The sequence below is a fragment of the Pagrus major genome, chromosome 18 (genome assembly GCF_040436345.1).
Source record: "Pagrus major chromosome 18, Pma_NU_1.0".
In the NCBI taxonomy this organism is placed as follows: domain Eukaryota; kingdom Metazoa; phylum Chordata; class Actinopteri; order Spariformes; family Sparidae; genus Pagrus; species Pagrus major.
The window spans coordinates 20,248,112-20,300,519 of record NC_133232.1 but is presented as its reverse complement, the minus strand read 5'-3'; the positions used below and the strand labels follow the sequence as shown (position 1 = coordinate 20,300,519).

Here is a 52,408-nt window from a genome sequence, read left to right as displayed (position 1 = left end):
GAGCAGCCTACTGTTTATTTGGTCTCTGAGTCCCCTGATTGGCGGCGGCTAAATGACTTTTCCTTGATTTGTCTTATAAAAGGTCAGAAAATGAGAACAGATGCTCTTCACAGGCCAATCATTTAGCTAAACAACACTTTAAAGGTGCAATATGTAAGAATTAGCCATATGTCACATTCATACTCAAAACAGACAGGGGGCAGCGTATCACCAGAGTAACTGGTGTAACTAATTACAAACTTATTGACAAAAATACCTTCTTCCAACACCTGTCATAAAGGTGGCAACATGTTGTGCTTGTGTCCTTTTACCCCTGTTTTGCTCCCCACCAACTCCTGGGAAAAATCTTGCCTTTAGTTGATTAATGCTCCACTCTGTTAGCCTGTCACTAAGTTTGTCTGTCAGCCATTTGTTGCTGGGCAGGTAGCAGGTTGGTGAAAACAGCTGTCCGCTGCTGCTGGAGATCAGGTTGATGAGAGCAGTGACAGTGAACCATAACGGTGAAGTTGCGGGCCATTAAATCAAAACACTGAGTGAAGAGTTGAATGATAACTCGTGTCACAAACCATGGGATTGCCTTGAAGGTTATTTTTGTTTGTTTTTTGACCATCAGAGTTTGCTGTGTGGAGGTACTTGAGTTCATATATTACGCTTGATAAGGTTGATAAAAGGCAGGTATGAACTTGAATGTTGGGAGCTTCTTAATATGCACTATCCACGCCAGCTGGAGCAGCAGTTTAATAAGGTTTTGATTCCAATGAGCACTGTGAGAAGCGGAGCGTCAGGTGGGTGTGAGAGGGGTGAGGCTGTCTCCACAGAGATGCATTGCAGGGGAGGGATTGTCAAGTGATTTAGCCCAGCAGATATGATGAATCGTGGCTATTGTCAGGATCTTTTTGAGCATTTGGAAAAACTTGTGTACTAAATATTGATCTGCTAAGGATTCTAGTACAATGATGAATAACATGCTACTCAGTTCTGCTGCATGTGCATGAAATCCCTTCTTCATCCACGTCTTGCCTCTAATGAGATGGTTGGATGCTCTGCATAACCACATTCCACCGAGAAATTCGGTGGAAAATTGAAAAGAGAACCTCTGTGTTTGTTGGCATGACTTTGCCTTTTCTTGTGAATGCGCGTGCCTGATTTTGTTCCCTCAAATTTGTTATTCATATACAGAAGTAACCAGCGATGTTCGAGGAACACAAATCTACAGGCTTGTGGAGAGTAAACAAGGATTTGAATTGTTAAAATTTGAATTAAAACATTGGTTCAGTTGGTCTGGGTTAGCAGGGCGAAAGAGCACCATTAAAATGCAGTTTGCTGTCGTCATCTAGCTGGTGGTCAGTGACTTCACTGTGTCCGTGTGTATGCCGTATTTGTCATTATGCATGCTGTGATCTGCATTTTCACATTGCAAAAGCAGAGTTTGTGAATACAACTTCATTCTTAAGTTTATATTGCTCTTAAAAGACTATTCCAGTATTTTGCAACATCTTCCTGTCCTAGTTTTAGCTAATGTAACTAAAATGCAACACTGTCTTTGTCCAGATTTTGAATGCCAGTGGTCAATTGGAAGCAGCTTTTCAATAGAGCCTGATGGAGCCAAGGAAACAGGAGCCTTTACAACAACAACACACTCATCGTTTTGTTCAGTTTGATGTCAACACTACTTTTACGGTTACAGATTGTTTTGGTCAATTCAATGTTCACCTTCATATAAACATCCAAAAACATCTTTTGATTGGACTGTTAGATACTGTCTGTTCTCTCTGCAGCGCTTGGTAAATGCAGTGTTATTCCAACCGTTTGGAGCACCAGCTATAATAATACGACATGTAAGGAAAGGGGAATCTCCCTTCCATATATTTTTTATTTATACATGAAAAGATCATAAGTTCCTTTGTTTTGTTTTGAGTTTGAGTTTTTAGACATAAAACGAGTGTGCAGACATGCAGACGCTCATACATGAAGTACATTTCATGACATATAGTATGATATATACATGTGCCCCATCATGCATGGGCTTTAAATCATGGATGATTGTGGAGCAGCCCTAGAAGAACTGGAATTCCCCTCTTTAACCCGTGTGAGATGAGGAGATCACAATGATTCATATGACTGTGTTATGTGCACAGTATTTGTGTGTATGCGCACGTGTGGGCGTGCACATGTGCATTGTGTACAGTATGGTCACCAGTCATTCCCTGCACAGCTGTTTATATTGGGTTTCCATGAAGATATGCCGCACAACATTACAGCAGGGGACTACAGAGTATATATGACACTTATGAGAAATATGGTGTTTTCTTCTGTTGCAGAGGGTGAAAACTGACTTTGCCTGGGGTGTGCATGCATACAGGTAAAAGCAATATGCTCACAGGGGTTTATTGGAGACGCTTGGCAGAATACAAACAAGTCTTAGACTTAGAGTAAGACTCGCCCAACCAGTTATCAGTTATACTATATGTAACTTGACAGCAGCCATGAGTTATCAGTGAGATATAACTTATGCAAATATAAGCATAAATTGTCATTTTGGCCTCAGGGAATCTAAGAAAGAAGTTCAAACAGTGAGGTTTACAGATTGTACTGACAGGATGAGGTTCTGGTATGCACGCAGAAGAGTTTAAACAGAATTTCTGGAAGTCTATCTAAAGTTTGCAATCGTTTTATCCCATCAGTATGGGAATGTGTAAACAAGAGGTTATTTAAAAAGCTGTTTTTCAATGTGCGTGTCACAGTTTACCTGCTGCAGTGAAACACCTTTATATTCCTCTGATGAAAAGCATCCCTCAACATAACAATGAATGAAACGTTTCCAGGTTTAACATTTGGCAACAGATAGTGCTGAATAGTCTTTTAGTATTGTGAAACTGCAGACCTGCCACGCTTTTTTACTCATCAAACTGACACATTATTATATGAGGTACATTAATCTTAGTGGCTGTGAAAACTAATGTTGTAAGTGATGATTGATTCTGGAAATTTTGAAATTGCATCAAACTAGGATTTAACTATTAAAACAACAAATGTTCTTGCTATTTCCCATTTTGGTGTTACTCATATTAAATGTATCCTGAAGCAAAGTACTAAAGGGGAATTCTGTTATATCAAAAGGATTTGAAATTATTCACACTTACCAAATGTTTTGGAATCGGTCCTGTAGATTGCCTCAGTTGGCTGTGTAATACAGCTGCAATGGCTTCAACATAAGCTGTTGAAGCAACTCTGACCATCAAAGTTACTTCCATTAATAGTGCTTGTTTTGGCTACTGACAGGCTGAGGTTGTTATTCTGTCTGACAAACATTACAGAAAACGATTCCCACTGAGATAGACCTTTTTGTTTAATAATAAAATCTGTTTTACTAACAGAAACACAAGTCTTGTTAAATGAGAGGTATAAGTATGAATCATTTAACACCGAAACACATATAGGACCCAGGTTTATATAAATACCGGAATTCTCCTTTAACAATGGCCATTTAATAGTGATTTAGTAAGGACTGGTTAGTCCTCAGGTAAACAGTATGCGTAAATGTTATGTTTAATGAAGACTAATGATATCTTTACACAATAAACTAAAGCAATGTTGCATGTTCAAAACTTAAGAGCTAAAATGAGCTACAAAATACGAGGAGAAAGCAAAAGGCACTCAGATCATCCTCAAGTAGGACTAGAAGACGCTGAGAGTGTGTCCTAGTTTTCTGGTGAACTACTGAAAACTCCCATCAAAATCCCATTAACACGAAAAATCCCAAATGGAGACAAAGCAGCTCCTCTTCCCCTTTTGTGTGTGTGTGTGTGTGTGTGTGTGTGTGTGTGTGTGTGTGTGTGTGTGTGTGTGTGTGTGTGTTCAGTGTATATTACCCTTGTCTGTGCAGCATCAGTTAAGCAGCGCTTCAACTTGCAGAATAGCATCTTTCTCAGTATGTGAATACTTTTCTGTGAGGGAGACATAGCATTGTGGTGATCTCATAGGACTCAGGGCAGATACAGGATCTGAATAATACTGACTGCACTGTAGGGCCTTTGTCTGGCAGCAGGCTGAGTCAAGCCCTCTGTGCCATCTCAGACCTGAATACATCAGGGAGCAGATGAAAAATGAGAAAGAGGGGGGAAAGGTTTAGCAGATAGACATCCCCTACATCATGGTCAGTCTTGTGACCTATGACCTTCAACCTGACTCCATATTGAGAAATATCAGCTGCCACCTGGCCAGGGCAACTACTCTGTGATCAGACAACCTTTACCCATCTGTCCATTTTCTAAAAGTTTTTCTAAACCTTCTTCTCTCTGCTCGGGGTCACTGGGAAGGTCAGACTTTCCCATAATGCACTGGGGAAACACTGGGAAAATCCCCTCGAGAGTTTGCCAATCTACCAAAGAGCTGAAGAAGAATATTTGATGATCAGCTGTAAATTTGTGTTGGCAGACGCAATAGATTTGACATGATAAGGAGGAAGTAAATGATTACACAAGATGAATTTGACATGAACTGTTTTATTTTTTGGCCTGTTGGTAGCTTTATTTGACAGGACAGGCGAAGAGCCACAGGAAATGGAAAAAGAGAGAGGGGACGATGTGCCATGTCACACTACTGTGTAAACCCACTGGTTTTTGGACTACTGTTTTGAAGCCATCTTTGTTTTTCAAAACAATCATTAGGAAAACTGAGGAAAAAGTTTAAGCAAGAAGTAACCAGTTTGAAACCAGTGGAGTTGCCCCATCCAAATTTTCCATTGTAACATGATGCTAATCATGCAAAGTGGGCTGATAACATGAAATCTGATCGGAGGTTTATGTAAAAGCACAGTGAACAAACATGGTGGATGTCAGATGGGAAAAGGAGCAGCATTGCTTTGCCAACCTGACCCGTAACAGTGGCCCTGACTCTCTCATACTGCTGAGATAGCAGCTCCCTGCTTTCACCACTGCTTCCCAGATTACTCAGTGAAGCCATGGGTAGCTGTGGGTGTATGATGTGTGTGTGTGTGTGTGTCTGAACATCAAAAGCTCCAGTGCTCCTTTGCTGCCCTTCAAAAGCCAGTTAATGCTTAAACAGGTGAGCGGGAGTGCACAAACCCATAATTCTCTGACTCTATCACCATGGAGACGTCCCAGCCGCTTAAGAGGCCTAATGACTTTGAGTATATTTCTCTCTCTGTGGCAGGCTCATTAGAGTGGCCTAATTAGAAGGAGAGAGGATGCAGGTTCAAACTAGAAATTTGTTATAGACATCGACTGCAGGATAAATACACACCCCATTTAAATGATGTCTAGGAATATGTGCAAAGATAAGGGGAACTTAACCTAAGCTATGCACTACTTTAGGGAGATTTAAACTAAGATGTAAGGCGGAGAGTAATTGTGCCGTGGAATGTGTGCTTCATATACTTTAGTTTCTGCCTAATTTAAGATTATGAAATGGTGCTTTCAAGTAAGCAATCAGCTTAAGCATCAGTCTGGGAGTCAATGTACCAACCAATTTTTTTTTATTAAGTAAACAACTGGGACAGAATAAAATCTAGATATTCAAAGCATCTGTTTCCCCAGACTATTTCCTCCTTTTGTGTATTTGTGCGTAAACGTGAGTATCATGCAGTGTGGGATCCTTGCTGTATTTTATGATAACCTGAAGCATCTTCCCGTCGACAATAAAAACAGTGGGGAAGACATGTTTTCCTCCCTTTTACCCTTAATTTGTATACCTTTACGACCCCTCCAAACCAAATAAGTCTTTCCATATGCTCCCCTCACCTGCTGCCCGACTCCAACATGTCTTGCAGTGTCTGACATGTATGTTGTGTGTTATTTATTATACGTTTGTTTAAAATGTCCACCCACATAATAGATTAACATGTCAAAAGCCATGAGAAAGGAATTCTCCCTCCCAGGGGGACTACCTTCAGCAGGTTCCTAATAATGGTTTATTTAAAAGCTCCATTATATTGTCATTCCTTTGAAATACAGTTGCAGAAGTTGGCACATTCAATTATAATCTCGCGTAGGATCTAGACAGTGCATTGAGAATGGGGTCACCAGAGACAGTAGAGTAAAAGCAGGAATGGGTCAGCTGACAGGAAGAGGAAACAGAAGGCCGGAGGTGATAAGTGATGTCATCAGTAGAAGGAGGAAGTCCATCTCTGTAGGGGGCATATGGGCCATCCCCATACAGTTGGTCAGCCCATTAACTAATGTAGGACAGGAAAAGTGCTTTGTTGGCAGCATGTGGAATAAGATCAAAATGACTCTCTAAAGGGTCGTCAGTAGTCAGCTTATCAGAACCAACATGATCTTTAAATGTTTGCTTTGAGGATTTCCAGCTTAATCTCTGTGTATTTGCCCTAGTGTGACTAGCCTTGATTTTAACCTGCCATCTGGGTTTGTTTCAGGATGTCCGGGTCTGTACCAAGCGGCAACATCCGGGCCTGAAAAATAAAGCCAATGCCAAAGTGCCAAGAACTGTAGTTCCTGAAATGGTGGCTGCAAAAGCAAGTCAATCCCCATCAGAACCCGTGTCGAAATGCCCAACTAAACAGCAGAAATAAACATGTTTACAGCCTGGTGCCAAAAATAGTTTAGGTTAATTTAAACTTGCTTGTTTGCTCGTTTAAATTACTATTATGGTTAAGGGCGTGGCCATTTTAGTGACCGCTATCCGTGAGCAGTTTGCAAGGCTTCACCTTAGCTAATTCCAACTAATTCCTCTTGGCCGTGTTTGTGGTGTTGATGCCATTCGGAGATTTTCTTCATGCAAATATCGCAAAAGTATCATGGCTTGATGTGCCGTTAATTGTACAAACTGATCGGAGCGGAGGGACAGACAAGGGGCTTTTGCATTTACAAGCAGCCCTGATAGCATTAACCGGCAAACAGCTGGTGAGCTCTGGAGTATGCCGGTAATAAACACCAGGAGTCAAGGAGAGCACAGAGTTTCTGTTTTAAGCTTTAGGGATTGAAATGTGGATTTATCCTCCATTTGGCCTCTCAACCTCTGCAGCAACAAGCCGCAGAGGTGCTGAAATCCACTGCAATGTACTATAATTCTTCCATATTCGACTGATGAATGGAAGGGAAATGTACTTTACTTCATCAGCATACAGAGAGGATACGGGAAGAAGAATAGCGAATAAAGGATAATAGAAAGATTCTGAGTCTCTGGTCAGTGCCGACCTCGTCAGAGGGCAATTTTGAACATAAAGAAATAGAAACAAACACCCTTGGGGCCCGCTGTTGCTCTCTAGCTTACAACTAATGTACAGGGAGTATTCTTGATGTATCGGCTCAAATAAACCAGCAGTCAATATTGTGCATGTAACCCAAATAAACACATGTGATATACATAAAGCGAGGTGAAGTTGGCTCTTTTTTTTGTTAACTCATCTAGCTTGTTAGCCTAAGCTAGCTTGGTAAATTGGAACTAGGGAGACATATTTAAGTAACCAGGAGTCATTTGGAAAGGGACTCAACATTACTGGCACACACATTCAGCAGGTATGAGGCAACATTAGCATTGATTTCAACGTGTGTTTCTGTCCTCCTTATCAATTTAAGTTCAATATTTACAATCCTCTTATCTCTGTTTTGCTTTCTACCAACTCCTGATGGAAATACCTGGCTCTGTAGCTGCTGAATGCTCCATTATGTTCACAAGCTAGTTGCTAACTTTGTCTATTGTTTGTTTGGCACTAAAGAGGTTGCATTTGTGTACGCTGAAAATGGCTTGCCCGCTGGAAACAATATTAATGAGAGCGATGAGAACGAACCAAGACAATAATGTGGTGGACCGCAAAAACCAAAACAATGAGCTGAAAGACCCTTAAATGTTCTGTAGCGTTGAAGGGAACTGCAACATTGAATGATGATTCTCGTGTATAGAGCTTCAATAATTTAATTTAATAGTACTAGGCAATTAATTTAATTTAATTTTCACTTTTATTTGTACTGGTGCTTGCATGATGTTTCCAAGTCAACAGTGTTAAATATGTGTGATCTCATTATAGATGAAAATCATTGTGATGAGTGTGATTTTAATCGAGCAGCATTTTGAAGTCTGACTGTGTTCAGCCACCTCAGCTCCTACACCTGAATGACGAATACACAGGCAAAACAGTAACAAAAAGACAGTTAGGTCATAGTATAGTCATCATACTGATTTGAATCATCTCCCCAATGAACCAATACTGTCTCTGTTTACCAACCGCGGGCTCCAGAGGTATCAGTTTGAGAATGCCCGGACATGTTTTGTGCTGGGGAGAGGAGAATGTCAGACTTGGGAAATGCCTGGAATCTGAGGAGTAGAGTGGGAGGGGATTTCATCATGATAGGGCACAGGCTGGTGAGAGAAGACTGTGTTGGCACAGCTCTTAATGCAATTAAAAACCTCAAGCACATCTGGCCATCTGGTTTACCTCACCTTTGCGTCAGCTGCATACCCCTCAGTGATCTATATACTGTAGAGCAAATTGGTGTGATCTGTCTGTGGTTTTTTGAACTACACATGTCAGTTTTTCATCTGAGTTATGACTCAGCTTTTTTCTTCAACACGGCTTTGATGACCGAGTTGGATGGTGGTATTTAGATAACCCTCACACGGCATGAAGATAACATTCAAACCCTGCTGTCTCTTAACTTCTCCTGTGACTCACTTACCATGAGATAAGATTATGCTTTTTCTCCAGCAAACAAAATGATTTTCTTTTCCTTTCAAGAGTCGCTGGGTCATATTGTTCAGCTGCACTTAGTGATGAGACTCCCACACTATATTTCTGGACACCTCAAAGTCTTCAACCTGCAGCGCTCTTTCATGTCGGATCAGGTTGGGAAATGGCTGTATATCCAACATGTCCAAAGACAATAAGGAAGGGGAGACTTCCAAGAGAAACCCAGCAGTTTTCATTAGATACTGATCTCTTGCGGAGTCACAGATGGTACAGTCGTTTGAGTTTCTCACAGCCGCTCTGTCTAGGAGTTACCTCTGTGTGGTTTTAAATGATGTACTGTCATTAGTTTTAGTTGCACTGTTGATCTGGAAAATGCATCATTTTCTGTTTCAACAGTCCATCGTGCTTTGGAAGTTACCTGTATACGTCAGATTGACACAAAACATGAGAGCTTTTGTACCCAGTTGTAGTGTTTTTACAACATGATGCTCTCTCCCGTCTCTCCTCTGGCATCCACCGTCTTGTGTGTGTTCACAGCTTCACCGAGGAGGTCAGAGGTCACATTTAGTCACAATGAGGAGTGGTTTGTCAGCCCATAACCAAGGCTAGCAGGGTGTGTCTGTGGCATTTGTCATAGCTACAGAGGGTTTGGGGAAAGGTTGGGAAACACTAGAAATGCCTCAGGGAAGCTCTCTGGCCTGTATCAAATCAGAAGGTAGGAAGACTTCCTGTCCTTCCTGTCCTTTCATTTTCTGATTTTCTATACTGGCATCCATTGGAGTGATTTTTAAGTCCTCTGTATACATGGACAGTATGACTTGTTTGTCTATGAGTCACTGTCTACTAGTGGATCACCTGTAAGACTGTAGATATTTTTTGTCGGTCTCATTTTCTAGGAATTTTCCTGTTTTTGAAGTATTGTGGGGACCCAAACCTCAATAACTTCTTGACACTGACCAAAATGTATCTCTTGCACTAAGTATCAAACACTTTTTAAGTACCAAAACCTTCATTGCAGAATTATTTCCTATTTCTCAGTCTGATTTAAATCAAACTTAAAAAAGTTTGGTCTGGTCAGAAAATGGAGAAAAATGTCAATCAGCCTGCGATGGCATCCACCCTCAAATATCTTGCTTTGTCTACAACCCAAAGATATTCAGTTTACTGTAATAGAGGAGTAAAGAAAACAGGCAATATTCACATTCAAGAAGCAGAAAGTGTGTCCCTTTAACTCAAGTTTATTGAGATCAAAAAGGAGTCAAGTGGGTCATACCAGGATTCAAATCAGCAGGTGATCTTATATTTCATATTCTCTGTATAAATCTAATATAATAGCTTGTTATGCAGTCTGGAGCAGCCCTACAACCAGCTGACACTGTTTTCACTCTGCAACTGATATCCACTAAAAGCCTTACACTTAGGAGAAGTATGTTTTGTCTGTGCGTGTGAGTTTCTGCATGCGGTCCATATGGTTGTGTATTCGTCTGAGTGTGCTTGTGGGTTTGTTTGTGCAGCGGTAGTGCCCGTGTGATTGAAGGCAGCGTGTTGCATCGTGTTGAGTCTGCCTCAAGGCAACAAGTCATCCACGTGTAACCCTGAAGAGTCTCAACTTGCTTCTGCTTCCCCTCCACAGCATTTACTCAATCGCTCAGGTATCTTTTGTTTTATTTGTTTTGATAAATTCTTTCACTTTACTTTTTCAGATAAATGCAATCTAAGAGATTGCCACTTACAATTTCAGGTTCACTGGGAACATTTTACTGGTATCTTCATTGGTGCTGAAGATGCTCTGATGTGAAGTAGTAATACAATGTCTTTACTGTATCTGGTATGTCAATGGGTTCACTGGCATCTTCTGGATGGCAGCTTTTATGTGCGTCTAGTTAAAGGTTAATAATGTATTGAGGGAAGGAATGTGAGGGCATAAAGAATGTGAGTTAGCTATTAGTAGACATGTGTGTGTGTTTACACAGCAAGCCTTTCCCAGGTGCTATACGATCCCTGGGATTACAGGGGGATTCGACGGGGCTACACACACACAAAGCACCATCACCACCATCTCCCTACCCCCCCTGGAAGAAAAGAGAGGAGGGGAGATTGGTGGGAGGGAGATAACAGATCAGAGGGAGGAAGGGGGAGAGGTAAAGGAAGTGTGAATGCAGCGGTAGGCAGGCTTCAGCTCACCTCCACTACAAAGACTTCACAGGACGGAGCACACGGGGAGGCTTTGACTCTGGAATATCTCCTACAGCATCTGCTTGTGTATGAATGAACCGGTTTGTCTCCTTGTTAACCTTGGAAAATGGTGGGACTCTCATCCACTGCTGTCGAGGGTAAGTGTTGAGGGGAAGTCTTTATAGTTAGTATATTAACACAGCAGGCATCTAAAGCTGAAGAAGGTGTAAGGAGTTGTAAAGATATGCAAATATAGGGAATAATGTAAAGCTGTAAAGGTGTCTGCTGAATGTGAGACATCAGGTGATGTTTTCTTCATGAATTAAGCATCGAGCTGTCTTGCTAAAAACCAAGAATGGCAATAATGTTGGATTGTTGAGAAGGCAACAGTTTGCCACTCAGACTCAACAACTGAGCCACTAGAGACTCTTTGTGGGATGCAATTTCTTGTGGAATGTCTCACTGCAACAATATTGTGAAAGGGAGCTGCTGCTGAATGACTGAATTTTGTCACTTTCGACATACTGTGAAAGTTATTTGTGTCATTTTTTTGTGATGTGTGGCAATTTCAGCTAGCTCGGCACAATGAAACCTTTAGCATGAACAGGAAGGAGTGAAAAAAACAAAAAAACACCAACCTGTGCACACGATCGAGGTCACATTATTCTTCATATCAGGGTTTGTTGGGCATGTTAGCACGGGTGCTCAACTCGCTGACATTATCCAAACACCGCCCCCACCCCACCTCCCACCCCTCTTCTCTCTCACTCCCTGAAAGAGTTTGTACAGAAAGTCTGCTAATGCAAGCCTCTTTCATAGGTCTGAGTCTGCACTGTTAAACAAACTGCTCTCTCTGCTTCCCTACACACCCACACAAACTGCAGAGTCTTACACTATTAACAAAGTGAGGAATGTGTTTAATGTTTAAACAGCAATTGTCAGACTACTGTGAGGAAGTAAATGTTCGAGTGTGTCCGAAGCTGTGAATGGCTTTACACATTCCTGCAGACATGGTGCACTGCTTGCACCTTTTGCGGTGTCTAACAATTTGGATAATTCCTCATAAAGTTTCTCTGAAGGAATAAAAAATAATCAGTATGCCGATTAAAGGGGCAATATGCAAGAACAGAATGTAAAGAGATAGCAGTTTTGATGTGAACTAGCTAGCCTTGCCCCATTATCGAGTATCGCAGTATTTACTGTCATATGTCTCACAATATTGAATATCGAACAGCTGTTATCGTCAGGCTTTATTTTGAAAAGAAAATGCATGCCGTCATGGCAGTGGAGGCAACGTGCAACGATATTTGATGAGGTGGGAATGAGACCGGTGTCGGGTAGGTTGCTACAGGTTAATTGGTGATGTAGCAGCATGCATGCAGCGCTTTTAATATACAGACATGGTGGACTTAGTTTCTAAGAAGAATTCCAGCTCGCCAGTTTGGCAAAATTTCAGCTTTAAAACGGGAGAAAATGGCTAGCCAAGGGATTTGAATGAGACTACATGATGCTACATAATATCGTATGGGACAATATTTTGAATATCACTCAAGCCTATCCCTGAGCTAGCAGCTAACAGCAGCTACAGTTTGCAGCAGTAAGCGGTGACTCCGGTGATATACTGCCCCCTATTTGTTTTGAGTATGAATTTTAAAGTTCTTCTTCTTGAAGCTGCAAATATTCCAGTTTCGCCCTGGTCTGGCTTTAATCAAACCAGCCTGTGTTATGTAGCATTATTAACTCATGCAAGCTTGTGTGTACTTTCCCTCAGGTGCTACAGGCTCCCAATCTGATTTATCTGAGACATCAAAGACACACAGCTCACTCCGACACAGATTAACAGTTACAGTGGTGATTTAAGGGATCATGTGCTGTTTTCAGATGTGTGTGTAGTGTGGTGTTGATTATAGAGGCATGGCTGGGGATTTAAGGGTGGTCTTGTGCGCCTCACATGCCAGATACTACACAGTAATTCCTGTTTGCTCATTCTGGCACAAATGAAATAACACTGTAATCGTCAGATTGGATAATCAGCTCTTTGGAGCGCTGGTCCAAGTGGAATAGTGAAATTATGAGTGTTTTGACCTACTTCAAGCTTACTCCTCGAAAGCAACGCCTTGATTTCTTGTGTTACATTTGATTTAATGCTGACTGGTATAAATTTCAGTTTCTCTGTGAGTCATGCTGAGGATAAGGTTCTGCTAGGGGAAGCCCAGTGGTGCGCTAGAGCCAGAATCTAAACAGCTGGAACCTCTGGCAGAGATACAGTGATCACCAGGCCAAGACATCTCACTCTCATGAGTTTCCTCCCCCCTTCCTCATTTTATTTCCCCAGAGTGAATCAAATCTTAATGAGGACACATTCCAGCTCCCCGCACGAATTAATTCCTCATGCCACTTTTCAGCGAGCGTGCTTTTTTTTTACAATAGGAGGAAACCGCACTATTAAAGACGACAAAGTGGTTAAACAGGCACAGGCGAACACACACACCTAGTGTAGCTCTTGTTGCTCTTCGCTGCAGCCTTGGCAGGGCATTGGAAAGCCCAGAGGAAGACCCACCTCAGGAAAGTATGCCTGTCTTTAAGGAGTGGAAGCAGTCTGAATTGTAGAACACCAGATACATCTTCCAGCTCATCAAGACTTTCTGCTTGCCAGTAGTGATTACATACAAGGTTGTAATAGTCCAACATTCTGCCTGAACTCATAATTTGCTCCCCACACTGGCACGAACAGGATGGCTTGTGTAGCCTTTTCTCAACACTGAAGTTCACGTTTGACACGGCCCACCAAATACACATCATGCATGCATTCTCGTGTGTTTCACATTATTGTGCGTGTGTGCATGTCTACCTGTGTGCGTATTCTGTGTTTGTTCAGTGCAGCAGGTCTTGTTGCCATATGACCGTTCACCGAACAAAGACTTTTCTGGCTCAGCGGCTGTCCCGTGGCTGACCCCGGCGAGATGCACGGTCCAGCAGGTCTAATGTGGCTGGACTGTGAAAATGGGGGAGTGAGTGAGAGATGGAGGGAGTGAGAAGTGGGGGAAAGGCAGACAAGTGTGCCAGCAGTGACTCAGCCAGTTGTCAGGCTTTTTGCTGAGGATTTTAGGATTATGGAGGTGGAGAAATGTGTGTTAGGATACAGCAATGCAGAGAGAGAGAATACAAAACCACACTTAAAGAAGATAAAGGAGGAATCCAAACACAGCAGCAGGTTGCAGACCTGTTCTCAGGATGTCCATGGGCTGCAGGAGTGAGACGGTTTATTTATGTTCAGTATGAAAACAGGGAGTGGACCAGTCCCACCTCTCAGATCAACATAGATTCCTATAAGCTGAGTGTTACAGAGCCTTGTGAAGAGTGTGTGTTGCAGGAGGTCCGCCTGTCTGCCAGCACTTGCTTTTGTGAGTCCGTGACTTTAAATCTCCCGACTGTGAGATAAAGATCAGGCCCCTGCCTGCTGGTACATTTGGTCCCCTCCAGGCTCTGTAAAGTGGTCCTTCAGTTATTCTTGTCAGAATCTCATATTTCTGCCAACATCTTTACAGTCTTTGCAGCACCATTTACCTTGTCAGCATCGGGAGTGACAGCTGAATGAAATTTGGCTTTGTGCCCATCGTTGTGTGAGCCAGCAACATTTCAGAGCTGCAGCAGAAAGAAAACTCTGATTTTCTTTTCGCTCCTTGTGCAGGATGTTCCATCAGTATTCTGTGTCGAGAGTTATTTTTGGTAACTTCTTCTGGGTTAATGAGCAATTAGCAAACATGTTTCCTGTCGTTCCGGCCTTTTTGTTGTTGTTTAGTCTGACTGGTCACAGAGAGAGAGGGAGAGGAGGGAGACTGTGCGATAAGGTGGCGGATTGTTATTGACAAACTGTGAAGCAAAGTGACAGAAAATGAAAGAAAGACACAGTAATAGGCTCTCTGACATCCACCTCGGGGATTTGTTTAGACTTGTCAGTCTGACCTTTGGCCTCTACTGATACACTGAACCCGTGCCCCCTCCTGACCTTTGCCCTCTCTCTGTGCAGCGATGGAGGTGTTGGTGAACGAGCTGGGCGTACTGCTGAAGATGCTGGACCAGGAGAACCTCAGCTCCTCCACGCAGGAGAAGAAGACCTCCGTGTGGAAGCTCCTGCAGCAGATACAGCCATCAGGTCAGGAGAGACGGATGGAGTGACTTTGCCTGTGTCTTATTTCAAGATTTAGAAGAGTGGTGGAGTGGAAGTGTAAAGTAGCTTTTCATTTTTGCTGCACATGTATATCAGTTATCAGTCTCCTTGATTATTGATAATCTGTATCAGTATCAGACCAGATAAAAACATACTGGTCAATCCCCAACTTCAGGTATATGTTGTGGGATAGAAGTCATGGAACCACATCTCTAGCTTGCAGTTTAAAGGGTAAAATTTCAGAAATCTGAGCTGATATTTCTTGAAACAAACAGTAAGCGTGTATGTTTGCTCTTTCCTCGACTCCAGTTTCAGGAACAGACTACATCTACATGAACTCATCAGTGTACAGAAACGGCACCAGCTTCGTCGAATCCCTCTTTGAGACATTTGGTGAGTTTGAGTTCCAGCGCGTTGCTGTAAGATATACACCTTTTATACATATACAGCATAAACTTCAAATATCCTGTCGTCTATGCAGACAAAGTGTGAGTATAAATGTATGATGTTGTTTTTGCAGACTGCGAGATCGGAGACCTAAAGGATGTCACAGATGATCTGAAAGAAGAGAAGAGCACTCAAGCTGACACTTTAAAACAGGCAAGTGGCCAATATACAGTAAATCCCTGAAGGGATGAAAGATGTATGTAGTTGTAGGTGTGTTATATGCTCTCCATGCTATTTGCAAAAGGGCTGTTACACGTCAAAATGACTTGTGGAGAAGAAGCAAAGAAAAACAGAGATTGTATTCCATGTTGTGGGGGTTCCCCATGCACACATACTCATCACTCTTCAAGCTGCTGGAAGAGTTAAGATTTAGGGACCCGCCCAGCGCCCATGTGTCTAATTTATGGATATCAATTTGAGGCTGAGACTCTATTTCTCTCTGATGATGTAGTTCTTAGGCTGTGAATAAAAACCTTCAATGGTTATGGAGGAAATCTGAGAGCCGTGTTTGTGTGTCTCCATTAGCAGAACTGTGCAGACTCTCCAGCCCCGCACTCAGCTGACTCCCCTCCCCCTCTGCCGACAACACCGCCTCCTGAGGAGTACTATGAGGAGGCAGTGCCCCTCAGTCCTGGCAAGCTGCCAGAGTACATCATCACACGAGGTCAGCATCTTTCATCTCTGCTGAACTCAGTGACTTTAGTGTCATTATGCTGTAAAAACCTCAGCACTTTACAGTTCTATCGCACTTTTCCAAACGTAATTACAAAGTACAAGTTGGAACATAAGGACTAATTAGTTTTTTTTTTCCATTTTCAGTCAGGCCGAGCCCGCCCAACTCTATAGAGGATGGATATGAAGATGCTGAAAACAATTACCCCACCACCTGCGTAAACACACACCGCAAAAACTCATGTAAGTTGAGTTCCCCTGTAAAATTTGCAACGCTGCAGCATAAAAACTGCCTTTTCTACGACAAATTAAACACGCGTCTCTTATCGTCTCTCTCGTTGCTCTCTCAGACAATGACTCAGATGCTCTGAGCAGTTCCTACGAGTCCTACGAGGAGGATGAGGAAGAGAGGAGCCCTGGCGTCCGACTCACTCATCAGTGGCCCTCGGATGAGAGCTCCATGCCTCCTGCCAGGGACTGTCGCATCTGCGCCTTCCTGCTGCGTAAGAAACGCTTCGGCCAGTGGGCGAAACAGCTTACGGTGATCCGGGAGAACAGACTGCAGGTGAGGAAAGCTTGTAATCATCCATTCAGGTTACATTCACAGCCTCTTCTTCAACTTAAGTTATCCCTACGTGTGCTCCTTTCTGCAGTGCTACAAGAGTTCTAAGGACACATGCCCCTATGTGGACCTGCTGCTGCCCCAGTGCACTGTGGTATATGCACCCAAAGACAGCAAGAGGAAGCACCATGAGCTCCGGTTCACCTTGCCCAACGGAGATGCACTGGTGCTGGCCGTACAAAGCAAGGAGCAGGCCCACAGATGGCTCAGGGTAAGCTGCACTTCGAAATGATGTATGCATGCAGGATTATGCATGCAATCACTGGAAGTGGGTCTGACAGAGTGGAAAAACAAACCTTTAAAGGGAAGTTTACAGTCGCAGGTGACACGTGTAAAATATCCCCACAGGTCGTAAAAGAGGTGAGCGGTCAGAGCACGGGGCCCGAGGAATCTGCATCTCCTGTGATTCCAAGAAAAACTGAACTTGACAAGGTAAGTGCAGAAGGCGTCCCGGCACGTCCCCAACCGTTTTTATCCTGAGGACATAATTTATATTCACAGCTGAGGTGAGGAAAAGTTGGTTGCAAGTGGCAATTGTGTTGTCACCATCAATTTTCCTAAACAATTGCTCTGCTAGGCACAGGACGCGGTGATACCTGTATTTGGCTTAGAGAACAAAGCGGAGATGTGTGGAGTAATTGGGTGTTAAGGCAGCAATGATAGGGGTGGTAGTGAGTCAGTGTTGGAACAGGCACTTCCTCTTCAATAAAGCTCACCGACCTGTCAGGACATCAACTGCAAAATAAAATCACAGGATGAAGAGAGAGGAGCCAGAAAGTTTGTGAGAGGATAAGCCTGTGTCTGTGATTATGTGTTCAATCTGAGACAGCATGTAAGAGGATGGAAGAATCCAGAGGCAGATACATATGTAAGCCTATCTTAATTACAGTTATTTAGCTCTTGATTAGTCTAGCAGGGCTCGAACTCTGCTGTTGAGAGTCTAAACATGTGTTTTTGCGTTGTTTCCTCAGAGGTTGTCTGCAGAGAGGAACACTTCAGATTCAGACAGTGTGGGAGTGTCGACTGCAGAGAACGGCAGAGAGAATGGTGAGAGAGAAAACAATGAACTCCTGGTCCACCTACTAGCTTCTTTTTACAGCATCTATCTCACAGTCTTCATCAGTGGATCGAGTATGCTTAGTTGTCATCACATTATTTAATTTCCGGATTGCTGAATTTATATTCTGTGGGTTGGCTGGTAGATGTTTGTGAGTTGTGAGCATTCTTGTGTTTGACAAATCAAAACAGCTGTTCGATCAGTGTGTGTAATATTACACAATATGGGTTAAATTATCTTGAAAGAAAAACTTTGACGTGAGACATCCATATTTATTTGGTTCTCAGGCACTTCTCTATTATTAAGTTCCAAGTCGGACATATGAGAGCTTTCCAAAACATCTGACTTTCCTCATTTTCATAATTATGACTTAGATGTTGACAAGAACACTAATTACAAGTCAGAAACCTCTTAAGGTCGCAACAGAGTTCAATGCTCATGAAAGGAACGGAGCGACTGTATCTCCATGAAAATGGAGAAAACCGATCAATGCAGACATACAGATGATACCTCTCGCAAACAAAGCGAGTGAGGACTCAAGGACCTTGAGTTAAAGGAGACATATTATGCTCATTTTCAGGTTCATAATTAAATTTTGGTTACTTTTCTTACTTCTCTTAATTCCCTTTATGCTCAAAAAATGTAACGGTTTTCTTTTTACTTGCATAAGAACCTATACAACACACTGAAGGAAAGGAAAAAAACTACAAAGCATAATAGGGTTCTAATTGTTTCAGTTTTAACTGCTTTTATTAAAGTGTGGTGATAGTAGATAAATTTAAAAGACAAAAAATTACAAATAGCATCTGTGTAATTCTTTAATTTTTGGTGTAGGCAAGGTAAAACGTGGGGCTTTCGCCGCGGGCCGTAAAATCACACGGATCATCAGCTTCTCCAAGAAGAAGCCACCTCGGCCAGGAGATCCCCGGGTATCTTACAGCGACCCTCGACAAGGTCAGACCCCGCTCCATTGTCGCTCTTCAGGTCCCCAAGTGTGCAGATGCATCATATATCTTTTCCTCGTCTCCATGCAGGCTACCTGTCGCTGCTGGTTAATCAAGTGTGGCGGGAGCAGTGGTGTTGTGTGTGCAGAGGCTCCCTGCACGTCTATCATGACAAAGGAGACCCACGGACCGCCTTTCCTTCCCTTCCCCTCCATGGCTGCGAGGTGGTGCCGGGGCTTGGACCCAAACATCCCTTTGCCTTCCGAATTCTACGGAACTGCACAGAGGTGGCTGCTCTGGAGGTAAAATACAGAGCTCCTGTTCCCTATTTTAAAGCTGCGCTAATCAATATTTTTATATTAACTTGAGGTTTCATTGATGTGTAATTCCAAGAGGGTCACTCACAAACTTATAGAGGATTATTACCCAAATCCACAGTTGCCCTCAGCTCTCCAGAGCATTTTAGCATCTTCTAGCTCTTTGTTTTGGTTTTACAGCCTGCAGCTTCATTGTTTTGAGTCACTCACACAAACCTTATCTTTAGCAGCATCAGACAGCTGTTTTTCAATGACAAAGCCCTAATAAATCCAATGTGAGCTACCTATCAAACAGCAGACCAACAAGATTAGCTGCTGCAGGGCTCCATACTACAACCATTTAGTCGCATTTTGCTTTTTTTTTTGGAGACAGTGCAACTACATTTGAGAACTACGAGCACCTGTGCGACTTTGCTGTTGCATTGCATGCCGATTTAAGTAGTGCTCTTAAATGTTATGCTGGTGCTTCTAAAACTTTCAGCTACTCATGTATAAAGTTAGTCTGGAGCCCTGGGCTAGCTGGTGAACACAGTAAAGCATTTAGCAGCTAAAGAGCCAGATATTTTGCTTAGGAGTTGGTGGAGACCAAAACAGAGCTAAAAGGAGATTGAATGTTAGACTTATTTGCTGGCTGGACAGAAATGCGACTAAGTGCTAATGTGTGTCCATGTCTGCTGAATGTGTAAATACATAACAAGTAACAGTTAGGGTCATAACATGTCAATGTATATTTTACAACTTCTTCTGCTGCCCACAAGTGGCCCAAAAAAAATCAATGAATAATGATTTAATGATCATGTTTTTCAGAGTTTTTCAAAGCTGATTTGTTTCTTTTTTAGGCCAGCAGCTCTGAGGAACTTGGAAGATGGCTCGGCGTCCTCTTAGCTGAGACCGGCTCCGCGACAGATCCAGAGTCACTGCATTACGACTACGTTGACGTGGAAACCATCGCTAACATCCGCGACGCTGCGCGGCATTCCTTCCTGTGAGTGAGAAAGAGAGGGGGGTGGTGGAATATTTGGACGAGGTCAAAGCGAGGCCGCTGACCAATGCAATGATGTTTAGACCTCACGCAGATTTCATTTCCCCTCTTCCTCTGACCCTAGGTGGGCCACATCCTCCAGCAGTACCTCCACGGACTCCAGGACATATGATGAGGTCCCAAATGAGGACATGCAGGTGGGACGCACACATAGACTGTCGAGTTCACTTAAACCTCATGTGTGATGCTTTACTTTGATGTGACAAGATTGGAGGCTGCATGTCTGTGTGTGTGCAGCTGTTGGGCACTGTCACTGTCTGAATATGACTCTCCATATCAGTCAGCCGAACAGACAGACAGTGCTCTGTTCCACGCCTATCAATGACGGCTTTTTGTAGGCCAGAAAAAGCAGTGTGTGGGCATGGGAGAGGGAAAAAAAGACAAAAAAAGAAAAAGCGTTCAAACCGGTGACAGGAAGGCTAGAGGTCACGGCAGTTTTACAGCCAGTAAACCTCTTTCTTAACCCCACTGACAGACACTTAAACGCATCCCTCTCATCGCCTACAAACACACACTTTCATTGCTCTCTGACTCAATAAATCTGAAGATTTGTTTACTGCTTAATCTAATATACAAACGTTGCCTTTTTCTTCTCTCTCTCATCCTCCTTTTTGCATCCTGCCACATCTGTCATGTCCCTCCACTCCCTCCCAACTCCACCCAGTCAGGGGAGAACCGCAGGCAGCAGTCTGGGAATCAGGGGAAGCGGCGCTCAAGTTTCTCCAGCAGCGACTCTGACAGAACCAAGCCTGTCGTCTCCCTCAAACGAACAGGCTCAAGTAAGTGCACTTAGTTGGTTTTCCAAAGAAACATTACCATACCTCCAGTGATATTTAATATTATGATTCATGCATCCAAGGCATTATAACACGGAATGATAAACAGAGCCGCACAGTGTTCATTTTTATCTAAACTATTAATTCACAACCAACCAGACCGCTGAGATGTATACCGTTTGTAGGACCAGATCTTTTTAAAAGCTGCCCCCCTGTGTCTTTTCAGATTCACACCCCTCTCTGCTTTCCATCTGCCTCTCTCGGAAAAAAAATCAGGGTAGCAGCCTGCTGCCCTGCGAGGGAAACAAGAATAATACAGATGGCACTTCTTAATATAGTTTATAGCTGACACTTCTCATCCAATCCTTTCAGTGGTGTACCAATTCACAGTCGTAAAATTTGAGCTTGTATCCGGCTCAATATTCCCCTTTTCCCTCTCTCCTCTCAATCATCTTCTCACTTTCCATCCATAATCTCATCTCTCTCCACTCGCCTATCCCATTTGCTGTCAGTTGGCCTCTGCGGAGATGAGCATCCCGAGTTTAGGAAAGTGATATCGGTGTGGTCGTCCGTCTCAGTGCTCTCCTCAGTGCCGGTTCACTGTGACGTTCTGACACATCAAAGAGCCGGCGCTCTCCGGGGCTGAGAGCTTCAGGATGTAACCTGAGATTTATAGGACACTCGCATTAGATTCGCTGTTTTGCCTCCTGACCTCTCCCTCTGCAGGAGTGTGTGTGTGTTTTATCTTTTATCCATGCGTCATTTCGTTGTTCTCTCCCAAAATTCTTTGTCTGAATTATTAAAAGGCTCAAATTTGTGTGCTAGATGGAGAGGTGGCGTCATACTTGTCACGCGAGCAGTTAACAGATATTAACAGAGACATGCAGAAATATCGCCGTGAGATGTTTTGTCTTCTTCCCATAACCCCTGCACATTTGACCCTTCACCTTCGCTCACTTCTCACATCTCCACCCAGACGCCAACCAATATGGAAGGTATGGGAAAACGCGAGCTGAGGAGGATGCCAAGCGTTACCAGAAAGAGAAAGAGGACCTGGAAAGAGAGAGGGATGGGATACGAAATGCACTTGTGACCCTTCGACAGGAGAAGAGAGAGCTGAAGGAGGAGCTGAAGACAGCCTCTGGTAAGGAGACACACATCAAAACAGAGAGCAGATGCTACACAGATTCTTCTCAGTCATTGCTGAACTCATTTCCCAAACAACTCTGTAGCTCTTCAGTATCCAGAAACTGTAGTCTCAAAATAAACAGCATGGCTAAGACATACACCTACTGTTTTCACCTTGATTCCTGCTAATTATCTTAAGAGAGGAGGAACAAATGGGGCCAACAAGTCTTAGTAAGCAAGTATTTGTTAGTAAGTCATATTTTGTCTGCAAATTAACCAGAATTCTTCCATTTTAAGTGGATGTTCTGTATCCATGCTCTGTGTCTGACCCTGACCTCCATTATTAAAGGGCCATGTGAGGAGAGTTTCCCTACAGGCATAAATTAAACATCTAATTGTTTTTTTTTATTATTAAACCAAAAAAGACGTATGTGAAAATTCCTTCTTAGTCTAATTAATTTCCTGTAGTTTCACATAGTGTGTTTCCAGCAATGGCGGAAGATGTAATCATAATTTTTTTTAGGAAAAGTAGCACCCCAGATTGTAAAGTAGCAAAATGTTTTTACAACTTTTGGCTTTTTTCTACGACAAGGTATCACAATAAGCCTAGACTTTCTATTAAAATGTTTAATCTGACAGGCACAGTATCAGTTGCATTTACAGTAAATACAGTACTTGAGTAAATGTACTTTATTCTGAAAGTCATACTGAATTTGAGACTTCATCTGAAGGAGGACATGGAAATACACAATCTATTTGTCTAATCCTTGTTTATCCTTGTTTGTCTTTGTGTTTCTGTGGAGCAGAGAGGAGGAAGTCCTCCCTGAACAAGCGTGTGTCCGAGCTGGAAGAAGCCTGTCGAGCTAAAGAGGCGGAGAGGGTGGACCTGGAGCTGCGGCTGACTCAGGTCCAAGAAAACCTCAAGAAGAGCCTGGCCGGTGGAGCGCTGGGTGCGCCTCTTGAGGCTAAACCACCTGTTAAGGTATATTTGTTGCTGAAATACATGTTCATACCTGCCTGCACGCACGCTTTTTATTTACGTCTTCACTTTTTGCGTAGGCCTCCAGTAAAAAGACGCAGAATATCTACAGCGAGTCTCTACCAGTAAACTGTGCTCTAGAGATGCGTCGGAGACCTCCATCTGTTTACGCTTCTTCTTCAGGAACTGTCATGCAGAAGGCAAAGGTAACTCTAACCGTTTCTTCCACTTTCAGTCACTTTCTGATGCTTCACAGGAGTTTCGTAGAATCACAGCAGCATGTGTCATCATCATCTAATGGGGTTTCACAGTTCACACAGTATGAGATAGACACAACACAACCCAGTGTTGGTGCAGCCATTTTGAACACTTACAATTGAGCACCTGGTTTGTGTGAATGTAATTTGAGGGATTATTGTTTGATATCACTTTGTTCAGCTGCTCCTGCTTTCACAATCTGATACCATCAGATCTATTGTAGGTGATTTAGTGAATGGGTGCAATATGATAGCAAGATATTTCTAGGAGTTGCTAACTGAGATGTTCTCATTATTTTATCACCTTTTCTTGGTCATTGAATTACTTTGCTGCACAGATGTAAAAGAAACTGATAGAAATAAGTCATGTCATTAATCTTGAAATGGCATTATCTTAAGCAGTTACTAGCTTTGGATTTTGGATTTTGAGAATGAGTGATCATTTTTCTGTCTGAGTCTGAGACAGTTTTTACCATGGCTACCTGCCTGTTTACCCGAATATCCCTTATTTTCACACTTTCATTTTGGCACTATATCTTCACTCAAAGAACTTGAAAGCACCATCTAATTTGATGTGACCAACCCAACCTGAACCCTGATATTATATCTGAATTTTTGTCCAAGCCTGGCCCAGTTTGTGTCGGTACTAACTTACTTTGTTGATTTTAGTGATGATAAAGGTACAATGCAGTGCCATACCGCCATAACCTTTAGTATTCATCCTCTTCATTTGCATTTCTGTTTAATTTTGTCTAAAAATTAATTCATAAAAATCTCAATGAAGCACTGTTCACCAAGCTTATTTTTATAGCTCTGATTATAAAAATGTTTATGTGAAGCCATTTCTTTAATTCTTTGAAATATCAAGATATTGTGTTAAACAATGTTGCCTAGCTCTACCATTTCACTGCATTACTATAAACTGGAAATTACTCTTTGGCTTAATCTGCATGTACATACACACATTTCCTTTATTACAATGCACTAACATTATTACTAGCATTTGGTGCTGTTGATGTTTTGGACAGCTTTTTTATTTTCATCTGTGCATTTAACCTGCGGTCACTTGAGATTAATTTCTTGGAAGGATCGCCTTATTTTCACATAGTTACTAAATCACCTCCATGTTTTGTGTTGCTACAGGAATGGGAGTCAAAGAAAGGAACCTAAGAGAAGAATCATGGAAACGACCGGAGAAAGAATGAATGAACGTCGAGATCCGACTATTGTGACATCCAATCCTACTTAGGAAAACCTCCCATCTACATCCCAAAGCAGAGACTTGAGGAAATAAACTGTAATGAAAGAAATTAGCCACTAGGTGGAGGTACAGCTCACTGAATATTTACTCTTCTGTCTTCCTGAACGGAAAACTCCAAATGTGAGGAATCCAAAGACTGCTCTCTGTCCTGTATCCAAGTATTTTCATTGTCTTTGGTGGTTAAAATGTGGCAAAAAAAAAAAAAAAGACGAAAGAGAGAGCGGGGGTCTGTGAAAGAAGGTCACAAGAAAAGTGAATGCAGAGACTGCAGCAGTGTGATTGAAAGGTGACACAGGATTGTGTTCTCCTCCTGTGTTGCACACGGTGAAATTAAGGTGCCATGTGAGGAAAAGTGATGGAAAATAAGGGGATGGAGGCAGATTAAGCCATGGTGTGCCTTTTATATAATATAATGTTGTTTTTTTCTGTCTGTACAGAGTGAGCCATGACTACTGTTTCTGTATGTTTTATACTTTTATACTTCATTTCTCATCATCACCTTCAGACTTGCCTATCAGAGGTATTCAGCCAGGTGCCATCGAGTGCTGAGTGTATCATCATTTTTGGCTGCGCTCATTAGTTTCTCCCCCTTCAGGGTGAAGCTGTGCTACTCAGCAAAAACCACCTGCTGAATAATTTGTTTGGAGCCAAATCCCACTCCCACTTGAGCCTGTTTGGCAGAGATTCAACAACAGTTAAATACTCCTGATAGAGATAATTGAGTGACTAACAAAGTGATACAAACCAATCTTTCCCAAGTGGGAAAATCTCCACTGTGTCATCGTAACAAGTTTTCAACTGAACCTGTGGTTGACTTTTGCACTTTACTGTTCACCTACCTGGATAAGGGAATAATAAATGTGTGTCTTATTCTCAAACATCTGATCTTTTTATTCATTTGTTGAAAAAAGGTATGATACAACAACACGTTCTCATTCATGGATTTATTCTTTGAATTCACATAAACAATGTATGAAGCTTAAACACATCTACATCAGTTAATGAAGGCAATTCAGTGCAGCACAGTATAGTGTGATGCAGCTCAGGCAGCCTATTGCTGAAAGTGAATAACTCATCCTCATTTTTTTTCTATGGTGTCATCAGTAAAGATAGATTCAGGCGTTCATACATAATCAATAATAGCTTAGTATGGAGTGTGATACAAAGAGGAAATTCAACTGCTTTTCATCACTTCATAGCCCTTTCTGTGGGACAAAAAGGTTTTCTATAGATGTGATACAAAATGCCTATCTGATCAGTTTAGTTCCAGGCAGTGGCAACTGGTATCGGGTCTCGAATGAGGAGGTAGAGCAGCTTCAGGATGATGAAATTAACAATGCAGCAGCTCAGAGGAAGAGATAGTAAAGCCAGTAGAGGATATTGACAAAGAGGAACGCCGCAGGGAAAACGGTGCGAGCGTGGCAATCGATGTTGTGTGGGTTTTCCACGGTGAAGACGGATGCTACCCGGCGGGATGCATTCCTCACTGAAGACAGGCTGCAGCCCTGTCCTGCCGTCTCCTCTTTTGAGGCAGCATTGTTCCTAGTGTCACTGTGCGCTGCCTGCTCCTTGGGCTCGTCTGCAGCGGAGCCGATCTCCACCGACTGGTTCGGCTGGGTGGAGGTGACGATGGGCAGGGAGCCGTTTCCATTGGATTCATTGAACTCCCTCAGAAGATCCTGATACAGGGATACATTACAGTGTTTTCATTATAACATATTACATACTTAAAGGACCAATATGTAAGAATTTTAGTTGAAAACAATGAAAAATGAACTGCAATTATCATCAGAAAGTGAAGAAATAAAAGTTTGGAAACATTTGGGATGATGTAAGTACACAACTCAACAAAATGTATGAAGTTCTAGTTGTTTTTAGGAATTTTAATACATAAATGTCACATATTATATATTTAACACTTTCCTCACCCTGTGAAAATCCTCTATAGTCTGGTGCTGCATAGTGTAGAAGTGTGCGCAGGCGTACTCCAGCAGTGCGCCAAAGATGAAGGTGAAGCAGATTCCCAGGTAAACATCGATGGCCTTGATGAAGCAGTTGGCATTGGGCAGGGAGGTGCGGGCGCCCATCATTAGTGTGGTCATCGTCAGGACAGTTGTCACGCCTGGAAGATATGTCACAGTGTTGATTTGATGATTCAATATAACGACTGAATCTCCAATCCATTTATCGGTAATCAATTAAAGTTTGTCATCATCTCGGCCATCCTCTACTGCTGCCCATTATCACTTTATTGACTATTTTTTCTCTGCCTTTGCTGTTGCTCTTTGACCTTGCTGGTTTCTGTCTCAGTAAATCATTAATGAAACACAAAACACAAAATGTGTTTCACATCAACTCCAACCGCTAAAAAAATCCATGTTTAAATGAATAATGGACTACATTTGATTGATTTATGTCTCTTTTGGACAAATGATTCAGAGGGTTTAGACTATGGTGACGGTGAAGCCGCCAACTTGGGGCTTCATTAGATTTTCCTCAATCTAGATCATGTTTTAGTTTTGAGCTGCAAAAACCATTTAAATATGCAGCATTCAAATGCATTTTCTCTGCTTTGGGCATGTCTGTCAGCGAGATAGTACATTATAGGCTTTAAGGTCAATCAATACATGATCTACTGTGATAAATCAGATGGAGGCATTCAAGTGTGCCAACAGGGAAATTTAGTAAGAGATGTGGTACTGACCAATGCAGGTCCGGGCTGGAACAGACGACTGGCTGATCCAGAAAGACACCCAGGAGAGAACCACCAGCAGGATGGAGGGAACATACGTCTCCAAGATAAAGAACAGCACGTTTCTACGCAGTGCAAAATGTAGCACCAGCTTGGGGTATTGTCCTGTGAAGAGACACAGAAAGACACGGTTTATTAAAGGGCAACTCCACCAATTCTACACATTAAAGTGTGTTCACAGGTTTTGGTGATTACTACCACATATGTGAAAAAAATATAGTAGTAGTAGTAGTATATAACCTTTGTTTGTGGCTCCAGAGAAAGTTGCATGTAATCTGATAAATTTCCTCCAGTGATGTCACTCAGTGGGTGAGTTGCATTGTGGTTAATGTAGGCGCCAGGTTTTGAAAAGCAGTCGAATAAACAATAAATTGATACAGCTGAACCAGAGATATCGCCTTTTTTATTTCACACTTCCTTCTTCCTTTTCAAAACCTGGCACCTGCATTACCCATAATGCAATTTAGCCACTGAGTGACATGACTGGGGGTAATTTATCAGATTACCAAGACCTGTAAACAAACTTCACTGTGTAAAATTGGTGGAGTTACCCTTTAAAAACAGAAATATTATAAAGACTCCACGTGTCAGGGGGATTCTGGGAGTTGAAGTATCTCACCTGTCTCATACACAGCCTCTGACACCGATGTGTAGTAGGTCTCTACACTGTACTGAGCCAGCCGCAGCGTGTCGAGACCCTTCACTGAATCGTTCCCTCTGGTCCAGTAGAACACCACATCCTGCAGGTTGTAGCCCCCTGACCACACACACACACACACACACACACACACACACAAAGGTTTGATAATTAACCTTCAATGAATCTGACCTGTCAAGGACAACATTATCTCTCCTTTTAGATACTCACTACACTGATGATGAAAATGATGATGGTGATGATGAGATGATGGTGATGGTTATGTCCAGCTACACACGTGATGGATGGTTGGAGTTCACAGGTACTCACAGCTCTCCAGCTGCAGGGTGCACACCTGTCTGTCCATGGGGTACTTGGTCAGGTCCATGTTGCAGGCGATCGTCGCTGTGATGCTGTTGTGTGTTCAGAGCAGAGATCATTAGAAACTTTCCAAAACACTGTCACTACTTTGATGTATGACACGGTATTTAATAATGGAGCAACAGCCACAAGAACAAAGACAAAGAAAAAAGTGGCAGCAACAGTCATTTCTGTGTCTCATGAATTAATTATGTAGAAGAGGCTGGATTTCAGAAATGGAGCATTATAACTGACATGAATAGTAATAGTGGAGAAAAGTTTGCAGAAAACCATGTTTCAGTGTTGAAGAAAGAATTCAGTGTGTGGAGGAACGTATGTTCTTCTACTCGCTAAATTCTGCCTAGAGCATTCACAACCAATTATTCTCCTAATGTATTACTCATAACAACACTGGAAATATTGCTAAGGACATCTTTTTTTATATTTCTGTGTATAAAATACAAATTTCATGAGAAAACGTGAGAACATGTCAGATTTTAGATTGACAAACACGGACATTACGGCATTTATGAATCAAAATGTGTTCCTCTACTTATGAAGAATGAGGGATAGCCTGGGTATCCTGCACAATACTGCCCTGTCCGTCCTAAATCAAGCCGTTTAGTCATAATAAAGATGTGTACGAGTGTGACGACAGATTGGATGTCAGGACAAATTCTTTCTGTGGCCGTAGGGGGGTCTGCAAATATGCACTAACAAAATCTGAACAATTTGAAGGGCATGGAAAATTCAGAGATGCAGTGGCATTCCCTGAAGTAGTATGACTGACTGATGATACATAAGTGTAGAACCCAGGGCCAGTTCACGGTTGGTTACCACGACAATCATGAAAACAGCATGAAAAACAAGTTTTTTTTTCTTCCTCTCCCTTTTTTAAAATCTTTTTTTTTACATGTTTATATGAGCGGCACCCTTTAATTTGCTCCTCTCCGGGTCATTTTCCTCATACAAGCTCTGCAGAATCTGTGACACGTGCACGAGCATCAAATGTTAGTAAATGTCAAATCAATTCACCCCCCCATTAAAAAGGACATGTACCGCAGGGCGTAGAGAACCGTTCCATTACTGAAGATGCGTATGAGGCGGTTTTCCACCGTGACGTCATGCAGGAAAGAGCGCTTGGAGTCCGGGATGAAGGTGTCAGGGATCCAGAGCAGCGACACGAGGCGCCCGTCCACGCTGACGCTCTCATTTCCCGGGAACACCAGCCTGGAATCACGCCACCGCTGACGGAGGAAGATAGTTGCGGTGTAGTCCTGAAAAGATGATGTTGTTACTCATTCATTTCTTTAATCACATTCACAAGATCAAGTGGGAAGGTCGGTATACCATGTTAATTTCGGAGATGGCATCAATGCTGGCGATGTCAAGACTCATTCCAATTTCAACAGGACCCTCTATCACAGAGAGAGAAAGATTTGGAAACGAGTCAGTTTTCAATAAAACAAGCACACAAATAGCTACCGTAGTGCAGCTTCATGTTCATACGGCTTTTAGCTTGCTATGTTCATACCTCTTAAACAGAACTTGTAATTGTACTTCCTCAACAGACCATAATTACATGGTGGCCATTTTCCTATCAAAAGGATGATGCTGTATCTGACAGAGAATCTGACTAATTGTAATCATTTCACAGCTCCCTGATTAATCAGCAACCAATAAGACAATGGATAGTTAAAATCTTCATGAACATTGGGCCATATTTCAAGGTAAATCACCATGTGTGATAACCCATAGCTACCATTACATAACAGCTAACGTAAGCTTAGCATTAGTTAGCTAATGCTTAATTAAGCTAATGCTTAATTTACGGCTTTCCTATCGTATGATGTAAACAGAAGTGTGAGCTAGGACGAGGCTGAATGCTAATGTTAGCTGTCATCTAACAGTAGCTAAAAAGTTGTCAACCTTGAAAACAATCCCTGGGAATTTGTCTTTATCCATCGTCTTTTCAGTTGCCGATCAATCCAGAAACTGTGAAATGATAACGAATTGTCATATTCCCTTATGTTTATACGACTTGCAACCTGTAATACATCAGTACAACAATTGAACTTCCCACCCTGAACGTGATGTCAACGGAAAATGGCCGTAAATATAGTCTGTAGTCCAGTTGTGTTGTGGATTCCCCCGAGGTTCTGTTCTCGGCCCCCCTCTGTTTTCCATATTCATGCTGCCTCTTGCTCAAGTTGTCCTGAATCACAATTTGTTCTTAGGTAACTATGGAACTCTCCTCCTACTAAATTCAGACATGCCAAAGTCCCTTGCCTCTTTTAAATTTCTTCTTAAAACCTTTCTCTTTCTACAAGCTCTTGAAAATGTTTAAAGGTGCAATATGTAAGAATCTGTCAAAGTCATACTCCAAACAAATAGGGGGCAGCTTATCACAGGAGTAACCACTAACTGCTGCTAACTGTAGCTGCCCTTAGCTAGTTAGCCCAGTTAGCCATGCAGTTGCGGTTCAGGCTGGGAGTACAGGGGCTTCGGACTGGGACGGGACTAGCTGGTTAGCTTGCTAAGTTCAGTAGATATATTTACAACACAATACATAGGGATCATAATGTCAAAACTGCTATTTATTCACATTCTTACATATTGCCACTTTAATATATGCCTTTATCTTCTTATTTTATTTGTCTAGTTTTGTATTATTATTATTATTATTATTATTATTATTACCATTGAAATTAGGTCTGAGATAGCGGTTGTATCCTTTCATCAGCTTCTGAATCGTTGGCAGAAGCTGGGAGTCGTTCCATTCGCCCCAGTGGTGGCTGGGATACGTACAACCACTTAGAAATGAGAAGAAATGAGACAAGAGACGTGAAATGGTGCAGAAACATAACCTGAGGAAGTCCATTTTCAATCAATAACAATATTGATATCAGCGTGTGTTCTCAGCCCTGTATATGAGGTTTTGGCCTCGGGTCATCTCTCACCCCAGTGTGAAGCTCAGGCAGAGGATCAGCAGCGCGTGCAGCTGGACAGACATCGTGGAGGTCAGCAGCTGCAAACCATAACATCAAACACATAAACCACAAATCATCGTGTGCAGTGACATTTTATGGGATTGACACCGTTTCACCATAGGGTGGCAGCACCTAACTGAACGTGACCACAAACCTCAGGGGAAATGTGCAGCGCAGCCACTCTCACCCTTTGATGTTATAAAACTGGGCTTTCTCCCTGCCCTTAAATTTGGAAAATGCAGTGTAGATGCCTATTGATCTTCGCCTGTGTTTCATGAATTTGTTAGCAGCTGCTTCATTCAGCTCTCTCTCTCTCTCTCTCTCACACACACACACACACACCTGAAAGAAGCACACTGAAAGAGATCAAGAGAGTGTCTGGATAAGTGCACCTTGATATTAACAAGCTTGTTTTTATGTGTTTCTTGCACGTAAGTGTGCTGTGTAGTCTGTTACCTGATGATTAATGTGGCAACCACCTCATGGTTTATTCACGAAGCCTCCCTGATAACTAACTCCCCGTTGTCTAGTTGTTATACATCGTCACTTCCCTTCCTTCTGCTCATGCAGATAAATATCAGTGTCAGTAATAGACTGGAGCTCTCCTTCCCTCTTACCTTCATCAGCCACATAATCCAAATCCATCATGCATGTGTTTGTGTTTACAGCTATTCCCAAAGCGTTGCTTGCAAACATTACATTGACATGTTGCCAGGACCTTAGCAAAGAATTTTTCATGAAATATTCAATGTATTATTCACACAGCTGTGCAATTACAAATGATGCTGAACATGAACTCTTCATTTCTAATGGCCAAACAAAGATGCTTGTTTTTCTACACATGCTGATTAATTCAAGCTGCAATATTTTTCTGGTTTCATTCATTTTCTTGTTTACATTTTTTGCAGCTTAGGCTGTCGTCTCAGTTGATAATTTGTTTTGAGTTATGCATGCTCCACACCCAGATGTGCACTCACATCCAAAGAAACATCTACCTTTACATTTCATCTTTCTACAAAGATCTTTTTTTTTTACATACACACAATTTTCTCAGTCTCAGTTTTTCTAATTTTCTCATTCTCCTACCTGTTTCCGTCTTCTCCTTTTCTTCTTCCACCTCAGGTCACTCCTCTTCTCTTTCCACTCTCTCCTTTGTTTCCTCCCCCAGTCTTCTGCCTCTCTCTGTCCCAGATGTTGTAAGTGTCTGAGATTGGTCCTCTTCCTCAGTTATTTATGATTATATCCCAGTGTTTCTTCCATCTACCAGTTAAATCACAGTTGCTTCAATCATTTGCTCCTGGTGTGTGGGCTACTGTTGGTTGTTTCACTGTTTGTGCATCTCCCTCTGTCTCTCTGCACAGCTGTATTCATCTCCCTACAGAGCCTCTGTGCACCCCCTCCCTCCCTCACACTCTCTCTCTCTCTCTCTCTCTCTCTCTCTCCCCCACTCTCTGTTTACACCACTCAAACTCTCATTTGTGGTGTACCTCTCTCCCCTCTTTTTACACTGGCCGCCACCTCCACACTCACACACACTGTATGCACACACAAACACATGCAGTTTGATCCGCCATATCACTTCTTTTGTCCTTCCTCCCCCCACACGTTCCTATTCTTTTGGCCCTTAATCTCTATCTGCCTCCCTCTCCACCAATTTACCCTGACATCCAGCTCCTCCTGGGCTCAGACAGCTCCGTCTCATTCCCACATGCCCTCTGCAGCCTCACCTCATTTCCTTTGCATCAACATCATCATCTGCATTAGTTTCCTCTCGGCTCTGTCTCCAATCTTCATCCTCACTTCCACAAAATACCAATGTGGTTCTCCTGCCCAGCTGCCAAAATGAAATGTTAGCAGCTCGTGTTTCTGCAAACCACTGATACATTCACTTTTGTAAGTGTCATATGGTATGTACGTGCCTTTCATGTCGGGAGGTGGAGGAGATACTGGTGGAGTTACAGGAGTCAAGTCTACCGAGCCAGTGACTCCAGTTCAAGTCTGCGTTTCAACATCTGTAAACATCACACCACTTGATACTTTTAAGAAGACCTCAGGACAATTTCCAGCCGTGTTTGTGGTGACAAAACTTGGTGTTTTAACAAGATCTTGAGACATCTCCAGCTGTGTTTGTGGTGACAAAACAGATATACTACGCCAAAACATGATGTTTTCCTTACCCTAACCAAGTGTTTTTTGTGCCTAAGACAAACCAGAGCATAAGCACAGCATTGTGACTATAGAACAATTGGAAATTGAACCTAAAACCTAAAGTTGCAATATAAAGAAACATACATTTTGAACTTACCTGTGGTTTTGCAGAAATATACACTGCCAGCATTTCTTCTGGCAATTGGGTTGGGCTCCTGTACGAGATGAGAGGACCACTCTCGACTACTTTTCTCTATTTGTCTCATAAAACACTATTTAAAAAGGTATTCTCGTCTCTTTTTTCTTGTGTTTTCTAACTTATTGCAGCATTCAATTCTACTGTCCACATTTCGGCCACTGAAAATGGGTCGAGGCTCTTGATTTTGCTGCTGGTGCTCACTTGAAATAATAACCGGGAGCACAGTCCTTATGTTGGTAATGGAGATGATGATGGTGATGATGATGATGACTTGTCCACACACAGCCCGGAGACCAAAGCACTTTTTGTGCTCAACAGTCAATCTTCTTGCTCCAGCACCTGTGACACTGCAATTAATCTCTATTAGCGATTGGTCCTGTAGCAGAGCTTCAAGTCTAATTATGTGGCCTGCCCTCTGAGATCCCACTGGTAGTTCCAGTATGTGTGAGAAAACCTTGAGGGGAAAACAGCCTAATAATGCCTTATGAGAGTCCAGTGCTGCAGCCTATTGCTTTCCCTGCCTGCATTCCCCAGTACTGCGTACTGATGCTAACTGGTCGTTAACAAGCTGATATGTTGCTACTCCAGGTTATTTAGTGCATCAATAACTCACTGTAGTCATAAAACTCTCGTAGTCCTAATTTCATGCTCTGATGACTGTATTCCTGTATAAACAGTCTCTTTACCGTTAAGGCTAATGTTGAAGAGGGCGGTGAAATGAAACATAAGATAATCTGATTTGTATCTCATCTGAGAATCACATGTGGCAGAGTTAACACACAGTCGCTGACAGTGAAAGAGACAAATGGAGACGTCTGTGAAGCACCCGAGGGGGAAGATGTAAATGTTTGATCAGTGAGTGAGGGGGGCTAATGAATAATTATAGTGGGTACGGCGGTGTCAGAGCCGCAGACGAGTCAGTGTTAGTCAGCATCCACCTGGCTGCCTCTGCCTACCTGCCTGCATGTTAATTTCTCTTTCAAGTCGGTGTGATTGAGTATGTTTTCCTTTTTTTCCCTCTCACAACTGAAATTCCTGCAAAATGCCTCTTTACCCGCATTTGTACACCTGTCAATTTCTCCAATTAGTTTATTAGCGAGCTCACTTTTCATAATCTTTTGTTCAGTGATTTGTCGCTGCCTCTTTTGATCCCATCTTCCTTCCTCTGACTATTTATGTACCAGTTCCATGATCATGTATTGCTGTTTTCCTTGGTCAGTTCAACTATAATGTTTTGGTTGTGGCTGCAGTTAAGTCCAAATGTCCAGACCTTTGAAATGAGGCAAAAGCTGATGAGGCTCAGAGTCCACTGGCACCAAGTGGTTCTTCAAAGCGGAACAAATAGCCTTCTGCACTAGGAGTCGGCTTCACCAGCTGTTTCACTAGAGATTTATGCGACACTACATGACACATTAACACAACAAAAGATGATATCAACACAGTTATTTAAGGCACATTATAGTAAACTAACACAATATACATAATTACAAAATGCTATGCTAGTGACGCCTGAAACTAGATAACGTCAGTTTGGCAAGTTAGCATACTCATTTATTTCCTTTCTTTCTAAACTACGTGAATACTATTGTTCACCCTGAAACAACCATTTCTCTATTTATACATATAATGAAACAAAGTTATGCCGTACTCATGCAGTGTTAATCTGCCCCAAACCGCAAGATAACATTAGCGAGCAAAGGTGTGTGTCTATTTGGTTAAATTCAGGACAACTCTCAGTGAATTCAGTAGCCTACTCACCAGAGACTCAGGTTCTCTTTCTTCTATTCCCCTCTCCTTTCTTTAATGTTGTTCATGGAGTAAACAACATTTCCCCTCCAGCTCCAGTTGGCAGTCAACATTACAGAACATAAACACAGATATGGAAATGGAGGTCAGCTAAGTGAATCGCTGCTGCGAGATGAGAATTAGATGAGAAGATTGATACCACTCCTTTGAATATAAATTTACAGACAGCAGCCAGTTAGCAAAGCTTAGCTCAGCAAATAGACTGGATTTAGGGGGAAAAGCTATTCAGGCTTATAACCCCCTGTAAACTTCTGCTTTTGTATGGATTTAACAAACAAGATATATTACGCAAGCTTAATAAGTGGTGACAGGCGGATTTCTTTTTTTCTTTTACTTTGGATGGTGCCAGGCTTGCTGTTTTATCCCTGTTACAAGCTTTTATCCTAAGCTAACTTAACCCTCAGCTGGCTTAGTCTCATACATAGAGTATAATGGAGATGTGAGTGAGTGGTATTCATCTCCTCTTCTCAATCACTGACAGAAAGCAAAAAAGCTTTGAGATTTTCCAAAATGTAGAGCATTTGCTTCAGCCTACTTTAAATATATTGTTTGGGCCCAATTAATGTTACATACATTTCCAATTTGCCAATTACTAAAGTCTTTCCTAGCTAAGGCCATTCCTTAAGTCTTAGTGTTGCAACCTGATTTAGTAGAATGCTTGTTGGAAACCAGGTAGTAACCTAGTTAAAGACCTTACCAGGGATTTCACATGCAAACATAATGGTTACAAATGACTGGTACAACCCATTTCCACATCATTGGACTCCTCATTTGTCTTGGATGCACTTTAGGTGTGTATTAGGTGTGTGAGCACGCATTAGTATGTGTTAAGCGTTTTAGTGCTGGGAAGGAGACTCAGCCTCACTCGTTAAGGTCAGTGTATCAGTAACTGGTCCCTTATGACCACTTTCTTACTTCATTTTTCATTTTAAATCCAATCAGTTGGCTAACAGCCTCCCCGCCGCCAGTGACCTTCCTTTCGTTGTGTGTCACTCATCTCCCACTATTCTGCTCCTCCCGTATCCAATCCCCTCTCGTTTATCACCGTCAGCTTCTCACTTCCTCTCCCATCCATCCATGTACCCAAGAATCCCATAAAACACACGTGCACACATCGTCCCCTATCATCTTCCCTCAGGCCAAGAACCCTTAATGCTGCACTTTGGTTTCTTTCCCATCAATCCCCTGTTGCATAACCGTCTCTCTCTGAATCTCCAAGCCTCTCTGTCTTTGACTCAATTTCTATTTCTCTGTCTGTCTCTGTCTTTCTATCAGAGAGTGTGAATATGCATTCTGCTGACACCATGTTTCAGGTAATGTTCATCTCCTCATATTCAAAGAGGCACCAGAAAAATGGAAACGTCACTGCCTGCACGTTTGCCCCAGTGATTTGCTGTTATGTGACAAATGGAAATGTCAAAGGACTGCCCATGAGAGGGACAGAGATAGATCTTTCCTAAATGACTGTGACGGCTGCCATGTCCAGGAGGAACACGTATGAATTAATGTGGCGTAGACCGTGAGCCTGCGCTCTGAGCCAGCTGTCATGTCTACCCATGACTGTTGTGTCTACTTGATGTAGATAAAGTGTTTTTTGCTGGCTTTCTTCAGATACCATGGACATGAAATTGTAATATAACATTCCCTTTCTACGCTTTCTGTCCCAGAAGTCATACTCATTCAGGCTCAGTTGGCTTGTGTCCTCCACTTTATCCGTGGCAAAGCTTAAGGCAGTTCTTCCTTTGTGAGACTTTTGTCTTTGAGCAGCGTCTCAGTCTCTTCCTCCTGCAATTGCACTTGTTGATTGCAAAGTATAAACTGGTTTTAAAACCTGTCTCCATTCCTTCTCACTGCAGACTCTACTTAAAAAGAGAAGCCTCTGTCAGTTGCAGAAATCTCATGAAGACCGTCTTATTACTGTTCCTCCTTTCATCTCTTTGCTGCCAAACTTTTGGTGAAGTGTTTTTATCTTTTCCCAGGATGTAATCACATGTGTGACATTATCTGCTCCCTCAAGAACACTATATTCACAAAAGTATAATTATTTTGAAGACAATGTTCATATAGCATGGCACTGCATTCTGTTTGGGACTGGGAGCAGAAACCAACCTACAGCACTTTTAACCACAAGTGCATTTGGTGCATCGATAAATATCTTATTAAAAGTGCAGACTCTCAGAGGATTAGAAAGAACACAACACAATACTGGCTGGGGGGATGTCTGCTCCTAGATTAACTCTATGATGATAGATAAACATTTAAACTAGCTCTTAAGTTCGTATTAGTCTGCAATTTTGCATATCAATTAAAACATGGATCAGTGGGTAAGGATCTAATAATAGTAAGTGCACTGACAGTGGCTAAGGGTACACCACAGATCACCACAGATCCCTCCATTTCAGCAAAATGGACTTCAGTAATTAACTTTCTCTCAAATCCCTTGAGAGTACAAGTAATACTGTATATGAACTGCAAATGGCTTGTAATTAGGAACAAGTTATGTGAGATTATCAGATATGAAGCTGCATGTTGGATGGTCCTGGCCTCAACGTCGTCCATTAATTCCTGATTATGGACACCTCGTCAGGCATTATCCGGCTTATAACATTGAGAGAGAAAAAAAACAACGGGACCTATAATGAATTTTGAACAGAGGAACGGGAGCTGGAGCTTGAGTCGGAAACACTGCTAGAGAAACACTGGCAGATGTTGGCCGGGCCACCGACGGAGAACCACTGATCAGACCGGACCACCGACTGGGAAACAGAGTCTGATATGGACCCCCAACACCGGAGCTGGGGCTGCTTGGTTCTGGAGCGCTGGGCAGGCTTGGCTTTGTGGCTCTGGGTAGTGGTGAAGACGAGCACCTGGGCAGCGGTGTAGAACAGCAGACAAGGGAGCTGGATGTCAGGGAGTCTGGATGTGGTTGCGAGCCTCGTTTTTTCGGGAGAGGCACCTTATAGGCTAGGCTGTCAGAGGTGTATACAGTCTTGGTGCTAGTCTGCTTAGAAACAAATGTTGGCTGGGGGCTACCAGGCCCTGGAGCTGACAGGAGGCTAGCTAGCTGGTGGCTAGCAGACACTGGCACTGAGGGGAGGCTAGCTAGTTGGTGGCTAGCAGACACGGGTGGTGAGGGGAGGCTAGCTAGCTGGTGGCTAGCAGGCGCTGGAACTTACGGGAGGCTAGCTAGTTGTAGGCTAGCAGACACTGGAGCTGACGGGAGCTTAGCAGGCTGATGGTTAGCATACTCCACGAGCAAAAATACAAAGTAGAAACACAAAAGCTAAAACAAGAGGAATAAAACCCAGAAACATACCACGAGATAACACAGGAAGACACGGGAACTGGCTCAGGTGGAACACAGGGGAACATGAGCTGACAAAGACTATATACACACACAGGAGCTGATTACAAACAAGACAAAGGTGGACACAGAAAAAGGGCGGGAAATCAAAATATAGGTGGAAATGAAAAGCAAAACACGACACGTGAGGGTAAAAAATGTCTAAAAATCATTAGCGTGAATAAAAACTAGACTCACCTTGAGATGAATATTGTAGGTTTTGGTGAGTTGATTATGAAAATCCTGTTTTGACCAAGAAAGAACAAATACAGGAGAGCTTGAATTAATTAATAAAATCAACACTGTATGTTTTGTCTTTTATGCTTTGTGTACACAATAAATCATGTCGGCTACTGTATTACTAATAACACAAGGCGTACACTGAGGACTGACTTAGTCAATAAGGAGGGCTGAAGTTATGAAGATGAGCAAAAAGTAATGTCCGCTTCGAGACAACTTTTGTAGCAGTCAGAGCCACACCACAGTCATTTTGGATTTATTAGAAGAGCAGCTGCTTCCTCGCCTTCCCCACAAGACTTTGGGATTTGGACCTCCGCCCAGAGGGAGTGAAAAATAGAATAATCCAGCGGGAAATAAGCTGCTTACTCCCTCGATGTTAACATCTCATTTTCTGTCTCTAGCTGGATGCCGCTTTAAACGGCTGGGAGTGTATTTAAGCTTCAGACCCTTGTATCCCTCAATTGGAAAACATTATGACTGGAACAACGGTTACTCTTACGTAGCCAATGATCTGAGATAAAAGGCAAACTGATAGTGTGACTATAAAGTCAAGCATCCACCTGTGCAAGGGAGTAAGTCATTGACTCTTTGATCTGAAATATAGCTCGTAGGGCTGAGAGAATTTGCATGATCTTAACAGACTGTTAATCTTAGTCTCCAGGTTATAACTACCAATTACGCATCTGCCTCCAATCCTATCTTTATCAAACTAGCATTGATCCCTTTATCCTCAGGGATAAACTCACAGATTCTGTAATAGGCAAATGTTGTGTTGACACAATAATAATATGGATTTTCTGCCGTATTACACTAATTCACATTACATTTATTTTGGCCAAGTGCACGTTCAGAGGAAGGAAAACAGTATGAGCTGCACTCCTGGCCTGCTCCTGCTGCTCTGCCCTCAGGTCCACTCAGGCTGTTATTGGAGCTGTCAGCTGCACAGAAGACTGAAAGCTCCTTTCTATGGACAGCAACTGAGGACATTTACTCATGTACTGCACTTCAGTACAATTCTGAAGTGCTACTTGAGCATTTAAATTTCTGCTACTTTACACTTCCATTCTACTACAGTTCAAAGGCAAGTATATACTTTTTACTCCTCTACGTACGTTGTTAAGTCAAGTTAAGTTTGTCGTTACTTTTCAGAGTACAAAAACCAACAAATACTATAATTTAACAGTATGTTAAGTACAATTTAGAAACTTTATTTAAATAAATTAGACATACAATATGTAACTTCTGCCTGTAGGGGTCTCTCTCTATCAAAAAAAGATTTTAAAAAAAAGATGTTTGTCGAGTGTTCTGTGGAGGGCCGGGCGGACCAGGGGGCAAGAGCTGCTGCTCAGCTGCTTAGAGACAGCTAGAGAGTCTGGACTATAGCCAGACCCTCTGGAGAATAAACACCTGCAGTCACTTCGGGTTCTGAACCGTTTACCCACGGGAGGAAAATTTACAGATTACTTTGAAATTTATGGGATTAAAAAAAGTGGATGTACCTTCACTCCTGTTTATCAACCTGACTGCAGCAGCGAGCCGCAGAGCTGACAGTTTATGTTCTTTAATGTTTACTGACAACTGGAGCTGGAGAAGAAATGTACTTTATGTCATGAGAGTCTCTGATGAGTAGGCTACTGAATTCACTGAGCGTTGTCCTAAATCTGACCACACAGACACGCTCAGTGTGTGGCGTTGCTCGCTAACGTTGGCTTACAGCTAGTGTACAGTTGAGTAAATTGGCTATTTGGGGCATATAAACACAAATGTTCCTGCTGTCAAACTCGCTTCACTGTTGATATATACAACATAAAAAAAAAACAACACTGTTGATGAAACTCAGTTTTATTTCCGTTAAGTTTAGTCTCGTTCGTCGACTTCCCTATCCCGGATAGGATAACAACAGGCAACTTCATGAGATGCACCATTACCTTGTGTAGACTTGTGGACTTCTCTTGGTTTGAACATTGTCAGAAACATTTGGGATCATTTTAGTGCATGACTCAACAAAATATATAACAAAGGTCAAGTCATTTTTAAATATTTTAATGCCGAATTCCTTCATACGATATCTTATTTAGCCCCACATTTACCAGCTGTAATATTAAAGTGGTAAACATATTAATGTATCAGTAATCATAATACAATAATATTCTTAAAGGGGCTATTCTGAAAAATGAGTACCACTTTAGACTTTTAAAGGGTCTCTGAGGAACTTCTTCTTTTGATAGATAGATAGATAGATAGATAGATAGATAGATAGATAGATAGATAGATAGATAGATAGATAGATGTTACACCACTGATGGACACCATGTTGCAAGACCTACCAGTGAGCAGTCATCAGAAATTAAATTATTCCCTCCCTGAAGCATAGCTGTGGGAATTCAGTATTCCCCTAAGCTATCACGCTGGCCGACCTCTTGGGAATCTGATGCACTTCAGCGCCAATTAAAGTTTGCCATCTTTCATATCAATCAGTCCCATCCTTCACGGGATAATTCCACGAGCAATGATGCGAAACATAATGACAATGTTGAACCAGAGGTTTGATGGGGAATGTTTTTAATGCACATGTTATTAAACTGCATCACCAGTGGGACTAGTTAGCTGCAGGTAGGTGCAGTGTGGAGAAAAAAGGTGCGAGCTAAGATAGTGTGAGGGTAAACCCCAAAGAATGGAGTGGGGGTGCTTCAGGAATAATATCTCCATCCTTATTATGCTGGGGGGATCTTGGTTATTACCACTGCCTTGGTTTTCCTGCCTCTATTATTTTTCCTTGTTTCCACTCAAATTTATCATCATTATGGTATGACAACAAGATTCTTTCCCTTCCTCCTCTTTATTTTTTTCCAATATTGCTTTGCAATGAGAAAACTCAATTTGGATGGTTAAAGGAATTGTTTGCGCTTGTGCTCTGGATGGAGATAGTCCAAAAATAACTCTCTCTAAAAGAAAAAAACAAGAAAACTACTACATAAAATGACAACTTTGATTTTGGAAGGATTAAACAAAAGAGATAAAACGAGACATAGCAGTGGTATTGACCTTCGCATCTAGCGAAGAAAGCAAAAAAACCTTTTTCCTGAAATATTGAATGCTTTAAAGGCAAACAAATACCTTACATTTCCTCTACATGCTTCCTCTTTGTAAACCTTACTTTCTCACTCCATCTCTTGCTGGCTTTTTCCTCTTCCTCTCAGTTGTCTCTATCTTTCTATTGTCCTCTTTTTTTTCCAAGCGAAATGTTTCGTCCCCTCCTCTGAGTGTGCCCATTTCTGTTTTTTTATCGGGTAACTGAAGTGTGAATCCATCGACTAGCCCGGTGGATCCCACAGGATCTCATGGTGGTCGAGGTCATCTAATCACCAATAACCCTGTCAACAACGGGGTAAAAGCACAAGTCAAGGGTGTAAGTATAAGAAAGCACTCCTCCTTTCTTTTGGTGTTTTTTTTAATTTTTCTTCTTGTAAATGCTTCTTCATGGCTGTGTTCTCTTCATAATGACACTTACCTTTATCGAATGACTCAACTGACCCAAAGTCTCTGCAAGAATAACCCCCCATCTCCCCGGAGCAAGTCCTGTCCCTTCTTTCCACTTGAAATTCAGATGAGTGGAGTGTCAGGAGTGGTTATCGTCTGGACCTGGGTGACATCTCATTAAATTCCACAGGAGGGAGGAGGTCAACAGGGAATACGCTCCCCTGTCACCTTCATCCTGCCAGCGCTGACGGGCTAAAGGTACTGAGAAGAGGGAAATACGATGCTGATACGCTGTGTCTATGTGTCGTGTGCACATGGAAAGTCGATTTTGTGACTTTATTGCCTTTTTTTAAATTCATGTAGACTGAGCTAGCTGAGATGATTTGCAGTGCTCTCATATTTATATAGTTAATATTAAGGTAATCTACTGCTTGCAACCAGTTAGCTTATCTTATCTGAGTGCAAAGACTGAAAACGGGGAAACAACTAGCCGGGGTCTGTCCGAAGATAGCAAAATCCAGCTACCAGCACCGTTTAGCTCACAAATGAACACATTATATCGCCTGTGTTAAAACGGTGTTGACGGGATTTTATGCGCTGTCTTTTTGCCACAGTGGGGTTAGCTAACCATCTGCTAGTGGTCACTCCATATTTTTATTGTATGGAAAGTAGAAAAAAAAAACTTTTTTAAAATTTATTCACATCAGTGAATGGTTTGACATTTCCAGAAGATACAATTATTAGCTTGTTTCACCAAGAGTTAAATTAAAAGATGTGTTTTGTGCCAGGCCGCAGTTCAATAGTTATAAATTATGTCATTCATGGGAAACCACAAATTGCCATTTTTACATTGCTGTTTGTGTACTGATTAAACAGAGACACCGAATAATTTGTGACGTTTTGATCAAAACACGTTAACAGAGCTAGGCTGTTTCCCCGAAACACCCAGCCCCAAAACAAGACAATCAAGTCTTTATGCTAAGCTAATAACCTCATGGCACCAGGTTTCTACTTAAAGCAATAATACTCTTTAGCTTTCTCAGAGTTAGATGGAAGCGATGATTGACACTCATATCTGTCCTTATATGAATACAAGGTACTGCCATATAAGCCCATTAGCTTAGCATACAGACAGGAGACATGCTGACCTGGCTTTGTAATTCTTTCTTTATGGTTTTCACACTTGAGATTCAAGCTCCTGTTAGTAAGATAGGAATACTGACGCTTTGGGATTGTATCGGTCGGGCGGCCGCCATTCAAATGAACAAGATGGAATATGATTATAGTGACCTTTCGAGGTATTGATGAGTGAATTTTGTGACCTTTGGAGAGAACCAGGCGAGCTGGGCCCCCTCTGTTTCAAGTTTTTCGCAACGCTAGACTAATGGCTGCTGGCTGTAGCCTTATATTTAATGGAAACACATGCAAGTAGTATCAGTCTCCTCATCAGAAAGTCGCATTTCAACTGTCAAACTTATTCTCTCAGTGATCACTTCGTTTGAGTTTCAGTCTAGCCACTCACATTAGGCTACAGCTGTTGTCACTCATGGCAGCTTGATGAACAGTAGACAGTTGATGATAATTTCTGGGTTGCTGTCTGTGACACTCAATCAAAAATTGAAAATGTCTTTGACAACAGCTGTGTTATGCTTTGAACACAGTACAAGCGATGGAAAAGAGTTCAGCAGGCAAAAGTTCACCGTCAATGATGTTGGTAAGTGGTTGATTAGAAGAAAACTGCCAGTTTCAAAAAGAAAAACGATCCTGTCCACTTTTAAATACACCTGCCAGAACTGAAAAAGATAGTGTATTTAAATGTATCCACAATAGAGAGAAAATAGTATTTGCCTCCTTTGAGAGAGAGAGAGAGATTGTGTGTGTGTGTGTGTGTGTGTGTGTGTGTGTGTGTGTGTGTGTGTGTGTGTGTGTGTGTGTGTGTGTGTGTGTGTGTGTGTATGGTGCATGAGGGGGCAGTGTCTACATAGATCTACTGTACTGATGTGCACTGTCAAAGGAAGGGTTTTTCTTCTGCAGGACACAACTCATCTACATGGTTTACTAGAGACTTCTCCACCCACCCACACATTCACATTCACATATATGCACACATGCTGGTCTCCTTTTGCCACAGGGATAAGGACGCAACCAATTAGTATGCACCAGTTGATTTACTCAGGAATTGGAGTAAAGCCCAAAGGGAAGATGAAGGTTCAAAAGGGCCACGGCTGTGCGTCTGGCCTGGGCAAACATTAGAGTTGCACTGCCGCCTGTATGAATAATTATGCACACAGCTGTTTCTTGGATGTTTAATGACTTTTGAGGAAGGCAAGGGCTAAACAGCCAATTATGTGTAATGGGCATTAAAACTCACATAGTTGCCCTCCTTTTTTCCTCTTTGTGGCCACAATCCCTTTTCCATGGTGATGAATGGATGCAGACCTAAAGACATGAACTACATAATTTCCCTTGCCGGTTCCCCCGCATCAATATGTAAATTCCTATGGGTGATGCATTATCCCTGCTGTGTGAACAAAATGCTAGCTTCTCAGGAATTAACCTAGACAGCCTTATTTTATATTCATGTATGTGGGTTGATTGGGATTTTCAAAGACCTGTGTAGTTGTTCAGCAAATAGAAGTCTGCTTACATTTTCAATTTGTTGTTACCAGCTGCAGCAGCATGGCTGATGTTGTTTTCACCTTGTGTGTGTGTGCATGTGATCGTGGCAACAGGAGAGCCTCACAAGAGAGCCTTAGTGCAAGATGCAACCATGAAACCTTACAGGTGTGAACACACACACACACACAATTTGTCACACAATTTGTTTTGAGTATGAATTGGACAGGTGGCCAATTCTTACATACTTGCACCTTAAAGGCCGACCCGTGAGATTTAGTAATAATGTAGTAAGGCCCACGGTGTCTGAACGCCATCAACATGTTGACATGTGTCACGGCTGGTGTGATCACACTGCAAGATGGTCACTAGTTACAAGATTTTTCCATTTATAAACACAATTTTCACTCTGCAAAAGAAAAACCTTCTTCACATTGGCATGGATGTTAGGCAATACAACCACTAGAGGGCACCGCTCAGAGTCAAATCGGTCTCGCAAGGACCTCCACTTTCCCCTCACTACTGTCCAATTTCCTCCCAGCTGTTCTGTAGTAACTGAGGTAACATTAACACCATACAGATGTTTAAAACTTCTCGCCAACTCGCATAACCCAAGCCCCCAGGAACACCTTTTCCCATAAGCTTACATTGTGAAAGAAGCAGCTGTAAAATGGGGGAATTTGAGCCATTCAGTCAAGATAAAATCATTTAATCTCTATCTAAGTTAGCTGGGCACACAACCAGAAGTTAGCCTGCTCGGTCGGCGGAAGTCTTTAGTGCGCATGCTCTTTGGGCCCCACAGCGTGGAAGATCTGGGTCTGGGTAATTTTATATCCAGGAAATTGAGCTTTTTTTTCATGCACCACTGAGCAGCTTTCATAGGAATCACCAGACCGCCATCTGCAATGCTGTATCCAGATTTACATTTTTGGAACCATGGCATAACCTCTCCTAAAAAACTTTTTAAAACATCTTCAACTTGTTCCGTGGTCGTGTCCACAGTACACTGCCAGAGGTACTGCTCCGTTGGTCCATATCTGTAGGCTTTCAGAAAATTTGCAGAAATAAGGAAGAAATTAACGCAAAGTACGGACAGAAGGCGCTGTCCGTATCCATAAATGGGCCTGTAGACTTGTGTCACACTATGCTTCAAAACATTAGGTGAGGAAGACAAAATGTCGTCATTGGTAGTTTTTTCATGTTGTTTTTTGTGCTTCTAGTCAGACCCTAGTGACAGTTGAGAGGATTTTGTACAGATTTTCTTATATTTCCCACCTACATAAACAACATGGGTGAATGTGTGCAGCCTCTTTCTGCGCTGCATTTATTTGGCTTGGTAAATATTACATTTAGTTGTCAGTGTGCCGTTTGAACAGCATATTGGCTGGCAGGCTACTTAGGTGTCCTTGGGAAATTATATTCAGTTTTAATGATTGTCATGTGGAGAGTCAATGCATTTATTCCTGCTCAGGGAGTTCTCGTGCTCCCTGGTGTTTTCCTGGTGTGGTCACACTTGAGTGGCTCCCTTCAGTACAAACGCTCTATGTATGCAAAGTCAAATCCTCCGTATCCATCCGCCAAAGTTGAGATCAATTATTCAACCGGGCATCAAGGAATTGCAGCATAGCACAAAGTAAAAGCAGAACAATTAGAAAATAATCAATCATTCATTAAATGTTTCACATCACCGCAGCATAATAATGTACAGATAATGTACCTTGCTTGCATGTGTTTGATATTCTGGCCTGTAATGTGTTTATAGACTCACTAAGTGGCCACCATGTACGGAGTCCAGTCTTCCTGGATTGATCATCTATCCAGATCAGCCATGCGAAACCCTCACTTCACCAGGACAAAGCAGCCAATTAAGTTGCCATTGATTCTCACTTTGAACCCCAGAGATCTGCAAAGTAATGAAAAAGCAGATGGGCTTTGTGAAAAAAGGTCACTGGCTTTTGTATCTTCATTAACAGACCAATATGACATGGTATTCTTTTGATGAAGTTCATTGAGTTAATGCCAGAGGTGACAGACATGTAAACACCCAAATGCGCCACTGCATATGAATACACAGCACCAATGTGCTATTATAACTTTAAATATGTATGTGAAAACCTCAACAGTTATTTTAGTGTTCGCTGAAGGGATTCTCTTAATTAAGATACCTGTTCCTATATGTCACACATGGTCAGGTTGCATCACACACGTGTACAGACTATTATGTTGGATTTGTTATAACCTGACTGTCTGAAAAGAGTGCGTCCTTTTTCTTACAGCCACGTGCCTGAGCAAACACTGTTAAACAGTGATCTACTGTCAACCAGTGGCTGTTTACATTGGTAGGAGAACCAGTATGTTTGTCATACAAAGTAAAACAAAAATATACCATCTAGTTGGCTGGGTTTTGGTGCTGGTTACTGAAGGGCTTGCTTAAGAATCAGGACTCCATACAGCATGTGTCCACCATGTGGACATTTGTCTCGCAGCCACATAAAACACAGAACACAGACTTGAACATAAAGCATAATAAATACACAAAACATATCTCAAAAATATACTACACACACAATCGCTTAAAACTGTGTTTTTCTATTCCGGTCCTACATGTGGCTTAAAATCATTGTACAAAATGTGACAGCAGAGTGTAAAACCTGCAGTACATTCAGTCATTATCATCACCCACCCATAACTATTCCTCAGCTGACTTGTGCTGAGCATTTAACAGTTAAGCACAATGTAATTTCTCACTCTGTTAGACCTCATATGGGCTCATAAAATAATGTTGATCTGCAGCTGCTGTAACAAACTCAGTTAATAAGGGGAAAAAAAGCTGTTTTTATGTCAACCGAGCCAAACTGTGAAATGGCAGAGCATGTTGGCAAAAACATTTTCCCAAACGTGAAAAAGAAACGTACTTTATCTCTCACACTTGTGTCAAACAAGATTTGGATTGGATCTAATTTCTGCAGCCGAGCATGTTAAACTAGCTTATCATGTTACTGGTTTTCCATGAGACATATTTACTTGAATTGTTTTCATGTAAGATGCCAAGTGGCTTCAGGAAAATCCCTAACAGTGCCTATCTAACCAGTGGAGTCAGGTACCTTTGTTATTACCATGGAAGTCAGAGCAGTGTATCACAACAAAGGTTATGTGGGTGTTGAAGATGTGCCTGTCTTGTTTTCAAGGATGCAGGACCAACAGTATTGTTGGGACGTTTACGGTTATTTACTATAACCTTCAGGCACCGAAAATAACAGACTGGCTTCACACTGAAGGCTTTATGATTGTAAGTGATGTCCTGTGTGGTGAGATGTATTGGTTCTGACAAACGACTTTCACTTGCGCATTTTAATCAGAAGATGTGTCGGGAGCCCACTGTGTAATGTTACTTACATTAAGCTTCTGTCACATTCAAAAAATAGCAGCAACTTCTTGTGTACTTAGTCTTTCTCGATGTACAGTCACAAACGAAATGATTTTCTCTTGCTTGTGTGGAAGCTGCAGTATCAGCCTCTCTGCTTGTGTAAACATAATGGAGTGTCAGTACTTTCAAAAAGAACGATTGTGCCTACACACTATGGTAAGTCCTTTGATTTCTCAGGGTAACGGATGCTGCAGCCCCTGTTTGTTCCAATAAATGTTCAGCGTGCGTGTCTACAGTGTTTACAACACTATTAGGTTTCAATGACAAAATGTTAAGTCTGAAGATAGTAACTTAAAACCTCAATTAAACTTCAATAAATATGTTTTTGTAAATCGTTAGAACATAGCATGAACTGACTAAAATACACGACAAAATACATAATTGTCGTAAATATTAATATGCACTGGTGAGATGCAAAGCATGCATTATTGAATATTTTCCTGTGTCTGAATGCTTGTACAAATAGAGGAGGAGGAAGCAGAGAGCGTTATGAGCACCACAATCAGCATCATTAACCTATAACGGAAACCACAGCCTCTGAAAATTAAAAACAGTGAGGTTTGGGCTCTGCATTATCATACAGCCATGTTGCGATGTGACATTTAAAAAATGCAAAGCCATTGTCATGCTGCACCTGCCTGAGGCAAAATTACCGGTGTAGAGTCCATGTCTGAAGGTTAATGGTCTCATATGCAGACTGGAAACTGAGCCATTCCTGTTTGTTTGGTTTTCCCCCCTTTTTTGGCTCAGTTTTCTGTTGAGCAATTTATCTTCCAAATGGACACAGTCTGGATCTCACTCATGCTGTCTGGTCCAGTTTCAGAGCTGGTTAACGGAAATAAATGTGAGTCTCTCTTTGGGAGGACGGTGTTTACTAAACAGATACAGTCCGCCCGCATAGTGAAATACAGCCTCGTAAAGTCTGAGTGATTCATCAGGCATCAAGAAGACCTGATCAGCTGGGCTTTACAGTTTGAAAGTAATTTGATTTCCTTGTTCCCTTCAGAAGCAATAATATTAGGTAAAGCTTCATGAAAACGCATTATATGGTGCTAAAAAGACTGTTTCCCACTGACACAATCAAAGGTATCTTCTTGGGACTCCACTGGTTTCAAAAATTAGTCAAATTGTGTGTAAGCTTATGAGAAAATGGCCCTACTTCTCACTTGTTTTATTATCTGAGTAAAAAGTTTCCTAATGAGTTTGTGGTCCCAATCACTAGGTTGAAGACTTCTTCAATACAGCCTGATGTTCATTTTGTAAATGTTGGTCCCATCACGCCTCAGTACCATGTCATGTCATCGGGTAGTCAGATCCAATCAGGATATCCTCCCCAGCTCCACCCTCTTGTCCAAATATAGTAATTTCTGGCTCCCCAACAATTAACCAAAAAAACCCAGCCATAATGCCAAACTTAAGGGTCCAAAATGGTAGTCCACAAACCAATGGGTGAAGTAATGGTGGGTTAACACTTGCTTATAGCCCCAAAATGTCACCGTCATTGTGGTTCCAGAGGAAAAGTTGGGTGATCTCCAGAGTCGTTAGGATTCATCCTCTGGGCACCATGAATGTAGAATTCCATTTCAATTCACCTGTATGTATATTCTACTGTGCGTTACCGCCTGCACCATCCACCATCCACCATCCACCATCCACCATTCTTTGTTCTTTACCTTTCACTTATTTGTTCAGTTCTTGTTGTCTGTTCCTCGCTTTTTCTGTGTTCTCTTGGCCTATAAAGCAGATTCTGATTCCATTTGTGATTCTGATCATTTTTATCAAGATATTTCACAAAAAGCCATAAATGTCAGAGTGCGGGTGCCACTACAGGTAAAATCAATCACAAAACTCCTTAGGATTCACCCTCTGGGGACCATGAATGTTTGTACAAAATTACATAGCAAAACATCCAATAATTGTATTTCTTGTCCTCTACTAACGCATCCTAACTATGAGCTATAAAAGTACAAATCTCAGTGTGCCATTAGTCAATTAGTGAGAAAATGGGGGGGAGGTGGAAAGGACAGAAGAGTTATATAACACATTTTTTCCGATATCTTACTTATCTTATCTCAGTTCAGCAGATGTCCAGTAAGATGTGTCCACTTCATTTACCCCTTCTGCCTTCTTCTCCCTCCCTCACTGCAAAGCCCTGTTCATATCGCCATGTTTACTGCATGTTGACATGGAAAATATTTTAGGGTGAAATAGCAATGATTCATATATACACACGGTCTCACTGCACTCTGTGTTTGTCTTTAAACTTAACTTTTCCCCAAATCGTGTATATAAGCCATGTTTAGGAAGGAGAGATCACTCGCTGCCTTATTCTCAGGAGTCTGGACACTGAGGTTTTACAAAGACGGTGCTGCTTTTTTTATGTTTTGTAATGGAGAACTTGAATGGGATTTGGGCAAACTTGGACTTTTTCTATGGACTAAGATTTTTGGACACTGGTGATAGCGACATGGCTGAGTATTTAGGCATTGTCAAGAGTTATATTAGGATTTAGGAGTTATATGATTTCTGGCACTCGATAGAGTAACTATCACGTCAAAAGGTGAGAATTTTCAAAGTAAGAGCATTTCATGTGTGTCAAACTTCTGCCAAAAGCACTCGGATACAAGCTGTAATCTAAAAAATTGTGCGAATTCTAGCATTTTCCATTGACCTCTAAAGAGAACAACAAAAGAAAAAGGTTATTCAATAACTTCCAGACGAAGGGCAAGGTATTTCTTCCCTCTCATCACCTGTATGCGTGTGTCTGGAGTGCGCACGGATGTTTACACACAACATGGAGCTGGTAAAGCAGAGCTGGAGCACTGGGCATGACGACATGTCTCCAGGCTTCACGTTCTCTGCTACCGTTTACTAAACAGCATTGATAGGACTTGACTGTTTTAGTAAATACTGAGGGTGCGTGTGTGTATGTTTTGGGTTGATTTTGGTACCAGGATAGTGAGCTTTCCGTTTAGTTATCCAGAGTGAAGCGGAGCAACTCCTCAGTTCAGGAGGAATAAAACAGATTTACTTAGCTGTCAGACTTTACAATGTCTTTATCCACTATGCAGTGAGGTGTGAAATCTTTTTGATGCAGCTATAATCAGTACAGTTCTTAGAAACACAAATCATGCATAGCAGCACTGGCACAGTCATTCTCTGTCTGAGTTTATATTATAAACACCACGTGGACGCGCACACACACGCACAAACACGCACACACACGCACACACATAAACAACACCACTGTGTTTGGGTTCCGTTAGTTCGACAGGTGTGTGCAAGACTTGCCACGAGCGAGGCAGCAGGTGAGATGACGATTTATAGATTTTAATCGTATCACTCTGTTGAGCAATAATTCTACTGCCCGAGGCAAGGAAGGTCTATAGCTACAGTAACATGATTGATGGATGCTGTGCCAGGTATCCCTGAATTATAGAGAAGCTAGTGTGTTCCAAAATACACACGCTGTCTAATAGCGCAGGCTCCAATATATCATATATTTATATATATGTGTGTGCGTACATATATATAAATCACAGGCAGGTTAAGTTTGAAACAGAATGCACTATGCGTTAAAGAAAGCAGAAAACCAATAAAGGTTTTAAATGATTTTTTGCTGGGAAAAACATAAAAGCAGATGAGATGAAATGCCAGGAGAAAAAAAACATATAATAATTGGACATCTGTGGAAGAGATAAGCATCCAAATAAAGAATATATTCCGTCCAAAAATACAAGAAACAGACAGGGGAAGTTCCAAAATATTAAATGTGTCCTTTGTTTTGAGTTTCAATAAAAGCACACTGACTTAAGATAAGGTAAATCCCTCAGGTTTTACCGTTTCTTATCTGGAGGGCTCCATCTGGAACACCACATTCTCCCTCTGACCTTG

The 52,408-nt window shown here is 42.0% G+C and overlaps 2 protein-coding genes across 2 annotated transcripts; one reads left to right on the top strand and one right to left on the bottom strand.

Annotated features, from left to right (window-relative positions):
• Window positions 1-10,899: 10,899 nt before the first annotated feature.
• Window positions 10,900-25,394, top strand: afap1l1a (actin filament associated protein 1-like 1a). The gene is made up of 19 exons (XM_073487721.1): window positions 10,900-11,001; window positions 14,874-14,999; window positions 15,324-15,407; window positions 15,535-15,614; window positions 15,987-16,125; window positions 16,281-16,376; window positions 16,484-16,698; window positions 16,787-16,966; window positions 17,104-17,187; window positions 17,727-17,802; window positions 18,647-18,766; window positions 18,847-19,058; window positions 19,913-20,058; window positions 20,180-20,252; window positions 20,780-20,894; window positions 21,868-22,035; window positions 22,826-23,001; window positions 23,079-23,204; window positions 24,399-25,394. Exons 1-19 carry the CDS (start codon window positions 10,971-10,973, stop codon window positions 24,423-24,425), a joined length of 2,274 nt encoding a protein of 757 aa, XP_073343822.1. The 5' UTR covers window positions 10,900-10,970; the 3' UTR covers window positions 24,426-25,394.
• Window positions 25,395-25,862: 468 nt separating this feature from the next.
• On the bottom strand, window positions 25,863-31,278 carry gabrp (gamma-aminobutyric acid type A receptor subunit pi). Its single transcript, XM_073487432.1, has 9 exons — window positions 31,226-31,278; window positions 30,966-31,078; window positions 29,616-29,683; window positions 29,325-29,542; window positions 28,236-28,318; window positions 27,888-28,025; window positions 27,221-27,373; window positions 26,445-26,638; window positions 25,863-26,195 (listed from the first exon to the last, which is right to left on the bottom strand). The coding sequence occupies exons 1-9, from the start codon at window positions 31,276-31,278 to the stop codon at window positions 25,863-25,865; spliced, it is 1,353 nt and encodes a 450-aa protein (XP_073343533.1).
• Window positions 31,279-52,408: the final 21,130 nt, after the last annotated feature.

What these genes read in the sequence shown, in the direction of transcription:
- afap1l1a (XM_073487721.1), top strand. Translation starts at nt 10,971, where the DNA reads ATGGTGGGACTCTCATCCACTGCTGTCGAGG. An exon ending in CTCATCCACTGCTGTCGAGG is followed by an intron (nt 11,002 to 14,873) that starts GTAAGTGTTGAG and finishes CTCTCTGTGCAG; the next exon opens with CGATGGAGGTGTTGGTGAAC. An exon ending in CCTCAAACGAACAGGCTCAA is followed by an intron (nt 20,895 to 21,867) that starts GTAAGTGCACTT and finishes ATCTCCACCCAG; the next exon opens with ACGCCAACCAATATGGAAGG.
- gabrp (XM_073487432.1), bottom strand. Translation starts at nt 31,278, where the DNA reads ATGTCTGTCCAGCTGCACGCGCTGCTGATCCTCTGCCTGAGCTTCACA. An exon ending in TCTCAGACCTAATTTCAATG is followed by an intron (nt 29,684 to 30,965) that starts GTAATAATAATA and finishes TCTCTGTGATAG; the next exon opens with AGGGTCCTGTTGAAATTGGA. An exon ending in CCATCTCCGAAATTAACATG is followed by an intron (nt 29,543 to 29,615) that starts GTATACCGACCT and finishes TCATCTTTTCAG; the next exon opens with GACTACACCGCAACTATCTT.